Source organism: Anopheles moucheti, unplaced genomic scaffold (genome assembly GCF_943734755.1).
Source record: "Anopheles moucheti unplaced genomic scaffold, idAnoMoucSN_F20_07 scaffold_38_ctg1, whole genome shotgun sequence".
Taxonomy (NCBI): domain Eukaryota; kingdom Metazoa; phylum Arthropoda; class Insecta; order Diptera; family Culicidae; genus Anopheles; species Anopheles moucheti.
The window spans coordinates 77,300-149,388 of record NW_026453613.1 but is presented as its reverse complement, the minus strand read 5'-3'; the positions used below and the strand labels follow the sequence as shown (position 1 = coordinate 149,388).

Here is a 72,089-nt window from a genome sequence, read left to right as displayed (position 1 = left end):
CGAAAAGGACGAATTGCTACAAGCACAGAACTGGCTCTATAGAATGGCTCAAACCGAAGATTTTCCGGACGAATACGCGAAGTTAGAGAAACAACAACCGATCCAAGCCTCCAGCAGCCTTCATCGACTTGCACCATTTCTAGACGAGAATGGAGTTATGAAAGCACGCGGAAGAATTGACGCCCAAAGGTTCACCGATTTGCATGTTGAGCATGTAGTGATACTTCCTTCGCAACATTACCTAACTCAGCTAATTGTTCAACACATTCATCACAGTTTGCTTCATCGAAACCACGAAACAGCAATCAACCAGATACGACTGCAGTACTACATACCGGGCATAAGAAAACTCTACAGAAAGATGCGTGGAAACTGTCAACGGTGCAAAAATGAAGCATGTCAGCCGAATCCACCCATGATGGGCGATTTGCCTGATGCTCGCTTAGCGACCTTTAACCGCCCTTTTTCATACGTAGGTGTAGATTATTTTGGCCCCATGACGGTGTCAGTTGGTCGTCGAAGCGAAAAGAGATGGGGTGTCATCCTAACTTGCCTCACGACGCGCGCCGTACATCTGGAGCTAGTGAATTCGCTAACGACGAGTTCATGTATCATGGCCCTACGGTGTTTCATGGCCAGAGGAGTTCCGCACGAGATACATAGCGACAACGGTACAAACTTTCGTGGAGCTTCTAGAGAACTTATAGAGGCCCTAAATAACGTGGATAACAGTAAACTGGTGGAGGAAATAGTATCCCCCAGAACAGCGTGGAAGTTCATACCTCCTGCATCCCCACATATGGGAGGTGCTTGGGAACGTTTGGTGAGATCGGTGAAGGAGAATCTATCTGGAAAACGTCTGCCAAGGCTTCCTACGGAACAAGTTCTTCGCAACGCGTTGGTTGAGATTGAAAATACTATTAACTCTAGACCATTGACCCATATACCCATAGATGACGAATCTGCAGCAGTGCTGACTCCAAATCATTTCCTGCTTGGATCATCGAACGGACTTAAACCACTGTCTACCCTTGATGACGGAGCTGCAGCACTCAGAAGAGGATGGGAGCTATCACAAACTATGGCAAACATCTTCTGGCGACACTGGATGACAGCTTACCTTCCCACGATTACCCGTAGGACCAAATGGTTTAGCCCTGTCAAACCAATCAACGTGGATGACATCGTCGTGATCGTGGACCCTAACGCCGCGCGCAATTCGTGGCCAAAAGGAAGAGTCATCGCAGTCACCAGATCGAAGGATGGACAAGTCCGCAGAGCAACTGTGCAGACTGCTATGGGAATATACGAGAGGCCAGCGGTTAAGTTGGCAGTATTGGATGTCCGCGTTAGCAAACGTACGCAGCAGGCCAGCTGCTCCGCACTCGGGGGGGAGTGTAATGTGCGCGGCCATCGCTGATGAAAACTGACAGTTGGCGAACTGTCAGTGAGGGGCGAAATGTCGCGACACGACGTTTCGGGAGTAAGATCGAACCAGGATCAGTGGCAAAGGAGTAGCGGAGTAAAGAGGACTGATAAATTTTATCCCTGCGCTTCTCTCAGTGGAATAAAGAAGAAAAGTTAAAACCACAATCCGAGTTTTATTTTGACTTCACCAAGGGCGAGGGACCAAGATTGCAGGCGAAAACTTCCGAATTGCCACAATTGAACTTTAACGGATATTTCGGGTTTGCGATTACAGAATTGTTGCCGTCCATGTTTGGAGTTTTTACGAGACAAGAAGAGTTTTGTAGGATAATATTTTTTTTTGCAGATCGCCTGTGCTTCAATAATTCATTACACATACTGAGCGGAAAATCAAGAAATCCAGGCCTGCTAATTCTGGGCTTTTTAACTTGATTTACCCGTAACCTGGATAGTTGTTTGGATTGGCCCGTATGTAATTTTGTACCGGTCCTGTCGAATTGCGCCGCTACCAAATACACTACCAGGCACACCCGATTAAATGGCACCATATGAAATGTGGCGCCTGTTACTGGAAAGGCATGACTCAAATAAACTGTATGTGAGGAAAAAGTCAGAAAAAAACTTGGGTAATCAGTGGTACATGAATGTGAATGCCTATTAGACTTAAGGCATATACAATCTGTTGCAGTTTTCTAATTGTGAAAGACATCGACTTTCGACGAAATTATGTGCGGTGCCCTCGAGAAGCAGGAATGCATAGTAAGCATCAAGCAGTATAATCTGACGCAAGATTGTTAAGAATTGATGCATATGGGCATCACAGTCTAGGTGGGAGCTGAACGCAAACAGGACGGGCCATATATTTTTACGTACATTTCATTCGTGATAACTGACCCAGGTTCGGGTCTTATCAACTACAATGATCAAATATATAAAACACGACGCTAGATGCCCAGATCATACGAATGGCTATAACAGACTAGGAAACGAACGTAGGCACTAAGGCTCAACGTCTGTTAAAACCTAAAACGACAACAAAAGCGCTATGTGACTTGGAATATGCTTTGCCAAATAGTTTTTTTTATGAACGACAAAGTGGCTCGAGGTGAGAAATTTGAGTTATTAAACTAAATAAAATAAAATTAACAACTTCCACCAATTGGGAAGAAAACCTCTTTTTAAACATCTTTGAGTTTGCGTACAAAACGGAATTCTGTTGCATAGCCCTGTAACCGGGCCGATTAGCTAGTTGTTTTAAAAAATGTAGATTGTGTTAAGATTGTGTGTGTGTGTGTTCGAAGGAAAAACGATATTTGGCGCTCGGTGGTTTTACTGCAACTAACCTTTATTTCCAACACCGCTTCTTATATATACATGAATAATTCATTGCAAATGAACGTTGGAATTCATTTCTCAATACTCCTCCTCAACGTTCATACAAATTCAACATTTTTGCCATGTTGTCATGTTTGACATTTCCTAATGCCTTAGTTAATATGTCTGCTCTCATCATTTCCGTTGGACAATATTTTAGTTCAATGATTTTCTTTTCACAAAGATCCTTGATGAAATGTTCTTTTGTTTCTATATGTTTTGACCGTTTACCAGATCTTCCTGTCTTTGCAAAAGTTAAACATGCTTGGTTGTCTTCGTAAATGGTTGTAGGTTTTGATATGTTTTCCCCTAATTCAAACAATAATTTTCTGAACCATAGCACTTCTTGACATGTTTCGCCCAAAGCAATATACTCTGCTTCCATTGATGAGAGGCTTACTGAAGTCTGTTTATGGCTGGTCCAAGAAACAGCTCCTCCTGCCATAAATATTACGTATCCGGTAGTAGATTTTCTGGTTGTTCTATCTTCAGCCCAATCTGAATCCGTATAGGCTTGTACTTCTTGTAAAGGATTGCCTCCTAATTTTAGTTACCACTTTCTAGTTTTAATTAAGTATCTAACTACTCGTTTAGCTGCTACGTAATCTTTCATTGTCGGATTGCAAAATTTTTGTCCCAAAATAGCCACGCTGGCTGCTATATCTAGTCTGGCACAAAGAGCGATATATATCAAACTTCCTACGACACTTTTGTATTTCGTTATATCCTGTAAAGGTTCACTGATCGTATCGTCCTTTATATATCCAATATCCATCGGGGATAACGCAGGTTTCGCTTGGCTTAGCCCAAGTTTTGAAATGATATCATCAATATGCCTTTTTACGCTGAGGCTATAAACTCCAGAATTATCGTACTGTATTTCAAAACCTAGAAAATATTTCGTATTTCCTAACCACGTTAACGCAAAATGTGTTCGGAGTTTTTCATATACTTCCTTAATTTCGTCTTCATTTTCATGAGCAATGAGTAAATCGTCGACATAAACAATTAAGTACATTATTGTTTTTCTTTTCTTTGCCACGAAAAGTCCTTCATCTGATGAGCTTTTCTTGAACCCTAAATTTTCAAGAACTTTTGTTAATTTAATGTTCCAACATCTTGCCGATTGTTTTAGCCCATAAATGCTTCGTTTTAGTCTGCATACTTTCTCCTCCTGTCCAATTATTTCAAAACCTGGTGGCTGTGACATATAGATTTCTTCTTCGATTTCTCCGTTCAAATAGGCTGTTTTCACATCCAAGTTTCTCAACAATAGTTTGTCTCTTCCTGCTATTGCTAATATGGTCCTGATGGTAGTGTATTTAGTTACAGCATATACTTCGTGAAAATCTATTCCGTGTTTCTGTGAATAACCTTGTGCCACTAATCTAGCTTTGTACCGTATTGTCTTACCTGTTTCGTCTTGTTTCTTCTTGAACACCCATTTGCTTCCAATAGCTGTCTTACCGATCGGCAATTCCGTTAACTCCCAAGTTCTCAAAACTTTGTGTGATTTGTACTCGTCATCCATCGCGTTCTTCCATGCAACGGCATTCGGGGAATCCATGGCTTCTTGTACAGTTGTGGGGTCATTCTCCAATGTACTTACTGCTTCCAGGACAAAGTCAGATAAACGTTCAGGCAGTTTACCTTGAGTGCTGCGCACTGGTCTTTTGTAACTTCTTTCACTTTCTTCGGGAATATTTTGAGAACCAAACGAAGGAAACTTGGACAGCCTTTCTTCATTAGTACAACATTGCTCTTTGTTATGATCTATCTCTTCAGGAACGTTCATTGTATTGTCCAATGCACTATCGTAATCGCTTTCATAATCTTCCTTTTCACTCTTATCACTGCATTGTTCCGATATCGTTTCACTGCACTGTTCGATATTCGAGTGATAGTTCGATATCGCCTTTTCTGGGTTACATTGTTTCATCGAATTTGAACCCATGTTTAATTTATCTTCCAGGAAAATAACGTCACGAGCAACAACTTCTTGCCCCTTTTCAGGATTCCAGATACGATAACCGTTAACTGTGTATCCGATCATAATTCCACGCCACGATTTTTCGTCGAATTTCTTACGAAACTGTTTTGGAATATGAACAAACACGTTGCAGCCAAATATTCTAAGATTCGACACATTTGGTTTCTTTTTGTTCCACATTTCGTAAGGTGTTCTTTTTCCAATAGCAAAAGCAGGGCTGCGATTCGTTAAATATGCTGCCGTTTGTATAGCTGCACCCCATAGTCCTTTGTTTACACCACTGTCTTCAAGCATTGTTCTCGCTTTTTCAGCAAGGGTTCTGTTCATACGTTCGCATGTACCGTTTTGTTCGGGTGAATATGGAACAGTAAATTCCATTTGAATACCCTTTCTTTTGCAATACTCCATAAATTGACGGTTTCTATATTCTCCACCATTGTCACATTTTAATTTGGAAATACCAATACCACATTTTCTTGACACTATTGCTTCATATTCACGAAACTTTTCAAAGACTTCGTTTTTAGTTTTAATTAGAAATACCATTGTAAAACGAGACCAATCGTCTATAAACGTAACAAAAAAACGTTCACCTTTCACTCCTATTTGCTGCATGGGTCCACATACATCCGAGTGTATTATTTCTAGAATTCTACTAGATTGTTCACTTCTTCGTTTTACAAAAGGTTCTCTTGTTTGTTTTCCGATAACACATGCTTCGCAAATTTGTGTATCATTTATATTGTTTTTGGAGTTTAATGTGGGTAAGCCTAATACCAAATTTTCGCTCTCTAGTATTCGCATATTCTTCGAACTTAGGTGTCCAAAACGCCTATGCCATAGTTCCTGTTGTTTTTCTATGCGTCCACTAAAATAAACTTCAGACCTTTTGTGGTAAAATTTCACTTTGTAAAGTTTGCCACATCTTTCACCCTCCGCAATCACATTTTTCCCGCGACGTATGGTCACTGTATCGTTTTTAAAAAACACTTGCATACCAGCTTCCACCATTTTAATTACCGAAAGTAAGTTTACACGCGCGTTTTCTATGAATATAACGTCTCTGATGGTTATTAGAACAGATCCACCAATTTTTGGGTATGAAAATACTTCAATGTCCCCACCATGTGTGGCAGTAATGCTTTCTCCTTCTTTAACCACTGCCGTAACAACTTTCTCTTGGAGCTTTTCTAGCTTTTGAAAAAGAGCTTTATTATTTGTGATGTGTTCCGTGGATCCTGAATCTATATACCATATGGATCCATCATGTTCTTTTGGTAAACGGTTTATCATGAAACACGCTCGTGATACATTCCTTTGCCATCTTTGTGTTTTATTCCTACAGTCGCGTTTGTAGTGTCCAATTTTTCCACAATTGTAGCACTTTCCAGCAAATTTCTTCACTTCTTTACGATTTTGCCCTACAAAAGCAGCCGATGTATCTTGTTCACTTTTCACACCACGTCGTATATTACGCTTTTGATCTTCCGCTAGGAGCCTTTGTTTCACTATCTCCATCGTTAGTTCTGTTTCCGGCATATTTTCCAATGCTGTAACCAATGGATCATAACTGTCGGGAAGACTTAAAAACAACTGAGAAATCACGTCTCCTTCTGAGACTTTTGCACCAGCCGTTTTTAACTTTCTTACCACTTCATCAAAATCGCGCAAATGAGCACTTATTGATGCTCCTTCAGCCATTTGCAGGCTAGCGAGTTGCTTCCGAAAAATAGATCGATTCGTCACCGATTTACATGCGTAAACGTCCGTGAGTCTATTCCACATTTGCTCTGCGCTATGTGCATCTCTCACAATCTCTAGGCATTCGTCAGCCAGAAAATTCACTATTAGGCTTTTTGCCTTTCTATCCGCCTTTACCGGATCTGGCTTATCGGACTTCGCCGATTCTTGCTTGTCCGTTTTCGTCTGTTCTCCAGCCACTACATTCCACACTCCTTCCGCTTCCAGAATCGTCTGGACACGAAAACCCCAATTCTCGAAATTGGTTTCACCGTTAAAAAGCGGTATATTATATTTAATCTTTTCCATTGTGGGACCTGGGCCCATAACCTGTTAAGATTGTGTGTGTGTGTGTTCGAAGAAAAACGATATTTGGCGCTCGGTGGTTTTACTGCAACTAACCTTTATTTCCAACACCGCTTCTTATATATACATGAATAATTCATTGCAAATGAACGTTGGAATTCATTTCTCAATAGATTGAACAATTTGAAATCGATGAGAGAGAAAATAGTACCAGGTGCCTGTAGTGTTCTAGATTAACACGGTGTTTCCGCTTGGTGGTCTAAACACGACTGCCTCTTTATTCGTCTTTCGTCCTCGTTCCCCAGCTTACAAATTCGGGTAACCAAACTGCAGTTCCCAGTTAGCAAATCAAGGTTGCTATACTACATTCACTTTTCCCTTTTATATATTTTCTTTTCCTGTTTAGCGCTATCCTATGCAGAAGACTCATACAAAATCTTTTAAATGTGATGGCTTTTGAACAGTCCTTTTTTTTTTTGAGCAGGCCTAACTGAATGCTGGTGCGATGCCTCAGGTGTGCAATCGGGTCGTCTCTTGCTTGATGTGCCCGCGGATTCTAATCCCTTATTTATTCCCAATGTATCACTTTCTGATACGGAAGATGGAGAACTGTTCCTGTTAACCGGTATTTTTAATAAATGGGAAACATGTCGCCGGTACTTATTTCCTGATTCTTTGCAAGCCACTATTACGTCACCTCCCTTCCTTTTTATAACCTTAAATACTTTGGGCCCAAAATTTGCGGATAACTTGTTTGCTTTAAAAGTTCTCTTTACTAGTACCTCATCGCCTACCATTATAGGGTTCATTTTCGCGTTTCTACGATTGTCGGCATATATCTTTCCTTTGATCTTTGCTTGTCTATCTCGGTCCGCCGTTTCTTCATGTGCTATTATCGGTTGCAAAATAGATGGAAGTTTGTCCCGAATATTATAGCCAAACATCATCTCGGATGGGGTTCTCTTTGTTGTTGAGTGTGGCGATTACCGATACATCAACAAGTAACTGTTTAAATCTTCTACCCAATCCGATTTGGTAGATTGGCTAATAATCAGTCTCTTTAATAATGAACGATTTTGTCTTTCGACTTCGCCATTCTGCTGCGGCCAATAGGGCGTTGTGCTGATCAATGTTATGTTTTTTTATTTATTCAGGGACGGCCTGGCCGTATTGCTATCAATGTTATGTTATTAGTAGCACAAAATTGTCGAAATTCTTCGTTGGAAAACTGCGGACCATTATCTGCCGTGATAGATAATGGCAATCCAAAACGTGCAAAAATGGAAATTAACCGCTTTATAGTTTCACTGGAATCAATAACTTTCATGATATCTACCTCTATATATCGGTTAAAATAGTCAACTACTACAAGCAGCGAGTGACCTGAGGGAAGTGGACCGAGGAAATCAATGGCCACATGCTGCCATGGTCCGGCTGGTAATTCCCTCCGTGTCATAGGTTCGGTGGCTGATGGCACAGCAACCAACAAACATCCCCGGCAGCTTCTAACGTATTGTTCGACTTGCATATCGAGTTTTGGCCACCACACCTTTGCCCTCAATCTTTGTTTCATAATGGTCATGCCGGGGTGACCCTCATGTGCCAGTTGCAAAGTTTGATCCCTTAGGATCTCCGGGATTACAATTTTTGTTCCTCGCAATAGGATCTGCCCTGCAAAACATAGTTCCGTGGCAAAAACTTTAAAAGCAATCGTTTTTTCTGACCATTCGTTTCGATCTATCCCGAGTCGAACTGCCTGAATAATTTCATCAGCTTTTGAAGCTTCCTCAATGTCTGATATTTTTAGAGCTATTGGCAAGGCATTGGAAACTACCCATGCTACATATTGTTCCGTAATTTCATCAAACGTTTTTTCCTTGATGGTGTCTATAATGGCCAATCGAGATAATGGGTCGGCAATATTCGTTTTGCCGGGTCGATAAACTACTTTTGCCTTGTAAGCCTTGGACCTGTCTCATTGATTTGCATTAAAACAGCGCCTAAGCCAATCGGGCTAGCATCTGCCACTAGCTGTATTCGGTCCGAAGCATTAAAATATCCTAAAGTCGTTGGGCTCATCATTACTGTTTTCAATTTTGCAAACGCGTTTTGTTGTGCGGCTTTCCACACAAAACCTTGACTCTGGACTTGTCTTAAAGGGTACGTTAAGGTAGCTAAGTCGGCAATAAATTTTCCTACGTAATTTACCACACCCAAAAAACTCCTTACTTCTTCTTTTGATTTTGGCTCCCGGAAATTTTGAATGGATTCTAGTTTGTCCGCATCTGGTTTGATCCCGTATTTTGATAAGACATGGCCCAAGAATTTCATTTCTGAAACACCGTAAATACATTTTTCCGCATTTAAATTAACGTTCCACTCCTCAAGTCGCTTCAAAACTTTTCCTAACCGTTTTTCGTGTTCTTCTTGATTCGATCCGTATACTATAATATCATCGATAAAGTTTAAACAACCCTCGCAGCCGCTCATTATCTGTTCCATGGTCTTCTGAAACAGCTCCGGTGCACAGTTTATCCCAAACATCAGTCTGGTATAACGGAATAAACCCTTCCGAGTGATGAATGTTGTTATTTCCCTAGACCGTTCTGATATCTTCACCTGGTGAAACGCATGTTTTACGTCGAGACGAGAGAAGACCTCCGCTTTGGCCAGGTGTGGTAGAAAATCTTCAAATGTTGGCAATGGATAATTCTCTCTCTCTATTGCCTCGTTAGCTCGTCGCATGTCGATACAGAGACGAACGTCATCGATGCCCTTCGGGACCACCACTACCGGTGAAATCCACTTGACCGGTCCATTTACAGGCTCAATAACTCCTTGCTCCATCAACTCATCCAACTTCTTATCCACTAGTTTTTCCAGGGCAATTGGTATGCGTTGATAAGGCTGAGCAACGGGTACAGCATCCCGTTTTATCGGAATATCTAACTCCACATTCTTGATCGTGCCTAAAATGGTTTTTCCAGTTCCAATTGCATTTACTGGGATACTAATGTTTAATATACCCATGTGAATAGCAGTGTCGCGTCCTATAAGTACTTTCCCTTTCTCTTTTACCAAATCCGTTGTTGTTGTTGGCAATCCGAAATCCGTTGTTGTACTTGCATTGCCCAGTCTCATTTCAGCGGTAAACACACCAACCACTTCTAGCGGTTGGCCTCCATATGCTTTGAAAGTTAAAGTCGTTTAAAGTCGTCGCTGATTTGTCACCGTAATCTTCTTATTCTCCAAAAGTTCCCAGTAGAGTTGGCTCATTAAATTATACTTCGATCCCGGGTCGATAACTGCGGATACAGGAACGCCGCCAATCTCACAATGCACCTCACCGTTGCTATCTGGAGTCGTCAAGTGAAAAATATATTCGTTATTAGCCTCGACGTGTTGCACCATATCTCGCATATTTTTCATGTTATCCGTTTTGTTAACGTTTTGCTTCTGTCGGCTGAACTTTTGACGTTTGTTTTCCTTTTCTCGTTGTTCTGTTGCTAGGTACGGCATTTGGTCGCGAAATGGTCCCTTCCGCCACACTTGTTGCAAATTTTGCCTTTCGCCGGACACCTATCTTCTTTCGCAAGATGCCCAAAATACCCGCATCGATGGCATTCGAGTTGTTTTGGCTCAATCCATTTGCTCCTCTTGTCAAACTGGGATGAGTCGATTTTATTTATCTCATCCACATGTTGTTTCTTTTCACCGCCGTTAGGAAACGCCTTTTCTTGAAGGGCCACCGCTTCATGTATTTTTGAAATCTTTATTATTTCGTCCAGGTTGACATTCTCCTTTTTAAGCAGCTCGCGGCGCAACGAAACTGAATTACAGTTTCCGATAATTTGATCCTTAATGATTTCGTCCATTTTGTCTCCAAAATCGCAAAGCTCAGCTTGTAGGCGCAATCTCATCGTGAAGGCATCGAAGCTTTCTTCAGCTCCTTGTTTCATTTGTCGCAGCATAAGTCGTTCAAACGTGGAATTTTTCTTCGGTAAGAAAAAATTATTTAGTTTAGCTAGCGCTTCTTCATACGGAGACATATTTGGAGTATAACGCTCGATGTTTGCCAGCGGATCACGCATGTCAGATCCTGGTAATTCAGGCAACGTCTCATAAGTTTGTTGTACACACGGACCCACAAAATGCAACAGCAGATCCTTCTTCCAGTTGTCATCATCAATACGGCATGCTCGAAACATAATTTCCAACGATTTGGTCCATTTCTGCCATTCTAGCCCACTGTTATCTGCTTTTGCGTCATAATTGAAAGGTTGGGGTGTCAGTCCGGGCAATCGAAACATTTCTGAAATGAAGTTAGTTAAAATTATAATCGTTATTTTCCTATCATCGGATTCAAGAACAATATTTGAATTTCTCCATTTTGTGTTTCTTCATCATTTACACTTCCCTACACACTAACACTAGTGTATTAATTTTTTTTTAATTCCGGAACTAGTGCCGGAATTGCTGTCGGAGACTTGTGCCCTTACCGAGAATTTCTTTTCTCTTCTTAGTGACGCTACTTCCCCGTTATACTTCTCACACGATTCTGCATTAAAGCAATCGGCATCACACTCTAACACTATTGTACTCAACGTGTTCATACCGGTCTTACTGTTCGAGGTTTGTTCCCTTTCCGAGAATTTCTTTTTTTCCTCTTTTTTCAGAGCTACACTACTGTTATCCTTTGCACACAGTCTGCATTTAAGCAATAAGTTCTCCCGCCTTTTCGGCACGTCGCTGTATTGAAACACATTTCTTTTGTCTCAAGCTCCTAAGCAACTCACACGTTCACATTCGATAGCACACACGCTTGGTTTCTTCGGGTCATTGTTCCTCGTATTCTTAAACTACTGCGTCAAAGCACAAATGTTAGCGTCGGTACGAAAAGACTGTTCTCCAAATTCCTTTTTTCTGCGTTGAAGCAATCGGCTCAGCATTTAAGCTTATATTGTCATCTGCATTTAAGCAAGCCCATTTCCATTGTTTCTTGTATTCACAGCTTTGACGCTAATACGAATAGTTATGAGTTAGTTAGTTAAAGTTAAAGTATATCTTTATTGTTTATAATTTCTAGATGTGACATCACAATGGTAATTTGGAGTAGTGGGTTCGATTAATAATCTTACCGCAATGATATATGCTTTTCTATAGCGTAACCGGTGTTGAATTTTTGTACTGGTCGTAGGAGATAATGATGTGAGAAAAATTATTTCTAAAAAAAACTCACGTGTGTCAGAAAAAAAAAGATTACTAACTATCTTACATCTAGAGAAACACCTAATCTACCTAAATTAAATTATCTACTAAATTACCTAGATTAACCAGCTAGTTGCTGTACAAATGAATTTGCACTCAATTGGCATTTGTTATAATATTTTCGCGCAATCAGATCGATATAATTTGTTATGAGATGGGAGTTTGTTCTTTTGTGCAGATCAATAGTGCGGTACCACGGTGGAACATTTAAGATGATTTTTAGTAATTTGTTTTGACAAATTTGCAATTTCTTTAAGTTAGTTTTGGCGCAACTCTTCCACACAGGAGCAGCGTATATTAATAAAGGCCTGAAGCAAGCGTTGTAAAGATGCAACTTATTTTGCAGATTCAGTTTTGATTTCCGATTTACTAGAGAGTAAAGACATTTTAAGGTTTTTTCAGTTTTACTTACTGAATTTTCTAAATGTGCTTTAAATGTAATGCGTTGATCCAAGGTAATTCCTAAGTATTTTACATGATTTTTCCATGGAATGTCTGTGTTATTTATTTTTAAACTACTTTGGGAAGTTTTCGTTTACTGGTGTATTTAGTAAAGAAAATAGCTTCTGATTTATTTCCGTTTACTTTCAGTTTCCATTTGTTGCAAAATTTACTATACTTTTTTAACGCGTTATTTACTGATTTTATTATTGCTTTTGGTTGTTTTGATGATGATGTGATGGCAAAGTCGTCAGCGTATAGGTATTGTTTACAATTCTTCATTGGTGGTAGATCTGATATATAAATGTTGAATAGCAGGGGAGATAATATGCTACCTTGTGGTACACCAGCTTTTGGTGAAAATGTTTCAGATTTTGTATTTCCGATATGAACACAGTTTTGTCTGTTTTCGAGAAAGGATTTTATAATTTTCACCAAGTATGAGGGGTAGTTATACGTAATAAGTTTATATATCATACCTTGGTGCCATATGGTATCAAATGTTTTTTCCCATCCAACAGTACAAGGCCGGTTGATTGTCTAATTATTCGGTTATTTAGTATGTTATTTTTCAATCTATGAATTTGATGAGTGGTGGAAAGAGCAGGTTGAAAACCGAATTGGTAGTTTTGAATTACGTTGTTGTTATCCGTAAATAAGCGGAGGCGAGAGGCGATAATTTTTTCAAAAACCTTTCCTTCACAGCTCAACAAGCTTATGGGTCTATAGTTTTCTGGAATCCTCAAATCTTTGCCTGTTTTAGGAATTGCGACTATTTTTGCTTTTTTCCAAGCCTCTGGAAAGTATCCAAGTTTCAAACAGCCATTGAAAATTACATTCAGATAAACAAGAGCTTTGTTTGGCAATCGTTTAAGGGTGTGGTTATTTATTTTATCCCAGCCTATTGCCTTTTTGGATTTCAATTTATGAATAATGCGTTTGATTTCGTTTGGTTTCACAAGAGTCCAATTACTATTTTCCTGTTCTTTATGGGTTTTTAAAAAGGTTCTGTTTGTAGTTGCCACTTTTTGTTCAATTGAACTTTTTGAATTAAAAGTTATCTTGTGTGCATTTTGAAATTGGTCTTTGAGTGCTTCGCACTTTTCTGATTCACCCAAAAGTAATGTATTTTCCCGTTTGAGAGGGGGGATAATCTTTGTACTATTTTTTAAAATTCTAACAAATTTCCAAAGTTTATTTTTATTTTGCTTGTCTTGATTAATATCAATTAAGTTCTTACTCCAGTTCTCATTTCGTAAATCGTTAAGTTTTACTTCGATTAGTCTACTAGTAAAGTAGTACTGGTTTTTAAATGCTAGAGAACATCTGTGTCTTTGCCACTTACGTCGGTACATATTTCGAATTTTTATTAATTTGAATTTGAGAATTAATTTTATCTGCAATATTTTTACTTGAACCAGGCCGGTACGCTGCTGTAATTTTGATTTTGCTACCATCCTTGATATTGACTATGATCTGCACAGCTTCTATAACCTTCAATCTTGATGTTCTCTCAATTTTGTGGGTAATATCCGATCTTACGATTATTGCAACTCCCCCTTTGGGGCAAGAAGTTCTATCAAATCTATGCGTAATATAATTACTAATGCTAAAGTTTATATCCGATTTTAGGAAAGTTTCAGTTACTATCATTATATGTACATTGTTAACGTTGAGAAAGTTGGCTATCACAATTTTTTTATTTAGAACGCTATTAGCGTTCCAGTTTACGATTCTAATAACCTCACTGGATTGGTTCATCGCGCAAAACAAAATTGCATTACTACCTCGAATACAGCGGTAATAACGTCTTGCTTAGATTTGCATTTTTGCAAGCGACTAAATACTTCTCCAATGATAGGAACTATTTCTGTTGGATCGAACATATCTTCGTTGGTATGGTTTTTTTGATTGAAGTTATTTTTGGACCAGCTTGTCGAGTAATTGAAGCCGGTTATTTTTGGTGTCTGAGGAAGTGAAGGGAAGTCGCGACGATCCGGAATAAAACCGGGAGGGATGTTGTTCTTTATAACCTTTTTCGGCTGGGGGCGTTTTGGGCAACCATGAAAGCCTGCCGAGTGGTTACCATCGCAGTTGGCACATTTTAACTTGTGTTCGGGTATTCTACCGTCGCCCGAGGATGGCCCTGTTGTAAGAGGGCATTGGATGGACTGATGATCACCAGCACACTTATTGCATTTTGCTTCATGGTTGCAATTATTACCACCATGACCGTACATCTGGCATCTTTTGCACTGCATGGGGCCAGCTTTTTTTGAGAAATAGCTCCACGATACTACGCAATGGGCTAATCCTCTGATCTGTTTTAGAAACTGCAGGTTGATTGAACCCGCACGGAAGTGTAGCAAATACACAGCATGTTCGTCGTATCTCTTTTGTCTCACGTTGAGTTTTTTAACACTAGTAGGGAATAGATTTTCTGTTTTGAGGATCTCTAACACTTCCTCAGTCGGTAGATCGATTAGTCCATGTAACACGATTTTCGTTGATTTATCTTCATCTAACTGGTATGTGTGGAAGGAAATGTTAGATGTTTTGAGGTGTTTTACCACACTACGGAAGTCTTTCGTATTTGTTAGTTGGACAACTGTACCCGTGTGCGACTGTTTGGTGGTGTAACGCACTACTCCAGCCGCAATAACATTTTTATGAACATGCGACACTGATGAACTTTTTACCACAATAGGTGGGACCTTGTTGGTGTCTGTGGTTACGTTTACACGCTGGTCTTTACCGCTGTTACTTTTTATTTCATCGATATCACTATTACAATCGCTTAAAAGCGAGAAATGGTTTTGCGAAGGATCTGTGCGGTATGCGTCGCTTGCCACTCTAGGTGTGTCCGAAGAGAGGGGCCTAAGCCGTTTGCTCCTGGGTCTTCCCCTTCCCCCCATGGTGAGAAGTGGGGTCAACGCACAATCCTTTATCTTTTTTTCCGATTTTCTGGTGTTTCTCCACGTCGCCAAATGTAGTGTTCTAGATTAACACGGTGTTTCCGCTGGGTGGTCTAAACACGACTGCCTCTTTATTCGGCTTTCGTCCTCGTTCCCCAGCTTAGGCAGCGCGCTGCAAGTTCTCGAACAAGACAAAACAGACCACACGACAAGAACAAACCCGTGTAATCATATGGAGGTGCGCTGTCAACTTCCCATATGAAATTTCCCGAAGTTTGCGTTCGGTTTTTGCTGTACGGACACGAAATTTAGCGCGTTTGCTCTGGTGTTGGTGTCGAATTTACCGTATCGAGCAATACGAATCTGTTTTTTTACTCAATTTTGTCAATGTGTAGTGGCAATTGCAACCGCGATCGGAAAAGATCGAGAGCGAAAGAAGAACACACTCATGCACACAGTCCGTGAGGCCGTCGGTAAATTTTGTGCTCAGCTGTGGTGAAGCAGCTTGCAAGATGGACGCTAGTAAGTCGGCCGTGGAGCAGTGAAATATTAGTGCATCATGTTGCATAAGGTAAGATAAAGTGTAAGATAATGTTTGGCACCTTTTCTAATATCATTTTTTTCTGGTTCTTTGTGTTTCAGACGACGATTCCAGGAGCGACCGACGGCGTCATTGGAAGCGTCATCCGCACAGTCATGTGCACTGCGAGGGAAGGCTGCTTTCGTACAGCCGTAATAGTGAAAATTTTTGTTCGTTCATTTCTTGGTATTGGTTGTTCAAAGTGCAGTGAAAATAGTGTGAAAGTGATGTAACAAATATTTTTATATTAAAAATAAAGTTAAATATTTCGTATTGCAAGTGTTGTGTATCGACTGTGTTTCCTTCGTCGCCGAACAGAACGAAAGAAATGGAAGGGAAAACTAACACTAACACATGGAAAGAAATGTCTCGATACCCGAAGAGGACACGAACGCCGGAGGGACACGAACACGCACACATGTTCAAAACCTTCTCAATAACGACGCCTTTCGCGAAGGTATTGAGAAATTATTCAGAAGGTTTTGTATATGCATGGGTGGGATTTTGCCACGTGGGTTATCCACTGCATAACTTTAGTCACAACCTGGTTTCACTACACCTTAAACGAAGAACGAATTACTGATGAATTTTAACCAATAGACTAAATAATAGACAATAAAACAAACCATCATCAGTTTGGTTAAATGGTAGCTCTGCGGCAGTATGACTTATATCTTCTTTTCTCAGTTCGTCCAGGAGTCGCTTTCGTCGGTACAAAATACCACTTTTTTTAATTATTGCGCGTAGTGTTGTTCAGACATTTCACTTTCATTTTATTTACAAGGTTTGCATCAGGTCACAATTATAACAAAAATTGCACAAACCACAAATAAATCCAAATTAAACATATTGAATAGACAACTCAAATCACTATCAATTAATATGAACCGAAGCATGTGTTGGAATGTCAAATGCGACAATGCGTAACTTGACAAAGCATTTTATGTTGAATATCGAGTTTTCGGCAACTGAACGGAATTTGTAAAAACAGTTAAATAAAACAGTTAAACAGTTAAATATTGAAAGTTTTCCAGTCATTGGAAAAGTTTCTGTTTTTATTCCCATTTATTCTCTGTCGGCATGATATAAATAGCACGATTTCGAAAAAATTTGCTTTTACGACCACAAAGTCGTAGTGTAGTCAGGTTGTCTGGGTAGCTTTTTTCCTTTGACTTTGCTTTACACTCCTAAGGATAAGACCAATCCTTACAAATAGTTTTGGCGGAATCCGTAAGATAAACTATATCCTACGTGAAGTGAAATTGTTGATACTTGCCAGGGCATCCTCATGCTCATCAAATGGCTGGATCGATGAAAAAGGATACTCGGTACCCTTCAGGACAAATGTGATGTAAATGTGTGGTTACCTGGAATTTTCGAAAGGTATTCCTGGAATACCTGGAATTGGATCACTTGAAGAAAAAATGTAAAACAATTACTAAGCTAATAATAAACATCCTTCAATTTCGGAAACCATAGCGCCACTACTGCGATCACTTTTTCTTCCATTTGCGTTCAAAATGTAGATAGAACAATTTGGAATCAATGAGAGAGAAAAAAGTATCAGGTGCCGATTTTCCCAAATGGCTGGTTTGCCATGAGTATACTGAAACCAGTATTGGACAACCAGACCACACTATAGGCCACGGTCAAACTATAAAATCAATCTACTAATCGGATCAAGATAGCTGGCGGGAATAAAATAAAGCAAATTGCTTAGATATTTTACCCAACGCGTTAGTTGCTGTATTGCTGACAGAAAATGGGAAATAACTCACACGTGTATATCATTTCCTGTGCTCGATACTAACACGAGTAAGCATTAGGTAAGTAGCCCTTATTAAGGTAAGGTCTTTGTCGTTGGGACGCTTCTATCCTTCTAACGTTGGGACTTGAAGCAAAAGGGTTTCACCATATCTTAACCTAGCCTGAATCATTCGTTCACCGGGAAGTGGGTAATCGAATTACGATAAATAAATCATTTCCAATGCAAGGTCACATCATGCAGGCTGCATCAAATTCAAACCACTGGTCCATCAATCGATTTAAAATGCTTTAAAAAATAACTCGAGACCCGTTGCAAATACCCATGATCTACATACCACTTCGTTCCGGTCGAAGAAAGTGTCCCAGCTGTTGCAATCCATCTCTAGGCTGCCGGTATTACTCCGTTCATTATTTTCACAATGATACAATTCGGATTGTGCAACGCAAGCCAGCCACTTGAGCGCTTCATGGACGATATATTAGCGGATCCCAATGTTCTGGAGGTGTTTGTTGATGATGTTTGCTTCCTCCACTGAAAAGGAGCATCGAAACACGCTATGATTGTATTCTAACATCTCAAATCGAATGATTTATTACCGGCTGATTGGCATCTCGTCTTCCAGCGTAGGCTAACAGCTGTGAAGCTAACAGTAAACTTGTAGAGAACTAACCCGACCATTAACCGCTAGGGTTCTTCACGCAGGACTTTGCAGTTTAATTTCTTCGCAGATTCAGCAGCATCCCGTCTTCGAGCATAGGCTAATAGTAACTACGAACCTAACAGTAAAATATTTGTCATACCTTGTCGAGAACTTACCATTGAACCCGGTCAACGTCTGCTCACATATTCACTGCACTTTAACTCCTACAAGCATCCACATGAAGATATTCGGCACTTTAGGGGGACAAATCCACATACCGGAAAGAACCGTAACTTATTGAAATTATACTTATTATGAAAGATAGGTACTGCCGGTGAACAGAAGCTGCACCTCTTCCTAATATGTTAGCAGAAACATTGGCTAAGTCATTTTGCGCATGCAGGTTTTCTCCGTTTGGTGTCTCTCGGATGTAACACACATTGCTGCACATTATGCATTACAAAGAAAGAAAATGCATTACATGCGTTAAAACGAGCCGCTTACTTTCATTAAAATGCTTTGCTTACCTTACACCACAAGCCGCGTTAATTGAGCATGCAGTATGAAATAAAAAATTACCTCTCGTAATTTTTGGCACACAAAAATTATTCATAATTAATGCACTCTTGCTTTCAAATTTCCGCTTTAAACCGCCAATATTTATGAAAAACAAAAATGTAAACAAACCATGTTGACATTTAATTTGTCACACCATATGACCAAACCACCAATTGATGTGCTTGAAACGTTTCAGGGTAGCTTCGAACCCTTGGGGGGGGGGAGACTACAAAAATCTATTACCCAAAATTCTTTTACCAAAACTTCTTCAAGACATAATTTATCCCGAAATTTGATTGAAATGGCATATTTGTCGATGGTGCAGTCTTTTGGAAGATATTAATTTTTCGTTGTCGAACTTATATTCGAATGTTTTTCGAAACGTCCGGATCGATGTTTTCAATTTAGGGATGTTTGGCAACGCTTCAACAGCCAATCGTCTGATGCACGAGGATGTATGGATGTGTTACGATTGAAAAATGGAAAATCATTGTGCTGTCAAAATGTCGCAAGTGATGTGAAATTGTGCTAGTTGTTGCGTGGTGTTGTGAGCCGAATCGATGCTTTTATATTGAATCAATCGGTGTTTTATTCGAAAGAATGGCCAGGCCGTACTGTTAAAAGTGCTAAAAAGTTTGATAGTGTACACATTTGCAAGTGTTTTGTGGTGTTACGTGCTCTCATCAATGTGGTGCTACGGCTAATCAATTCGTCATTCGACCGATTTAGCGCAGGGCTGCGATACAAAACCTACCTTTAGCAACGAGTGTTTTCTTTTAACTGCTGGCGTTCGGTGGTAAAAGGAGGTAATTGTTTAATAAGCAATATTTATATGTTATTAAATCATCACTGCCTTAAATCGTCGTCACAATAACGTATGTACCAATTATTCATAGGACATTTTCTGCTTGTATGAAGATCGGCAGATGGCCAAATACGCTATACACAGTGCCAATATTATAGCTGAGGAATTAAACCTAGTGTGGAAATCAAGCGTTAGTAGTTTGGTGTTTGCTTCAAGGATTATATTCTTCTGACTGATAGAGTATAATCCAGACAGAGGTAAGTAGATTGTGTGACCAATTGATTGGCGTGTTTTTTAAGCTTAATGTTAATATCTTTCATTGTAGGGATTGAATAAAATATAGACACGACAAACATTACGTGTTCGCCACACACTATTACGCAGTGAGTACAAACATGGATGTATATCTTTGGCTTTCAAACTATGATGATGACGATAGTCCCTTTTTTTCAACCACGTCGAACCTTTATCAATGTACTCATCGAGTAAACCATCGTAGCTATATTACAGTAACGTTTAACATGCTCAGCACCACATCACCCCAATTTAAGTGATTCCAATAGCACCGCCTAGCCGTATCACACAAAACTGTTAAAAGACTACTCGATTGATCTGTTATAGGATACAGAATGTTTTGGGGCTACAAACAATGTCGGTCCGGAAAATTATTGTTCGAAAGGGGAAAATTTAGTGAAACACAAATATAGAATTATGCATAAATAAAGTAAGCACATGTGTACGCGACAAAGGTTAGGCACAAAGAGAGAGGTTCGCTTCACGTTATGCGTTGACCCCTCAACGCAGCCGTGCTGCCAACCTGTAGTGTTTATTCTATTGAAGTTTATAAAGTCTAGTTGTGTACTAGCGGTGTTGATAATGATGATGATGATGTTACATTATAATTTCTCCACCGGGGGAGAAGACGAACGTCCTCGGTCGTCTCTTATGTGCGTTTTTGTTTTTTTTTCTTCTTTTTTTTTCATATAACGTTACAATATTTAAATCTTAATATTAATCCTATCTATACCCTAAGGCCCTGCTCTGGGGAGTTGTCGTATACGACCAACGACAACGACATGTTTTATGGGTGCTCTAGGAGTTGTCGTATACGACAAACTGTCAAAGCATGAAGGACGTCAAACCTAGCAAAAGAACGTCATTCATACAAACACAACAAAAAGTGCGCGCGTTCGATTCTTCCTACGCGTACAATTTGTGAGTCAATTTGTTTCCATCAAAGTTGTGCAAAAATAATGATGCACCGTCCGGAAAGCGGAGAATTCAGCGTCCTGTTCGAGCACCTGTTGAGGCAGCCGAGAATGTTTCATGGTTATATGAGGATGTCGAAGGAGGATGTTTTATTATATATTATATCCGTTCTAACATTTATAAAACTGTATGTTTCTCAATACCTTATACCATAATAACAGTATTAAAACTCACATATTATTAGCAGTGTTGTATTTATTCCTAACCTTACAATTATAATAACTTATATCGTTATGGTTAAAAAAACGCTGTTTTAGTGCGTTCGATATATGTTCTTTCTATCCAAAAAAGGTTGCAGAATTATGATTATTCAAAACTGTTGATTTTTTGTTGTTGTTGACGATTTAACGGATTTGTTTTGATTTCTCCCCCCCAAAACGCTTGTCAGATGTTTTTGACACACAAGATGCACATATGCTAGCTATGCGAACGACAAGTTTCACGAGGTTTATAGAAAAAACAAAATGATTTGTATGACGACAGATGTTTTACCAAGTTTTACGGGATTTCTCAGAGCACCTCCATAGAACGCCATACGTTTGTATTTGTCGTTGGTCGTATACGACAAATCCCAGAGCAGGCCCTTAGGGATCGATCGAACGGTACGTATTCTTCATCATAAAAAGTAATGTATTCATAATGTATTTAATCGTTTTTTTTTCAGAAATGCAACACATGAATGTTGAAAAGTTGATCAGTTTGGTTCAGAAGCGAAAGAAGTTGTGGTGCCCAACGGATCAGTGCTACAGCAAATCAAATGGTAATTAAATTTCAATGTTTCTTTTTAGGTTTTTTTTTTATTCGAATTGGTTGTTGGGTCGAATATGTCTCTTTCAGCCTGTCCAGTCCCCTTCTCTACTGCCGCCACTTTTTCTACCGGAATTTAGGTCGACGTTTTCAGCCGGGTCGGTTCTGGTGCTGCTAATCTGGTGGTTGTGCTCTTGCTTGTTAGATCCGAAAAAGAGAACCTCTAGGAAAAACATATATCGAACGCACTAAAACAGCGTTTTTTTAACCATAACGATATAAGTTATTATAATTGTAAGGTTAGGAATAAATACAACACTGGTAATAATATGTGAGTTTTAATACTGTTATTATGGTATAAGGTATTGAGAAACATACAGTTTTATAAATGTTAGAAAGGATATAATATATAATAAAACATCCTCCTTCGACATCCTCATATAACCATGAAACATTCTCGGCTGCCTCAACAGGTGCTCGAACAGGACGCTGAATTCTCCGCTTTCCGGACGGTGCATCATTATTTTTGCACAACTTTGATGGAAACAAATTGACTCACAAATTGTACGCGTAGGAAGAATCGAACGCGCGCACTTTTTGTTGTGTTTGTATGAATGACGTTCTTTTGCTAGGTTTGACGTCCTTCATGCTTTGACAGTTTGTCGTATACGACAACTCCTAGAGCACCCATAAAACATGTCGTTGTCGTTGGTCGTATACGACAACTCCCCAGAGCAGGCCCTAACACAGTTAAAAATAACGGTAACGCTGCCCCAGTGAAAATATTCACGGTATCAGTTGAGACGCGAGCGGATTGGTAAAAAACTGTCAACAATAATTAGCCACAGGGTGCGACAGGGAAAGTGTAAACATTCTCCTCGCCTTGATGTACCATCAACACACATACTAATCCCTGTACAAACTGTCAAACAACGCGTTGTGACAAAAATAAACATACGGGTCGCGTAGAAAACATTAGCGTTCGAAAATTACTTTTCCGTTGATAAGTGCTCTAGCTATCTAATTCTCTGGATTCTCGCTTGAGATTGGTAAAGGACATATCTTCGCGATCGGACGTTTCAAGAAACCTTTGGCTGTCCGCAATGTGACTACCCGAACTATCCCGTCCGCACCGGGATGTACTTCTGCGACTCGTGCAAGTGGCCAGCGTGCAGTGGGCAACAGTTCGTCCACCACGATAACCATTCGTCCGGGTTGAATGTTATCTGTATGCCTAGCGATGCATGGGTCCTTCTGCATTTCTTGTAGGTATTCCTTCTGCCAGTGCTTCCAAAACCTCTACACCAGCATTTGTAGTTTAGTTAAGTGTTCATGAGTGTTTATGTGTGCGTGCGTAAGGTCCGGATCAGATATTGCGACCATAGAAGAACCAATCAGAAAATGAGCCGGAGTTAGTGCGGCTAAATCATCTGGATCGTCGGTGAGTGGCAGCAGTGGACGAGAGTTCATGGCTGCCTCTATTTGATGTAAAACTGTGTAGTAGCCTTCGAATGATAGTCGAGTGTTACCCAGGTGTCGAAACAAATGACGTTTAGCAGTTTTCACCGCAGCTTCCCAAAGGCTGCCAAAATGGGGAGCTCTCGGTGGAATCATATGCCAAGTTATGCCTTGTTCCGTGCACGATGCTGCTATGGTACACTGCGCATCCTCATTCGCCAATCTCGCAAAAAGCTCCTGCAACTCGTTCTTAGCGCCTTCAAAGTTCTTCCCATTGCCGTAAACCTTCTTAGGGCAGCCAGAAATCCCTCGGTTGAGAGATCACCCACCAGTTCGAGGTGCACCGCCTTGGTAGCAAAGCACACGAAGACACATAGATATGCTTTCAATGATGCCGCACGGCGATGTGCAGGTTTTAGGCCCAAGGAAAACAGTTCGACCAAGCGCCATACAAAATTTGAGAGTGCTCGCTCTAACAGCTATTCTCCTCTTGCTCGTACTTGCGCATGTTCGAAAATGCACTGCCCCTTTGCCCATTCCGCAGGCCTCTCCACCGCTCTTCTCCTACACATTTTGAGCACGACTGCATTTGGTGTGTATGTATAGGTTGTTGTGGCTGAAAATTATCAGAGAGCTTTCTATGTATGGGAGAGTTTGTTGAGTTTGGCTTCCCCCCTCGTCCCTTCTTCCTCCGTCTCACCACCGCACCGATCAGCTGAGCGTTTGGCGACGCCGAAAGCGCTCGGCGTTCAACCAAATCTGATACGAGATTCGATGTACAATTTATGTATATTTCCACTTTATAATTATTCTGTTTATAACACGATCTTACTATGATGCGCTGAAATGATCAAATGCTAACGATAATACACACGGATATGTACCATAGCTTGTTTTATTTGCCACTTTTTTACTTTGACTGTTATCCGATTTTATCACCGGTAGAGTAAGTTCCACAAGGTGTACGTGGCCGTAGAAGATGATCGGCAAGTTGGCCCTAGCAGAGTTATTGAATTCTAGTGCTGTGTTTGTCGGTTTGAAATACAGTTCCTTAAATCGGAGGCGGTACTTGAATCGGTACAACCGCTGCCGGAAGGACTGGAAGATGTTAATCGATTATCATATAGTCATATCTGGACTCTTACGATAGCTTTTCAAACGACAGCGGCATCGAAGGGGGCACTGACCGGTCTTTTGGCTATATGTCGATTAGCGATGGCATCCGCTACTGGGCGATTCATCAACATGATTTTGCAAGTTGCCCGACCCTGAAAATCCTTGCTGCCAACCAAACATGGGAGGGAAACTACTGCGCTTGACCATGAGCACTACTGGCACAACGGATTGAAAAAGACTTTGTTCAGTTACTTTTCCGTTTCTTTACTGAGCCAGACCACCGAAACAGTGATCCACTAGGACACCGCAGCAATGATACGCCGCGAAGGTGTTCCTGTCGGTAATCGGCTGCACAGCCAGGATCTGGGCACCGTAGCACAAATCCCATGCTGATGGGATAACGCGATGGCAAACTGGACATCATGACAAGGTGAGCAAAGCCCCAGTGCGACCAGGTTTCATCGGGTCTGAGACAGATCGCCCAGTTCAGTGAAGTGTAGAAGGATTCGGAATTAGCCTTCTACAGTTCCTTGTGCCATGGTATTCCTGTCACCAACGCGCACTAAGCAAAGTGGTCACTTGCGGCTGAAATGTTGGACGAATTGGTGAATACGGTTAGCAACGATCACAAGTCGGGTTTCTCTGTAATAGCAACCTGCGTTTACCGCTCAAATATGTATCGAGCATCAGCGTATTCGTACAACTATGTAATATTTGCATGCCAGTAAAAGCACGGATTCACCCATTACTGACCAGAATGTGAGATAAGTAATGATATCAGATTATCGCCCAGATTGTGATATGTTACACAAGATAATCAAGTACAATACATTTGCTTTTTGTTCGTGTAGCCGTATGTGGTCACTTGATTGTATTACAAGACAACAGAACAGCTGATGGTGACATATCCTAATGCTGGTGATGGTGGAGTAGGAGCTGAGAGAGTAGAAGAAATCTTATTAGATTGGTGAACGGGTCAACGGGTGAATAGGTGTTTCGCGTTAGCACGCATCAAATTTCTTGCCTCGTTCGATGCTCGGCTCTCAAAAAAGGGATAAGGATACTCTTCCCTCTAGCAGAAAAAGGGTATTACACAAATGTGTCCGATCATACATCGGCATCACCAGAACTGTTCAGCGGCAACTCGGTCAGCGATATGTCCTGCCCATCCTGACCATAACACGGTTGTCGCTGGACATTGGCTTTTATGATGCGCAAGCCTCCGCTACGATAGAGAGTCCAGGTACTGTGGAGGAGAACCGCAGTTATGTAGTACATTGTGTCCTTAATCGACGCACTTTACTTTGCTTACTTACCGACATGGTTTGATTATGGCTATTTTGTATGCCTAAGCATACACGCCCTCACCACCACGTCACACACACACACGGTACTTTATCACCGACCGGTGTCTCGATCGACGCGCTGCGCGTACAACAAAATTTAGCTGTTTGCACACTTTCCCATCGTGGATCGAACAGCGGACACCGTAAACTCCCTGGTAAGCTAGTATTAAAACTCTCCGGTTCGAAACCGTCGTTCTTCTCTCTACTTTACTTACAGAAAAAGAAAATACACACCCGGCCTTGCGCAGTTTCACATCAGTACCACCCCCCTTGCGAAATACTCAAGCAATCCTATACACTTCGACAGCGACAGAAAATCCAACTAGAAACGGACGAGACGAACACACGCGGCTACACCGCCACAGACAGGACTACAACAGTACACGTACACCCGGGAGAATGAGAATAGGGAAGCGAAGCGAGAGAACGGCGGTCGCCTTTTTACCCACACCAACGCGATCGCGGCCATTATTTTTTTTCGAACTGCGCTTCGGTCGGATTCGACATGCATTTTTCGTCGGTGCATCCAATTTTGGGTCGAACTGTTCTGAGGTTCGACCCAAAGTTCGACCGCGGTTCGGTGGTCGAACTGGGGTCGAACTTTGGGTCGAACTTGGTGCATTTCGTACCCCTGGGAAAGTGTACAATTGCTAACATTCAACACAAAGTGCACAATTTCACGACACGCAGCAATGGTTAGCCCGGGCAAACAATAAACAGCCCAGTCATACAAAGGCGGAGCTTCTTAGTCGCAGTTCTTTTGTTCTCACTAGCTAATTGGCCCGGTTACAGGGCTACGCATCTTAAATTTCTGGTGAAATTAACATCTTTCCCTGATCCTTGACACGGTGTTGTCTTCTTGAAGTTTGTTGTGTCCAAAATGATTCCAATTATTCGATTTTAATCGCATTTTTTCACTTTATACAATCAATTCTATGCACTATTAAGCTTTCAAGCAATGAAAGTACGCAATGAATCCTTTTATGGCCGATATGAAGGTATTATCCTGTATAGATGGATAACTTGCTTCTTATACATATTTCCACATATTTACGGCTAAAAATATGGAAGAAAGAGACAAAAAAATTTGTAAATCACAAAAATTTTCAATTTACGTTTTTTTTGATTGAAATTCTTCGCACTGGACCATCCCTCCAGGATGGTATTTGAAATACCACCATTAAAACTGTCTCTCACTCGCTTTCTTCATTTTTATCATAGTGCGTTGGTTGCAGTGCCATTCTGTTTTACCACGGTTCTGGGACGTCTTTGTTTTCCTGTTAGGGTAATGTAAGTTGATAAATATTCTTTCATTAACTGACCCGATAGAATGAACTTACCCTATAATCCAACATTTAATCCCTGATAACCTCTTGGTACACGACATTCTTCACCGCAACACCGTTTTGATTTTCTCGCTCAGGGTTCACGATGAGCACCTTTACATTTGATCGCGAGGTTACTCGGGACAGTGCTACGTACAGCTGTCCGTGCGCGAACACCTCGTTGGGCAAGTACAGGCCAAGATGGTGCAGGGACTGGCCTTGCGCCTTGTTAATTGTCATCGCAAAACAAACCTGGACTGGAAACTGCTTGCGACGGATTTGAAATGGAAGGCTCGCATCGTTGCTGTCACAGAAGATCCGGGGCAATAGCACGTCGTCTCCTTGATGTTTGCCAGTCAAAATTCGTGCATGTAAGCAGTTCGATTTAAGTGCGATGATTTGCAGGCGCGTCCCATTGCACAGTCCGCGTTCGGTATTTAGATTTCGCAAAAGTAATACCGGTGTATATTGCTTTAGAAGAAGCCGATGAACCGGAATTCCGCTCATGTTGAGCGAGTGGAGGAATTCAGTGGGCAGCTGTAGCGCATCATGCTCTTCTTGGTTAACCAACGTGTCAACTGATAGGTATTCTTTTTCGGAACCAGGAAGTTGTTGAAGAACGGTATTATTAATGGCTGTTACATCCAAGTTTTTCGGTGACAGGATTGCACGATCAGTAAAATATTGCGGTTGGTGATAGTTTTGTCTAATATCCGGGTAAACTCGGCTGATTAACGATCGAACGTCGGCCTCCAGGTTGGTTGTACGGGGCAGTACCATGTCGCGAGGGAGCTTGGCAATTGAAGGATCCGATCCTAGGAACGTTGGATGGCGGCCCTCTCCAATGCGGAGCAAAAAGTCGGCAAACTCCTTTATGTCATTTGCATGTTGCGCATCCGGTGCCGTTTGAACCCGCATATTAGTTTTCAAGCGCAAAACTTGGAACTGTTGCCATAGTTCACTCTTTTTGATACACTGCTGCACCACTTGTGCATGAGTACCTTTCGGGACGATTGGTAAAATCTGGCGAAAGTCACCGCAGAGCAACATCACCTTACCACCAAATGACCGACGTACACCCACGATGTCCTGCAGAGTACGGTCGACGGCTTCGAGGGCGTAGCGACTGCTCATTGAAGCTTCGTCCCAGACGATCAACGACGCCTGCCGCATCAGGTTCGCTAGTGACGACTGGACAGGTATGGTGCATTGCGTGTTCTCATCTAACGTAAGGGGCAGTTTGAAAGTAGAGTACACCGTTTTCCCGCCACTAAGAAGCAATGCGGCGATTCCACTCGATGCTGCAGCGAGAGCTATCTTCGACTGGCGACGCGTGTAAGCCAAAATCTTTTCAAGAAGGAAAGATTTGCCGGTGCCACCAGGTCCGTCCAGAAAGAACAGGATTTGTTCCTCTTGAAGAAGACAATCCGTTCCCACTCCATTACGGTCCACCGCTGTAATCACAATATCATACACCATACGCTGCTCAGTATTGAGCACATGTATCGAAGCAAGTGTTTCATCCAGTTCGCTGATACTGTATGAACGCTCAGCATCGATCAGAAAATTATCACTCGACGTATGGTCAACTCGGAGGAGATCGGCTGGTAAATCGGAAAACTCACCGAGCTGTGGCATGTCCGGAAAACTGGCCAGTGTTTTCATAGGAGTCGTTCCGCGAAGATAATCGTCGATGATACGCAAGCTTCGAAACTGTTCTACCGCACGCAACAACCGATTTTGGTCCGATTCCTCGGAAGTGTATCGATCCCTATGTTGCCAATGAAAATCTTCGCATAGGTGGTTCGCATACACCTCCCAAAGTCGACGTGGATTTTGCGGCATACCTTCTGAAAGGATGAGGGCAAATAGTTGGCGCAGTTGATGGGGCATTCGGAACGAAACGGCTTCCTGGAGCGCTCGTTCCCACTCAAGATCGTCCTGCAGTAGTCCGGTCATGATGGCTGCTTGCTGGTAGGATGCACAAATCGTACCGTCAACTGTCCTCAGATCCTCGAATGATGTAGGACCCTTTCGGTAGCATAACATCAGACGCAAGCAGTAACGTTCCATCTGCGACATGGGACAGTAAACCATACGGCCAACTACAATGTCGGTCTGACGAATGCGCGGGATCCATTGGTTTCCTGTGCCATCGTACCACGGTAATCGCCGCGAGGGTTTAGCGTATCGATAATGGGCCGGGATCTCCTGGTACGTTAGTGAACGGACGCTCGGTTCGTTTGCTGCCAGCTGGAAGAAGCGCGTCAGCATGGTGTGGTGGCCTCGTTGAAGCACGGAATCCATATTATCGTTCGCTCGATATACGACACTTTGCTGATGTTCTAAATGTATTGGCAACTGAACAACAGTTACCGTTTTGGCCTGCATCTCAAAGCCGAAGATGGTCGACATGGCCTGAGACGCAGAAATGTATCGAGCGTCCAAATATTGCTGTATCTCGTCCAAAGACTCAGCAGCAGAAACGGCAACACGATCGTGGCCCTTGTAGACATATTTGTATAAATATTTCACACTGGCCACGCTCGAGCACACTTCAACGTTGATATGGCAGTCGTACTTATTACATAGCCATGGGTTGTACGGCACCACATAACAGTTGTTCAATGGTACACCTTTAACAATGACAGTGCGGCCATCGTTGCGGCGTCGATAAACTGGATAACCGTCCTCTGCCTGGCGTGTTTCGTTGGTGAATTGCTTGGGAAATTTTTTCGAGCACACGCCGTCTTTCATGCAGGGTGCTTGTGGATTCGACCGACCACATGGTCCGTGCATCATGCACTTGCGCACCGTGTCATAAAGCTCCTCGTTTGCCGAGTCAGGAATTTCAGCTGACACCAGTCGGTCGTAGTCGGCTGCCGACCGTGGTTTGTCAGCATCACTCAGAATCACCAGACAGTGGGCATGCGGGAGACCACGTTTTTGATACTCGATCACGTGTATGCGTGCTATCTCAAGCCCAAGCACACCCGCTGAAAGGTCTTTTAGGATGGCTTTAAGTTTTAGACGAAAAACGCGAGCTGTGAGATCCGGTCGATCAGCGGCTTGTTGTTGTGGAAACAACGCTTCGGTTACTTCTGGCCACTTTGGGTTGCAAGTAACTGTAATGAAGAGATCGGGTTTTCCTAACGCACGTACAATGCCCATTGCGTCCTGGTATTGGGCCCGCATGAACCGGTCGCTGCCGGGAAACGTTGGTGCAAGAATAATACGCGACCCAGCGCGATCCAACGTTCGTCCGTGACTGGTAGTTTCATCGAGAGTTTGGTTATCTGCTAAACCTGCGTAGTCCAGAATACCAGAGTAAGCATCGGCTCGTAGCTGCGCCTGGTGTTCCCGTTGATATTTCAGTCGTTGCTCTTCAATTTTACAACATTGATCTACACTATACTGTTGCAGCAGTCGTTCGGCACGGTGTATCAATGACATATCCCCGTCCCGTGTACATAACCGATAGGCGGCATGTTCGCGGGGAGTTATTTGTCGTGATGAGCGTAAACCTTCGTCTTGTACCAAAGCAGCATTACCGTCGGGTTGGTCATCGCCAGTGCGGCCATTTGCTTGAGCATAAACACGACGCAGTTCCTTTGGCATGCCATACGACCAGCCTACTTCAGCGTATGGATGTAGGATCGGATATTGAAACGCATCAAACATCTGGTGAGATTCGTATACCCGGATGAGGCTCCCGGTAGTGCGGTTCTGCAGGACGATATCACGCGGTTGACCATTCTCGGAGCTGAGGAATATACCACCAATTTCTTCAGCGATGGGTCGGTTATAGCGACGCTGATCAAGACCGGGCAATCGCGCATGAATGTGCAACCGTACGTCCTCCAGGCGTGCCATCCGCTCGTACGCGTGACGGAATATAGTGGTCAAAGGATTGCAGATTTCAAACATTCGCTGGAGTTTTGTTACAATTTCGCGATCTAACCTGCTGCTCAGTGCCAAGCGCGTTTCGACCATTTCGTTCCATTGCTCCTCAATGCTAGAGTCGTGATAATATAATTGGGCATACTTTGGAACACGCCCGGGAGTTCGATCTAGTGAACCGATGCGATGGCAGAGCGCTCCCTGTATTCGGTAAGTATATATTCCTCTACCATCAGTTACCGTGTGGTCCTGACGCACACGATCATTCGGTCGGATTGATGCCCCCATCGAAGTAAATGCGAATGCGTTATTGTACGACCGAATATTTGTTAAAAAATGAGTGTGGTGACTACCACAATTAAATTTGCGGAATAAATTCTCTGAATCTGGCCAATCCTTTGGCCTTATGCGATCAAAGATCGTTTTATTCCAGTCCCGTTCTCTCTGGATTCCAAATGAAAAAAGACTTTTCTTTTCTTCCTGCTACTGACAGCTCCTGTTACACGCCACGTGCGCCTCCGCATTTCGTTTAGCGTGTACACTCAAATACTTTGTCCTTGTTTACGCTACCTGATCCACTTCGCTAGCTTTGTTCGCAACACCCCTACCCGTAACCTTGATCACCGCTTCAGTCGATCAAGCGTTACTTCCTATATCTAGAACCGCTAGCTTTGTCGTCGCCCTTTTAAATAATCCACTTTTTGTTCTAACCCAAGCCTGTCTGCATCTTCCATCGTTAGAAATGATTACATCTTCTATAACGCCTCTAACCCACAATTTTCTATGTTTCCCATCTACCACATACACGAGATCACCCACTTTTAGCGGTTTCGATTCTTCGGTCCACTTAGTTCTGCCGTTTAACTTCGCCACGTATTCATTTACCCATCGTTGCCACATCTCCTCTGCCAGTAGCTGAGAGCGTTTGTAGTTATTTCAAAGGGCCTCCGCAGAGTGAGGAATCGGTGGGAGAAGCTGAGGTTCATTTGGGGACACGCCTCTTAAGAAGTGGTTGGGTGTCAACGCATCTGTTATATCCTCAGCGACGTAGGTGAGCGGTCGAGAGTTTACCAGATCTTCTGCTTCTAAAATGGAAGTTAAGAGGACTTCGTCGGTTAGTTTTGCACCACTTACCAGAACCCCTAGGACTTCCTTCACTGTTCTAATCAGCCGCTCCCAAGCGCCACCCATATGAGGAGTTCCAGGTGGTATGAATCGCCAATTTGTGCGAACATTCGTGACTTCTTCCGCGCATTCTTCCTCTATTTCGCGGATCTGCTGCTCGATTTCCTTGCTGGCCGCTTTCAGGTTTGTGCCGTTATCCGAGATAAATTCCCGAGGAGGTCCTCGTCGGCACACGAATCTCCGGATTGCCATCAAGCATGCCGACGCACTTAAATCATGAGCGATTTCCAGGTGGACTGCACGAACCACCAAGCAAGTGAACAAAACAATCCATCTTTTTTGCTTAGTACGCCCTACCACGACTTCCACGGGTCCAAAATAGTCCACGCCTACGCAGCTAAACGGTCGTTGATGATGGCTTAGTCTTTCTACTGGCAATGGTGCCATTCGCGGCACAGTCGGGCGATTTTTGTTCACTTTACACCACGTGCAAACACTGATCACTTTCCTAACTTCAGCGTTCACATGTTCGATGAAGAATCGTTGCCTTAATTCGTTCTTCACTGTTTCACGAAATGCGTGTCCGGTTTTCTCGTGATAATGCTGTATGACTTTTCTTGTTATCACATGCTTTCTGGGCAAGATAATAGGAAACCTTAAATCAAAGGGCAAGGTTTCTGCTAGTTTCGTTCTACCTTCCATTCGCACTATTCCACTTTCGTCTAGTAGTGGTGTCAATCGGTATAATTCACTACTTTTCTCTAACGAATGCCTCTCGTCTGATGGTTGATCCTGATTTTTAATAAGCACTTTTAGTTCATCTGCGTACGCTTCTGCCTGGGCAATTTTGAATAGAAAACATTCCGCCTTTTGATATTCCTCCTGTTTCAACGGAACTCTTACGGATTTCATTTCTTTTTCTATGTCCTTTGATTGGGCCCTTTTTCTTGCACTTTCGCGTATACCGCACAATATTTTTTCCATCGATTTGGTTGGTTTAAAACATTCGATCTCTAAACCTGCTCTTTTTCTTTTCAAATTTGAAATGAATCGAATCACACGTGCCACTACGCGTACCAACACTGACCATTTCGATACTCTTGATATCACCTCGAATGATTCCTGTAGCTGCACGTCATGAAACAAATGAGTTGCGCGTAGCTCCTCTTTAATGTCTATGGCTACGTTCGGTTGTTGGGGCCACTCTGATTCTGGTTGATAAAGAAACCTTGGACCTTTTATCCATTCACTTTCTTTTTCGAAACAACACTCTAAGCTCCTCTTAGTTAGCACGTCTGCGATATTCTCTCGCGTAGGTACCCACCGCCAGTCTGTAATTCTAGATAATTCTAGTATCTCTCCTATACGAAATGCCACAAATGGCTTATATTTGCGCTGGTTTGACCGTATCCACGATAGCACTGTTTGAGAATCACTCCAAAAATATTGCTTTACTATCGAGTACCGGTGATTGTTTTTCACTGTATTTGCTAACCTAGCACCTAGCAAAGCTGCTTGTAATTCCATACGAGGAATCGTTAACTGTTTCAAAGGTGCAACCTTTGTTCGACTCATCACTAACGCGCAACGCACTTCTTCCTCGACTTCGATTCGAAAATACGCGACGCATCCGTATGCGTTTTCACTTGCGTCTGTGAACACGTGCAACTGTATTCCCGTTAAACAATGCAGCTCGGCGCCACCAAAATACGATCGTGGGATTCTCACATCGTCAATGCTCTTCATTTGTTTTTTCCATACTCGCCACCTTTTGTGTTCCTCATCACTAATGTCCTCGTCCCATGCGCATCCCGCTCTCCACAAGTCTTGCACCAACATTTTTCCTAAAACGGTAAGTGGTGATAAAAATCCAGTGGGATCGAATACAGACATAACACAAGCTAATACGATACGTTTCGTGGGGTGTTCGTGTTGGTCCATGATTTGAGGGTACACAAATCGAAAGCAGTCCTTTTGCACTTCCCATACTATGCCTAACACGCGATCAGCTGCGTTTTCTCCGGATTTGTCACTTAGCTGGATCATTGTTTTGCACGCTTCTTCACCCATTTCCTTACCGAATGTTTCCGCGTTGCTCACCCAGTTTCTAATTAGAAATCCTCCTTTAGAGTGAACGTACTTCACTTCCTTAGCTAATTTCACCGCTTCGTCAACAGTATCAGCACTATCGAAGTAATCGTCAACGTAATGACGAAATTGTATAGCCGCACAAGCCTCTGGATATTCTTCGCGATGTTCCTCTGCGTTCAGGTTTTTTATGTACTGCGCACTGCTGGGAGAACACGTCGCTCCGAATGTTGCTACATCCATCACAAAAATATCCGTTTCATCGCGGTTAGTTGGGAACAAGAACCGTTGAGCCTGCTTGTCCTTCTCATTTATCCTTATTTGGTGATACATCTCTTTAATGTCACCTCCGAATCCAACACGTCGTTCACGAAACGGGAATATCACGGATGGTAATGAGCACAGCATGTCAGGTCCTTTCAATAGCTCTGAGTTTAAACTTACACCTCCAACTGTCGCCGCTGCATCCCACACAAGTCTTATTTTTCCTGGCTTACGAGGATTCTGAACTATATTCAGTGGGAGATACCACACGCTGCATGCTGGAGTTTCTTCTAGTTCCTTTTTAGTAATCTTATGTGCATACCCCTTCAATACGTACTCTTGTACTAGCTTATGCACCGCTTCTTGCAATTCGGGATTTTTCTTTAACTTCCGCTCTAGTCCAGCCAGCCGCCGTTTCGCCATCGTGAGACTTTCAGGAAAACTTCGTTTATCTCTTTTCCATAGAAGACCTGTTGTAAATCTTTCTCCGACTCGGTTTGTTGTAGATTTCAATATATTACGCGCCCTTATGTCGTCGTCTGACTCTGCGATAAACGTCGATGAAATTCCAGCTTCTTCGATACTGTAACAATCTCGTATAGCATCGTGCAACTTTTCATTCGAGATCTGGTCGGTCGTATGGAAATGTATGTGTTCGACTCGAGACTGCGTTTCTGGTTTTGGTCCGTAGATAGTCCAGCCTAGTTTCGTCTTAACTCCTATAGGTTCGTTGGGTTGGCCTATACGGGATTCTATTGGGGCAAACAAATGTAAAGGATCTAAGCCGATTAGCATTCTTGGTACCTTTGAGCATCTGTCTTTTATAGGTATATCTCTGAGATGTTCATATTGCATTTTGATCTTGGTAAAGGATACTTCCTGCTTCGGTATAACAAGCTTTGACACTGTTCGTATGCCTTGTAGTTCAAACTGCTCTGACGATCCCGTAGCCGATAACAGAATATTCACTCTCCTCGAATTCTCTTCGCGACGCGTCATTTCAGCAGTCCATGAAATAGTAAACGGTTCACGATCTCCTTTTACCTGCAGCTTATCGGCGATACTGTCTTCTAGCATTGTAACAGATGAACCTTCATCTAGGAACGCCGTTGTATCATAGAACAAATCGCCTGAACGCAATGTCACAGCTACCACTCTGAAAATCGTCTCCTTCTTATCGTCGCTATGAGCATTACAACCTTCGTTAACTGCCTTTGATGTTTGTTTATGCAGTAAAGGATGATGTTGTTCGGTACAATTATCGATGATGCATTTTTTGCTGTAACGGCATGTTCCTCCGTGGCTATTTAGGCATGATTTACATAAGTTCAGCTTCGTTACAAATTCCAAACGGTTCGATGTTGTATCTTCTTTGAATTGCTCACAATCACGTATTCTGTGCTGCTCACTCTTACACCTCCAGCACACTTTCACTTTCGGCGAACTTCCTGCAACTTCCGAGTGTACGAATACATTTGCCGGAGTTTGTCGCTTATACGATCTATACTTTTCGGGATTGCTTACTTCAACAGTGGCCACTTCAGACGCATCCGTCATAATTTCATCTATGAAATCGGCAAACACACACAACGCCTTTCCACAATTGTAACGCTTGAACTGTACCCACTGCATCTTATAGCTTGCTGGGAGTTTTTCCACCAGTTCTTCCACTAAGAGTGGATTACTTAAATGCTCTTCTAACTCAGCTCCCTTTAAATGGTCGCACAGTTGTTTCACTACGATACCGAATGAAATGAACGTCGCTAGTCTGTCGGCATTGGGAGCTGGCGTGTTGCGCACTTTATAAAGCAACATTTTTAACAGCCTTTCTGGCCTACCGAACAAACGACGCAAGTCTTCGATCACCCCGGGTATTGATTCGGGTTCAAGCAGACGGCTTCTCACTGCTTCTAATGCGTCTCCTTTCAAACACTCTCTTAGCCGTTGCAAATTTTCTAGGTGTGTGTAACCACATGCTTCCGTCGTATCTTTGTAGCTGTTGTAGAACAGAGGCCACGTTTCTATCTTGCCGTCAAAACTAGGCAGATTTTTGGGCATGAACTTTCTAGCCCGCTCTTGACTACGCGTTAACGACGTTAATCTGCTACGAATACGCGCATTCACTTCTTCTTCTTCTTCGGATGAATCGCTATTCTCGCTTGTCACACACCTTTTCGTTTTGCTTCTCTCTTTCAAGCGCTCGTATTTAAGCCGCATCTCGGCCATCTCTCTTTCGTGCGCTAGTTCTATCTGACGCATCTGTTGCTCATGCTGCAACTTAAGCGCGTGCAGATTTTTATCATGATGTCGTGTTGGCTTATCCTCTGCTGTGGATTCGTTCGTTTTACGAGCGGTTGCGCTTTTCTTTGGCCCTGACGCTTGCGCAACCTGAGGTTTTGTCTCCGGCGCTCGGGATGTCCCCGCCCGTTCCTCTGCTCGCTCAATCATAGATGACACGCTGCTCTTTGTATCATGCGGCGTCTCGCTCTCTCGAACCACGTTCTTATCGCTTTCCATGATAAGCTACACTATTACTAGTTGCTTTCTCCGTAATTCAAAGTCCTGTACGCTGGATCGTTGCTCGCTCGGTGAATATTACAATCGATGAACACTGCAATCCTACGCTGCGTTTCTCGATCGTAGTCCTTATCCCTTTCACTCTGCGTATTTGGTAGCCTCGTTCTCAGCGTATGATGAATTGCGGTTTTGGAGAGAAAGAAAAAAGATCTTTGATTTAAACTGTGGTGACTACCACAATTAAATTTGCGGAATAAATTCTCTGAATCTGGCCAATCCTTTGGCCTTATGCGATCAAAGATCGTTTTATTCCAGTCCCGTTCTCTCTGGATTCCAAATGAAAAAAGACTTTTCTTTTCTTCCTGCTACTGACAGCTCCTGTTACACGCCACGTGCGCCTCCGCATTTCGTTTAGCGTGTACACTCAAATACTTTGTCCTTGTTTACGCTACCTGATCCACTTCGCTAGCTTTGTTCGCAACAATGAGGATTGGCGAATAGTTCGATCAGTTCGCGTGGCGGTTCGGCGAATGATGGCAACACAACTTGGCCGCTGTTGCAACATAAAGTGCCCGTTTCTCCTGGCCATTTATGTGCTGCACAATATTGGCATGGTTCGCGAATGCTCAGCCGATGCCGAGTAGGGCGATTGTAAACATCGTGGTAGCCAAGTCCAGCTTTTAACAACCTTGTCCCATATCGACGACGGAGCTGTTGGCGACGTATTGCTTCCCACCGTTGACGTAATGGGAGTTGGGCAAAATCGATACTGGTGTAGATGGGCATTGACGCAGCATTGGTATCAGATGTAGTAGTTGTTGGTTGAGGTACAGATGATAACAAAGAAAGTTCCATTGTATTAGAAGTACGGCGACGTTGTCTATATTCGGCTTGTCGCTTTCGTTTCTGACGGCGATTTCGCTCAATAGGCGTTTCATTGGGCGGGGTTGCATATCGTGCCATCCAGTTTGAGGTGGATGGTATTTCTATCGATGCCTCAGAAACAGGAACTTGACCGATGGCACCCGTTGATGATTGCGTAGTTGAGGGTAAAGGCATCGTTGTATTATTTATCTCAATAGCTGTTGAGGATTCTTCCGGTACGAAGACGACGTTCGAACGCTTCGCTTCGAAGACGTTGGCGGTATTCCGCTTGTCGTTTGCGTTTTAACCGAGCAATTCGCGCAATAGGTGTTTCTTCTGGTGGAGTTGCATAAGGCGCCAACCTTGATGGTCTGGATAACTCTCGCCAGATTCCAGACCCAATACTCTCTTCTTGGGTTATTAACAGTTGTTTATTACTGTTAGATACTTCTTTAAATCATTGTGAAGCTTACCCGCTCGCCAGTAGTATCGTTTAATTTTTCACAAATAAAAAAATCACCGTTATAATAGAGCACAAATATTGAAAAAGCTGCGAAACTCAACTTGATTGGTTGCTTCTGGTGTAGTTTTTAATGCGTTCTGCGCCATGTAAAAATCGCATTTATTACCGTGGGCCGCAGTCGAAGCATACTTGAATTTTTGTATAGCGATATCACTCATTTTTGAATGGTTACCGTCGGGGACCATCCACATTTAGGTGATGTGTCGTTAAAAGTGTTAGTGACTTCATTTATTTTTTTTTTTCATCATCAATATCATCAATAAAAGCAAATTAGGATGCGTAGCAATTTGTTGTAACACATAACTTTTTTATTACATTTTCTAGATTCTGGCTAAACTGGCTGGTTTGTTCTGCAAAGATTTATTTTGTTTTAGTTCTGCACTAAACCAAGCATTAAAATAATTTATTTTTTGGTTTAATCAAAGCTAACGATCAAAGCAACAATGTGCAAAGATAAATGCTTCACACCAAAAAAATGATCCAAGGATGTGGGAAATGGTAACATGGCAACGTTATGCGTCGCCACCAACTAAAATTTGTATAGCGATAGTCGTATATAGGTCTATGCGACGTCGAATTGACAACCGACTGGAAGACTTTAAGGACCTTCACGCACACACTCTCACCGCGATGGTATATAAAGCGGCGCGTAACCACGCCCGCTTCAGTCGCCCGGCGGCTTTTGCAGCGTGTGGACCTACGCCGGATCGTAGCAAAAATATGATTCTATGCAAAAAAAGGGGGGTGGGGGAACTAGCACCACTGAGAGCCGTTATCAGAGAATGATACTCTTTTTCCCCATATATTTGCGTGGCGATAGTGCTGTAATGAAAGAGAATATTATTATTATTATTATTATTTATTCTTAAATTGTCTGCCTCTGAGGTTGCACAATGTATTCTTAAAACTAGGGAAGGGGGAAACAGGAAAAGGGACGAAATACCAGGGGAGGGGGTAGGTTAGGATAATTAGGAGAATTGGTCATTGGTATCTCGTAACCGAGTGCGGAAAAGGGAAATGGGAAGGTTGAAATCGAACAGTTGGTGCACGAAATTGAATTTGGAGCATGCTCTAAGCCAGGGATCGTTCTGACCGAAAACCGAATGGCGGGAAGGGATAAAGATAGGAGGTCTGTCACGGAGTCGACGAGAAGGAACATAAAGAGGTAGTGAAGAAAGAAGAAAGGGGACATCGAATTCCGAGGAAAGTAAACAGGCGATGAAGTAGGACTGCGCATGCGAATGGCGGGATTCAATATCAGTTAAACCCAACATTCGGCAGCGGAGAGAATAAGAGGGCATAGGGACGGAATATCCCCGAAGAAATCTACGGACCGCGAGTCGCGTAAACTTCCGCTGTACCCTCTCTAATCTCTGCATACCGGTCACTCCGGCTGGTGTCCAAATTACACTAGCATAGTCCAAAGTGGAACGAACCCAACAACAGTACAGTGCCTTTAAACATAAAGGATCTCGTATTTCCGAGGCCAGACGAGTGATGAGGCCTAACGCACGGTTCGCTTTATTGACAACATGGTCAATATGAGCGTTGAACGAAAGACAATCATCGAGCCAAACCCCAAGATCTTTCACGGTAGATTCTCTGCTTATCTGGGTACCACATAAGGAGTAATCCCATGTCAGCCGACCCACAGAGGACCTACCGAACGACACTACACAACATTTCGGGGGACAGAGTACCAACCCATTTTTTAGACACCAAACAGAAAAATCATCCAGAGAACGTTGGAGAGATTGACAGTCAGCGGACGAGGAAACAGGAACAAATATTTTTATGTCGTCAGCGAAAAGAAGGTGTCCATCAGTCGGTAAAACATTGATGCAGTCATTAATAAAAAGAACAAAAAGGATGGGACTAAGAGCACTTCCCTGCGGAACACCAGACAAGCCCACAAATGAAGAGGAAAGGCAGTTCTCTAATCTGACTGAATATGACCGATTCGAGAGAAAAGACCAAATCCAGGACAGAAAAGGACTACCGAACCCGAGTTTCTCTAATTTTAACAAAAATAAAACATGAGGCAAGCTATCGAAAGCAGCTTTAAAATCAGTATAAATCGTATCCACTTGACGTTTACCAACGATTTTGGACATGACAAAAGACACAAAACACATGAGATTTGTCGAAGTGGAACGTTTGGGCATAAAACCATGCTGATTCGGGGAAATGTACTTGGATACTACAGGAAGGACAAAGGATTGAACAACGGATTCACACACTTTTGACATAGAACAAAGTATGGCGACACCACGAAAGTTGGATGCTACTGAACGATCTCCCTTTTTAAATATAGGGCAGATCCAGGAAGTTTTCCAGAGAGTTGGAAAACTGCCCTCTTTGAAAGATCGTGAGAAAAGACGAAACAAGATTGGGACAAAAATATCACTACACTGCTTTAAGACACAAGATGGTATGCCATCAGGTCCAGGTGAGAAAGATAGTTTTAATTTTTTTAGAGCTATGGCAACATCATTTTCGCTAAAATATATTGTATTACAATTAAACACGTTGCTTGGTGTGTAGTCCAAACCTTCAGAGAGAGACACTGTACTGCAGCATGGATCAACGAACACACTCGAAAAATGCTTCGCAAACAATTCACAACAACCGGATGGCGTATCAGCCACATCATCGCCAAGGGAAATTGAGGAAGGAATGCTATTGGATTTACGTCGGGCATTTGCAAAACGCCAGAACGATCGAGGTTCAGTTGTAAGCCTGGATTGAAGGCGCAAAAGGTATGACCTATAGCATGCCCTGTTATAGATACGGTATGCAGTGGAGGCGTACCTGTATACTCGAACTGCATGCGAGGAACGGACCCGTCTTAAGGTACGGAGTGCACGCTTCTTATCAGCTTTTAGAGCTTTAAGAGTTCTGTTGGACCAAACCGGATTGCGAGGGGGAGGTAGGAGAGGACAGCACGAGGAAAAGGATGAAAGGATTACATTGTTCAGTTGAGATACAGCGATGTCAATTGAAGAAGCAGCTTCGATGAAGTTAAGGTCCGAGTTCTCTAGAATTTGTTGTAGTCCAATGTAGTCAAGTCTTCGAAAATTGTAACGTCTGCCTTCATTTCTAATCGGAGTCCGATGACTGCGGCCGTTTGAAGTCGGTTTGTTAGCTGGGACGTGCAGTGTCGCGTCGATTGCCGGGTGAAAATTGTCCAAATTGAGCAACGGAGTCGAGGATTCAGTAACAGAGCATAATGTTTTCGCCATAGGATTGGCAAAAACTAAGTCGAGTTGTCGGTTCATAAAATTTTTCACACCCGAAATCTGCGACAATCCGTTAAGAGTCATGCCGTCAGTAAGCATCCCATCGTTAACGGATGTTATGCTGGGAGTAAAGCAGTTTGCATCTGTTAGGGACGCGACCCAGGAGAGAGAAGGAGTGTTGAAATCGCCAAACAGCAACAGCAAATCAGAAGGTTTCATCCTATCCAGGATCACGCTTACGCTCTCGTGCAAGGCATGCAGGATAGACTCACGGTTACTTCGATAAGGCGGCACATATATGACACCGATGAACATCGATACTTGGTTGACCTTCAAGCGTACCCAACTCAGTTCAAGAGATGGGAAGGTGTGTGTAACATTTGAAGTGTTAAGCTTAGCGGAGCAAGCGATCAGTACTCCACCACCACGAGAACAATTACTATTATCAATATTTCGATCGCAGCGGTAGATAATATACGAGTTGTCTGTGAAGAACGAGGATGGAATAGAGTCATCAAGCCAGGTTTCCGTTAGTACGATCACATCATAGTCGGACTCGACAATAGCCATACGGAGATCGACGAGTTTAGTGCGCAATCCTCTTACGTTTTGGTATAACACGTGTAAAGGAGTGGATACAGGTGCTTGGCTTAATGTGGGTGTGTTGATGATGACGTCTGTGGTTCGGTGTGTGATGTGGGATCGGTGTGTACTTTCACATGTGCTTTGGTGAGTGCTGGATTGTCGGCATGAGGTTGTGTTGAGTGCTGTGGGTTCACCAGTCTGGTGTCTGGACCGGTCTGGAGCAGTGGACCCAAATCCACGGGTGTATCGCAAGGATGAGTATTAGTTGCAGGATACCAAAAATTTGGCACATTTGTGCGTCGATCGGTGAATTCACGGTATACTAAACCGGAAGGCCAGGTTGAAGGATCCAATGCCTTGCTTTTGAGCGTAGACGACAAACCCACCTTGAAGGAGATAAAGGTGAGAGTGCTTATATCGCGATCCTTAGGCAGCACCTTTAATACTATGACGTCATCGGTGTCCAATTGGTGAGTGACCAGCGTTTTTATATCAACGTCAGAGACCGTTTTTTCGATGCGGGTCAAAAACAACCAAAATTTCGGTTCGCGTGGGAGAACCATGCGAACTGCACGAGACGGTGTTGAGATTGGTGCTGTGCCTATAAGCAATGGTGCGGCATTGTCGGGAAGAACTATTTTTGGTGGAGACATTTCGACAAGCCTGCGTTTGGGCGCATTGCGCTTCGGAGCATTCGTCGATGAGCGGATGGATTCACTGCTGCGCGTGCTTAGAGGTGTGTTAGTGTTACTAACTGATGGTTGTATATTCAGCAGGTGAGCATTTCTCGGCACAGAGAGCTTGGTAGTGTGCGTAACAACATCCCTGTTGACCGATGTCAACATATCAGTTTTTATGGCGGCAAGTGCATCATTCAATCGACGATCAAATTCGTTTAATAACACCGTTTTAAAGTTGGTCAAGATAGTAGCAAACTCTTCGAGCAACGTGACTTTGCAGCAACGGAGACTGGAACAACTTGCACAGGACCACGATGACTGTGAACCAGGTTTAACAATCTCGGACAGGACCTCGACCGAGACGCCTAGGCAAGCTTGATGGTAGGTGTTATTACACAGTCCAGCACACTTATACACATTATCGTCATTTACAGATTCCAGGCACGACGGACAAGAAGCGGCCATAGCGGCAAACGACAGTATCGCAACGCACAAACAGGAACGAAAAAACAAGCACGAACAGCGAATAAAGTCTCACAGCAGTTCACTTGGGGATAATCCGGAAATGATCACAAAGGCTCAATTCAAATAATGTGCGTGAGCAGAATATGATCAACAGCAAAATTACACACAAAAAGCCGTAAAAAAACAGAGCGTGATGTAAACACAGCCGATTAGCCAACGATCGATGATGATATTGGATTAAGTTGGTCGAGCAGCAGCAATAGGTACATCCTTCAGGGTCGCGCGAGTAGCTTGGCTCACGTGCGTTGCTAACGGTTTATAAACAAAGCCTAACGGGAAGGATTTTTGTCATTGAAAATTTTGAAAAACATAAAATTAAACATAAACATAAAATTTAAGGCATTTTGAAATAATTTTTGCATTGAAAAATAATGACAAAAAAATTTTGGTATAAGTTTTAGAACTTTTCAAACACCATAAAAAGATGTATTATTTTATTCTTTACATTTTTGTAGAACATCATTCTTATCTATCTCTGCTACTTTTCTATTTATTCTTAAAAATATGTAAAAATTGTGGAAAAATCACCACTGATATGTATAGAAAAACTACATTTCTTATTCTTAACCACTTTGTAGAACAATGTATGTATCTAACACTTAAACTTTACCTGCTATTGTTAAATACTCCCGTGTGTTACCGATCGCCACAAAGCAATGTCTTCGAATGTATCAAATTATACCTAGTTTTGATCATTGAATTTGTGCGCTTGTCCTTCAAATATCCTAGAAAAAGTGTTCCAATTGTTTAGTTAAAGTGTTGCCAATACTTTACAACCGATGGTTTATAAATAAATAATAATTTAAGTACGATTAAATGCAGAAATCCACACACGCCAGTCAGTTCGACGCTTTAAATGAGAGGTTGAATATGTGGGCTTCGAGCCGAATATGCTGAGCTGCAAGGCGCGTAAGCTGCAAGGACAAAATTTGCCTCTAGGTCGGCAGACTCGAGCACAGCACACAGGTACCTGTCGACACACGCGTTATCGGTCGGTCGCTTTGAATGTGTTCGCCTATGCGTACATAGGCGCGTAAGCTGCAAGGACAAACCGCGACTCTAAATCGGCAGACGCGAGCACAGTACGCAGGTACCTGTCGACACACGCGTTGTCGGTCGGTCGCTTTGAATGTGTTCGCCTATGCGTACATAGGCGCGTAAGCTGCAAGGACAAACCGCGACTCTAATTCGGCAGACGCGAGCACAGTACACAGGTACCTGTCGACACACGCGTTGTCGGTCTGTCGCTTTGAATGTGTCGCTGACGGGAAATATGTCCTTTCCATAACCCGCTGTTCACTGTGTCCTTAGGAAAGAGCGTAGCTTATCTCTCGGTAATAAGAGAGTGCGTAGCGGAGCTATAAGCCTACGCGAGAGGGTTAAAGGATTAATAGGTAAAACAGGAGATCAGGATTATCGCTCTCTCGCGCCGCTTCTTAATGAAGCGGCAAGCGAGAGGATGCAAATCTGCGTAATTAGAGAAAGGAAGAATGGATAAATGCGTGGCGCCAACTTCCTCGTAAAATGCTTAACGCTCTCGCTAGCTTCCTAATGGGAAGCGAGAGGGACGGAAGTTAAGCGTCACTCCTTATCTCGCTTGCTGCGCAGGCTAAGATTAAGGAGGAAGGAATTAGCGAGGAATTGGCGCAATAAAATGGAAACAAATGTAACGAAAATAAATGTTCTCGAAAATCTTAGAAAGGCGATGAGATAAATTAAAATTAAATTAAATAAATTATAAGATGATTGATAGGCTAGGATTGAAATTAAATATTAAAGGCAGGGTGGTTAGGAGTAGGGTGTTAGGCGAAGAGGCCAAAATATGTACTACGAGTCGCTAGCATATGTATCGCTAGCAGAACACAACAACAAAAGACGGCTACGGGGAGGTAGACCGGAAATAAACAAGCTTCTCACAACCGGAAACGAAAAGCCTTTTTATTTCGGTTGGCTGCGGCGTGGCTAGCATAGTTACTACCTACTCTCACCCTCGGTCGGAGTTTGATACTCCAGTCCGAGAGCTCGACACGGGTTTATCGCCCTGCTGTGCTGGGAACATTGGTGGCTCCAGAGAGGAAGGTAGTGCTATCTAGTTAACCAAAGCAAGAGAAGCTTCGAGAGGATACCGGAAGACCCCATTCCCGGTGGAAGGAAGACCCCAGCGCTGAGGAAAACCGGAGGACCCCATTCCCGGTTGAAGGAAGGAGGACGGCCACCCGCTTCGAGCCGACCGGAGGACCCCATTCCCGGTCGAAGGAAAGAAGGCCCAACGCTGAGGAGAACCGGAGGAACCCATTCCCGGTTGAAGGAAGGAAGGCCCAGCGCTGAGGAGAACCGGAGGACCCCATTCCGGTTGAAGGAAGGAGGACGGCCACCCGCTTCGAGCCGACCGGAGGACCCCATTCCCGGTCGAAGGAAGGAAGGCCCAACGCTGAGGAGAACCGGAGGAACCCATTCCCGGTTGAAGGAAGGAAGGCCCAGCGCCGAGGAGAACCGGAGGACCCCATTCCCGGTTGAAGGAAGGAGGACGGCCACCCGCTTCGAGCCGACCGGAGGACCCCATTCCCGGTCGAAGGAAGGAAGGCCCAACGCTGAGGAGAACTGGAGGAACCCATTCCCGGTTGAAGGAAGGAAGGCCCAGCGCTGAGGAGAACCGGAGGACCCCATTCCCGGTCGAAGGAAGGAAGAAGGGCACCCGCCCCAAGGGCGTACATCTGACGGAGACGTGAGAGGCCAGGCGGCCTGAGAAGAGCTATACCAGCAGAACACGAGAGAGCAGCAGAGTGAGTAAAAAAAAAAAAAAAAATTATATAAAAAAAATATTAATATTAAAAAAAAATGAAGTAAAGTGGTCCCGAAAGGACAGATAGTAATCTTAAAAAAAAAAAATGCAATCAGTTAAGTGGTCCAAAGTGGACAAAGTAAAATGAACGCGGTACGCAGAACGAAGATCGCAGTAAAGTGAAGTGAGTCCAGCACCAGCAGCAGTATTTGAACGAGTATTTGAAAAGTGCAGTGAAATAAGAGCAATAGTTCCGGCAGCAGCGGCAGAAGCAGAAACAGTGTTTGCCGACAAAGTTCCAAGTGCAGTGAAGTAAAGTGCAACAGTTCCGGCGGCGACAGCAACAACAGTGTTTGCCGAAGACGGCCTAAAGTACAATAAAGAAAGTAAAGTGCAATAGTTCGACAGTAGCAGCAGCAGCAACAGTGTTCGCCGAAAACGGCATAAAGTGCAATAGTCCGGCAGTAGTAGCAGCAGCAACAGTGTTCGCCGAAAACGGCCTAAAAGTACAATAATTTCGAAAGTAAAGTGCAATAGTTCCGGCAGTAGCAGCAGCAGCAGCAACAGTGTTCGCCGAAAACGGCCTAAAAGTGCAATAGTTCCAACAGTAGCAGCAGCAGCAACAGTGTTCGACGAAAACGGCATAAAGTGCAATAGTCCGGCAGTAGCAGCAGCAGCAACAGTGTTCGCCGAAAAACGGCCTAAAAGTACAATAATTTCGAAAGTAAAGTGCAATAATTCCAACAGTAGCAGCAGCAGCAACAGTGTTCGCCGAAAACGGCCTAAAAGTATGTAGGGAACTGCTCGAAAGCATAAACTATGTAACTGCTCGACGCAGCATGCAATCACCCGACGTATGGGTGTAAACCTATGGCGCGTAAGGGAAATGTCCGTACGCGCCAAGAAGCAGCAAGGATTAAAAAAGCTCTCTTACCATCAGAACGCCGAACGAGTAAGTTGACTCCCACGACCATCCGAAACGCCGAACGACTGTAACAAGTGCTAACCTCCAAACTGGTGACCCCGACGTTTTTAAAAAATACATTTCGCGAGTGAACTTACGCTACCGTGACAACGACAACGATGAGTACAGACGAAACTTCCTCCGCGGGACCGAATACGATCGTCAAGAAGGAGACCGAGGAGCGGCACGTCATCTCGAAAATCAGTTTTCCCGATTTCGACGTAAATGATGTGGACACTTGGTTCCTTTGCCTGGAAGCGGCATTTTACGTAAACGACGTAAAATCGGATAAGCAAAAATTTAACACCGTCATCGTGGCCCTCGGCAACCGAGCCAAATATATGCACACCGCCATCGCTAAGTGCAATCGAAGCGAAACCACCGATCGTTACCAAACGATGAAGACCGCCGTGTTGGAGTATTTTCAACCTTCGGAAAATCAGCGGCTTACCAACCTTCTATCTGGCGTGTCATTAGGCGACCAGAAGCCCAGCATGCTACTCTCCGAGATGCGAAGGTTAGGCGGCGTGGGATGTTCCGACAGTGTCCTTTTGAACATTTGGCTTCGCGCGCTACCAAACACTGTGCGTGCAATCATCGCGGCCATGCCCACAGCCACTTTAGATGACCAGGCGAGTGTGGCCGATAAAATCATGGAAGCACCACGCACCGAAATTGCAGCAGTGCAACAAGACAGCTCTCGCGCGCAAAACACCACACGTGAATCATCGGGATACATTTCATCGCTCGAGGATCGTATCGAGAAACTCTCTCGCCGATTAGATGAAGTTCTCTCCGTGGATCGACGCTCAGCGCAGTATACGCCACGTTCCCGCTACGCATCAAGGTCGAAGGACAGGCGAAGTCAACGACCTCACAGCAGGACGCGCGATCATCCGAAGCCGTTATCATCACGACGATGGATATGCTGGTACCACTACCGACATGGAGCGAAAGCAGAGAAATGCGAGAAGGAGAAGGAAGACGACAACACCCCGTGCATTTTTTTCGAGGAAGGCATCCCGGTACACTCACGGAACAAACCGTAAGTAGTTCGAACCAAAAACGCGTATCATTTTCCTTGCAAATAGATGATAGAGACACAAAAAAACCGCTACGAACTAACAACACGTTTATTAAAAAGAAACAAGAAAGCACTAACACTACGAACCAAACCCCCGGTAACACTCCGATCAATACTTCCGTAAACAGTACGAACTACACTACACCGCCCGCGCATATTCGTAGAGTACACTTAATAGATAACAACTCGTGTAATCGCTACCTGATCGATTCCGGTGCAGAAATATCTGTAATTCCTCCTAACGCGCGTGAACGAACATACACATGTAAACGAACACTTTTCGCTGCGAACAACACTAGTATTGCCACTTATGGTACCAAGCGTCTTACAGTGGACCTTGGATTAGCGAGAAAATTCACGTGGGATTTTATAATCGCTGACGTAGATAGTCCGATTATCGGTGCAGATTTCCTAGGCCATTACGATTTGCTCGTCGACGTGAAAAGAAAAAGATTAGTGGACAACAAGACAAACAGTGCAATATGCAAACTAAGTGCAGCGGATAGACTTACCATTAGAGCTTTCTGGCCCGAAAATTCTTTCGCAGAAATAGTAACTGAATTCAACGATATTACGAAGCTCAATCCAGTGAAAAAGCCCCGCCACAAGGTTGAACATCAAATATTAACAACAGGCGCACCTGTGTTTAGCCGTCCACGCAGGTTGCCTTTAGACAAAATGAAGGAAGCAAAAGCGGAATTTCTTTTCCTTGTAAACCAAGGCATTTGCCGACCGTCGAAGAGCAACTGGGCAAGCCCATTGCACATGGTAAAAAAACCTAATGGCTCTTGGAGACCTTGTGGAGATTACCGAAACCTTAACGCCGTTACAATTCCCGATCGTTATCCTGTGCCGAACATACAGGACGTGAGTAACATTCTCAGTGGTGCCTGCATTTTTACATGCATAGATCTCCAGAGAGCGTATCACCAGATACCAGTGGCGACAGAAGATATACCGAAAACGGCCATAACAACGCCGTTCGGCCTTTACGAATTCATGTTCATGACGTTTGGCTTAAGAAATGCAGGGCAAACACTGCAACGGCATTTACACGCAATTTTTGGAGACCTAGATTTTGTGTTCCCATACATAGACGATATATGTATTGCTTCCATTAACCCTGAACAACACAAGGAACATCTCAGGACCGTATTTCAGCGTTTACGCGACAATGGCTTAGCGATAAATGTTGAAAAATGCCAAATAGGTCAACAATCCGTCAATTTTCTAGGACACACCATAACCGCAGAAGGTATAAGTCCTAAAAAAGAGAAAGTCCTAGCAATACTAGAGTTTCCAAAGCCAACGATGGCTAAACAGCTGAAAAGGTTTCTAGGCGCGATTAATTTTTACCGCCGATTTATACCACATGCCGCTCATAAACAAAGTATACTACAAAAAATGATAATAGGAAACAAACGAAACGACAGTACACAACTGGTTTGGAACGAAGAGACGAACACCGCGTTCGCTGAGTGTAAAGAAGATTTGGCAAATGTGGCAATCCTTGCGCATCCTGCACCAAACGCCAAGCTGGCATTAAATGTTGATGCATCAAACCATGCAATAGGTGGCGTTTTACAACAAATCGGAACGAATGGTCCGGAGCCCTTAGCATTCTTTTCTAAAAGTTTAACTCCCTGTTTACAAAAAGCGAGTACTTACGATAGAGAATTATACGCCATATATGAATCAGTACGATATTTCAAAGACCTTCTAGAGGCACGCGAATTTTGCGTATACACTGATCACAAACCACTGATCACCGCTTTTCAACAACGCCCAGAAAGAGCCAATCCTACGCAACAGCGCCGACTCTGTTTCATCAGCGAATTCACGACAGACATTCGTCACGTTCCTGGCGAACAGAATAAAATCGCTGATATGTTAAGCAGGGTTGATGCGTTTAACACTGATGCGATAGATTATGAACACATGGCGAAGCTGCAACGCACCGACACTGAAACACAACATTACCTAAAAAATACACCGGCTAATTCATCCTTAACAATAAGAGAACTAAATATACCCGGAACGAAAACAACACTGTTTTGCGACACATCTACACGAAATATTAGGCCATTTGTTCCCTTGCCGCTAAGGAAGCGTATAATAGAAAAATTGCACAACACATCACATCCGGGAGTACGAGCAACCACACACTTGGTTTGCGAAAGATTCGTTTGGCCTTCTATACGAAAAGACTGCAAACACTTCGCCAAACACTGTCTAGTATGCCAAAAAACAAAAATCACACGACACAACCATTCTCCGATACAACACATCACTGTACCAGACCATAGGTTTTACCACGTGCACATGGACTTAATAGGCCCACTTCCACCATCCGAAGGAAATCACTATTGTCTAACAATGATAGACAAATTCACTCGTTGGCCAGAGGCAATCCCTTTACCAAATATGACCGCAGAAACCGTTACAAGAGCTTTCGTTACACACTGGGTATCGAGATTCGGCGTGCCCTCAAAAGTAACAACAGATCAGGGCAGACAGTTCGAATCGGAACTATTTAAACGCATGTTCGAATTATTAGGGATAGACCATTTACGAACAACACCATACCATCCGCAAGCTAACGGGCAAATAGAAAGAGTGCACCGGCAATTAAAATCCGCAATAATGTGCCACAACCGCGCGAAATGGACAGAGGCACTACCAATCGTATTGTTAGGATTAAGATCAACCGTTAAAAAAGATATCGGTTCAACTGTAGCTGAGTTGACATATGGCACAACGCTGCGTTTACCAGGCGAATTTTTTGATGTTAGTAAACAACAACCAGACGCGACACCAGAATACGTCATTAATGTAAAACAAATGATGAGCAAGATAAGGGCAACACAAACTCAGCATCATAACAAAAACAAATCGTACGTACAAGCAGAATTAGGATCATGCACGCATGTTTGGCTGCGTATCGATGCCGTTCGTCCCACACTAACAGCGCCGTACGACGGCCCGTTCTCGATAGTAGCAAAAAAAGCGAAAACATTCATCATTAGTGTTAGAGGTCGAAACGTAGAGGTATCTATCGACCGTTTAAAAGCAGCACACATAGACGCAGCGGATCAACCTATTGCACAAGAAGATCCTCTCCCGATAAGCACTACGACAGTGCCTGACGAAAAAAAGTACACCACACGATATGGTCGCGTGACCACAATACCGGAACGATATTGTTACTAAAGGGGGGAGTGATGTAGGGAACTGCTCGAAAGCATAAACTATGTAACTGCTCGACGCAGCATGCAATCACCCGACGTATGGGTGTAAACCTATGGCGCGTAAGGGAAATGTCCGTACGCGCCAAGAAGCAGCAAGGATTAAAAAAGCTCTCTTACCATCAGAACGCCGAACGAGTAAGTTGACTCCCACGACCATCCGAAACGCCGAACGACTGTAACAAGTGCTAACCTCCAAAAGTACAATAATTCCGGAAGTAAAGTGCAATAGTTCCGGTAGTAGCAGCAGCAGCAACAGTGTTCGCCGAAAGCGGCCTAAAGTGCAACAATTCCGGCGGCGGCAGCAACAGCAGCAGCAGAAACAGTGTTTGCCAATAACGGCCTAAAATTGCAGTGAAGTGAAGTGCAATAGTTCCGGCAGCAGAAGTAGCAGAAACAGTGTTTGCCAATAACGGCCTAAAAGTGCAACAGTTCCGGCGGCGGCAGCAACAGCAGCGGTAGCAGCAACAGCATCAGCGGCGGCAGAAGCGGCAGCAGCAGCGGCGGTAGCGGCAACAGCAACAGTAGCAGCGTCGGCTGTGACAACGACGCAAACGAGAAGCAACCTCCCGAGAAATAAACCGTGAGTAAAATGGCAACTTCAAAGGATAAAATCACCAAAGTCGAACAGGAAGTAGGGAATGAGTTATCCGATTTGAGAGGAGAAATTGAGCGTTTAAAAAACGATTACAAAGATTTAATGGAAAGGCACGAGGAATCGAAAAGGGAAGCGCAGGAGAAACAAACTAAGCTGACTGCGCAGCTAACGGAACGAGAGGCAGAAACTAAAAAGCTTAGAAAAGAAAGATCATCGAAGCGTGATATGCAGGACGGAAATGCTGTAGTTCCAACCGCATCGACAAGCAACTCTGGCTCGGCTTCCGAAATGCTCGTGAAGGGGATGGTAGACGCTTTGAATGAGCGCTCTAAGAGGGACTCCTTAATGGAGCTTCCTGAATTTAATGGGGATTTTAAGAAATGGAATCATTTCAAATCCGTTTTTAGCAAAACGAGTGAAGAAGCAAATTTTTCGGATTTAGAAAATCTAAATCGTCTAAATAAGGCTCTAAAGGTAGAAGCTATGCAATGCGTAAGTGGATTAATGCTCGACGCGCATAATGTAGATCTTATTCTACAGCGACTGGAACAAGAATTTGGCTCGCCAGATTTAATTTATAACGCTCTGTTACATGAGTTACTGGCGGTGGAAAACCCGTCCATGCAGAAACCTAAATCGTTTATCACATTCATGCACGCACTAAACAACATCATAATCAACATGAATGCTATCGGTCAACCCGAATACTTGAACGACCAACGTCTCCTAAAGGACTTGGCCAATAAGATACCAGCAAATTTGAAAGAGAAATGGTATAAACACATCCTTGCTCAGAAACATAAGGAGGGCAGGACCAAGTTAAGAACAGTGGAAGATTTTGCCAATTGGCTGAAGCCGGAAGAAGAGTTAGCTATCATGTTGGCTGCCGATGATGCGAATAATGTGATAAGTTCACAAACGCGTCAACAAAATCAGCAACTGGCTAACCGTAATCTTAGACCTCAACCACGCCCACAATTTAATTCGAATCCATATTCGCAACCTAGAAGTGGTGCAATTTGTCTACTTTGTGGTCAAAACCACAGAACGCCAGAAAGCTATCAATTTAAAAGCATGCCGATTGAAGGAAGGTGGGAAACAGTTAGGCGTATGGGTAAATGCACTAACTGTTGCAACCAAACTAATCACGTTGCACAAAACTGCCTCCTGCCTCCTCAGTGTCGGCAATACGGATGCAGAGGAAGGCATCATAACTTATTACATAGAGCAAATCCTACCGGGCTAAGACAGGTTGAGAACGTCAACACGCATCATGGTTCCGATCTACCTGATTTGTTTTTTCAAATATTACCAGTAACGCTTCGGCATAACGAGCAGGAAGGTTCATACGTTCGCCTTCATGGATACTGGATCATCCGTGAGCCTGATACATCGGGATCTGAAGGAGGAGTTACAAGTGAAAGGATCCCCCCGACCATTTTCTCTAGCGTGGACTAACGGCTCAATTCAGGATGAGCCTGATAGTCAAACCGTTTCCATTTCGATAAAAAATCAGGCTGGCAAATTTATAAACCTTGATGGTCTTAGAACCGTTGAGTCCATGGTATTGCCAAAACAAACAGTCAACGCGATTGAAATGAAAAGAAGGTACCAATATTTGAGAGGCATTGACTTGCCGAATTATCGTGATGGTACTCCGAAGATAATAATCGGATTACCGCATGCGCACCTAATGTGTGCATTAAGAACAAGGGCTGGCCGCTCAGGCGGACCTATAGCTATTCAAACCCACTTGGGATGGGTGTTATTAGGGGCAAGGATGAAGAAAGAGCGCTGCAGATCATGAAGGAAACCTTTAGAAAAAGGGAAAAGGGTTACGAGATAGGGCTACTGCGGAAGACGGAAGATATAAATTTGCCCGAAAGCTATGGCCAAGCTTTGAGACGATTACAAAGTTTGGAAAGAAAGCTGGCACAAGATGATATATTTAAAAAAATGGTATCACGAGGACGATGAGCCTGTTACACCCAATCATTTCCTAATTGGATGTTCAGGAGAAGCGGAACCAACCCAGAATGAGGTATCGGAAGCCGAAGCATTAAAAACACATTGGAAGAAAGCCCAATGGGTTGCACAAAAATACTGGTCTAGTGAAAGGATCCCCCCGACCATTTTCTCTAGCGTGGACTAACGGCTCAATTCAGGATGAGCCTGATAGTCAAACCGTTTCCATTTCGATAAAAAATCAGGCTGGCAAATTTATAAACCTTGATGGTCTTAGAACCGTTGAGTCCATGGTATTGCCAAAACAAACAGTCAACGCGATTGAAATGAAAAGAAGGTACCAATATTTGAGAGGCATTGACTTGCCGAATTATCGTGATGGTACTCCGAAGATAATAATCGGATTACCGCATGCGCACCTAATGTGTGCATTAAGAACAAGGGCTGGCCGCTCAGGCGGACCTATAGCTATTCAAACCCACTTGGGATGGGTGTTATTAGGGGCAAAAGGTTCGCATACTAAGCGAGCTAAATTATTTTCTATAATAGAATCGAAGAAGAAGCAGGCAGAGGTAGAGGCTAAGCAAAAGAAGACAGATGAAGAGATAAAAGGGAAACAGGAAGAGGAGAAAGTAGCTGAAGAAAATGAAGAAGAAGAAGGTAAGAAAGTAGCTGGAGAGAAAGAAGAAGTTAAGAGAAATCAAGAAGAAGAAGAAGAAAAAGAAATTAAGAAAGGACGAGAAGAAGAAGAAGTTAATATAAAGCAAGAAGAAGAAAAGGAAGAGATAAAAGGGAAACAAGAGGAGGAGAAAGTAGCTGAAGAAAATGAAGAAGAAGAAGGTGAGAAAGTAGCTGGAGAAAAGGAAGAAGTTAAGAGAAATCAAGAAGAAGAAGAAGTTAAGAAAGGACGAGAAGAAGAAGAAGTTAATAAAAAGCAAGAAGAAGAAAGGGAAAAGAGAAAGGGGAAACAGAAAGAGGAGAAAGTAGCTGAAGAAAATGAAGAAGAAGAAGAAGGTAAGAAAGTAGCTGGAGAAAAAGAAGAAGTTAAGAGAAATCAAGAAGAAGAAGAAGAAGAAGAAGAAGAAGTTAAGAAAGGACGAGAAGAAGAAGAAGTTAAGAAAGGACGAGAAGAAGAAGAAGTTAAGAAAGGACGAGAAGAAGAAGAAGTTAATATAAAGCAAGAAGAAGAAAAGGAAGAGAGAAATGGGAAACAGAAAGATGAGAAAGTAGCTGGAGAAAGGGAAGAAGTTAACAGAAACCAAGAAGAAGAAGAAGAAGAAGTTAATAAAAAACAAGAAGGAGAAAAGGAAGAAGTTAAGAGAAATCAAGAAGAAGAAGAAGAAGTTGATAAAAAGCAAAAGGAAGAGGAAGAAGGAGTTAATAAAAAGCAAGGCGAAGAAGAAGTTAATAAAAGGCAAGAAGAAGAAGAAAAAGGAGAAACTAAAGAAGGTAAGAAAAGGCAAAAGGAAGAAGAAGCTAAGAAAATGCAAGAAGAGGAAGAAGCTGGAGAAAAGATAAGGGCTGAAGCAAAGGTCAAGAAGAAAAGGGCAGAAGAGGAAGCTAATAAGAAGCAGAGAGAAGAAAAAACCATGGCAAAAAATATGAAAGATTACTTATCAACGGAAGAATTTGGTGTCAAATTAGACTGCGCCTTAACAAAGTCCAAGGATGAAGAAAGAGCGCTGCAGATCATGAAGGAAACCTTTAGAAAAAGGGAAAAGGGTTACGAGATAGGGCTACTGCGGAAGACGGAAGATATAAATTTGCCCGAAAGCTATGGCCAAGCTTTGAGACGATTACAAAGTTTGGAAAGAAAGCTGGCACAAGATGATATATTTAAAAAAATGGTATCACGAGGACGATGAGCCTGTTACACCCAATCATTTCCTAATTGGATGTTCAGGAGAAGCGGAACCAACCCAGAATGAGGTATCGGAAGCCGAAGCATTAAAAACACATTGGAAGAAAGCCCAATGGGTTGCACAAAAATACTGGTCTAGGTGGATAAAGAATATCTGCCTCGATTAGTAAAACGCGAAAAATGGTTACAACCAGTTAAAAAACTACGAGTTGGTGATATTGTAGCATTCCCGGACGAGCAGACACGCGAAAGGTGGTTAAAGTGAGTAATTACGCAGGCGCAAGAAGGCAAGGACGATCAGGTGCGTTCCGTAACGATAAGAGTAGGAAGATTGTTTATTAAAAGACCTGCGGAAAAGGTCGCACAGCTGGAAGTTCGCGCACCAGGAAAGGAAGAGTAGGACATAATTCCGTCAGCTATTTTTTTTGTAACACCTCTACGAGGAATTACGGGAGAGAGGATGTCGCTGACGGGAAATATGTCCTTTCCATAACCCGCTGTTCACTGTGTCCTTAGGAAAGAGCGTAGCTTATCTCTCGGTAATAAGAGAGTGCGTAGCGGAGCTATAAGCCTACGCGAGAGGGTTAAAGGATTAATAGGTAAAACAGGAGATCAGGATTATCGCTCTCTCGCGCCGCTTCTTAATGAAGCGGCAAGCGAGAGGATGCAAATCTGCGTAATTAGAGAAAGGAAGAATGGATAAATGCGTGGCGCCAACTTCCTCGTAAAATGCTTAACGCTCTCGCTAGCTTCCTAATGGGAAGCGAGAGGGACGGAAGTTAAGCGTCACTCCTTATCTCGCTTGCTGCGCAGGCTAAGATTAAGGAGGAAGGAATTAGCGAGGAATTGGCGCAATAAAATGGAAACAAATGTAACGAAAATAAATGTTCTCGAAAATCTTAGAAAGGCGATGAGATAAATTAAAATTAAATTAAATAAATTATAAGATGATTGATAGGCTAGGATTGAAATTAAATATTAAAGGCAGGGTGGTTAGGAGTAGGGTGTTAGGCGAAGAGGCCAAAATATGTACTACGAGTCGCTAGCATATGTATCGCTAGCAGAACACAACAACAAAAGACGGCTACGGGGAGGTAGACCGGAAATAAACAAGCTTCTCACAACCGGAAACGAAAAGCCTTTTTATTTCGGTTGGCTGCGGCGTGGCTAGCATAGTTACTACCTACTCTCACCCTCGGTCGGAGTTTGATACTCCAGTCCGAGAGCTCGACACGGGTTTATCGCCCTGCTGTGCTGGGAACAAATGTGTTGGTGCGTTGCGATATCCGTATACGCGCGATGGAGGGCGTGGATCGCGTACCGTGATTTTGCGTGTGTATCACGTGTGTGTTCGATTTTTTATCTCGCGTCGCATGTAGGCCAGAACGAGAGATCCGAATAAAAAATGGGTAGGCGGAGTCCATTTGCTGGTTGGGAGTGTCACTCCGAAAGAAACAAATCCTGGTCACGGCACCAAATGTTCGCGATCGATCCCTACGTTGTGTTTTAACAAGTTTCTTTCGACTAGTGCAGTGAGTTTAAGCGAGTTTTCCGGGTAACCGTTCGGCGTACGTGTCGTGTTATTCGCGGTTTAATGTACAATGATGGAGAAATTACAACTCAGGAACGGCCCTAGCACTAACACAGTTACAAATAACGGTAACGCTGCCCCAGTGAAAATATTCACGGTATCAGTTGAGACGCGAGCGGATTGGTAAAAAACTGTCAACAATAATTAGCCACAGGGTGCGACAAGGAAAGTGTAAACACACCTAGCGCAAATAGATATTTCATTACATTCATAGACGATTACACTAGAATGGCATTCGTTTTCCTAATCCAAAACAAATCAGAAGCTGCGTTGAAAATACGAGAATTTATTGCGTTTTGTGAAACACAATTTGGTAAGAAACCGCAGATTATTCGTTCCAATGGAGGTGGCGAATATACAGGGCATGAGATACAAAAGTTCCTCAGCCAAAAAGGGATTATAAGCCAATTTACAGCACCTTATTCGCCGCAGCAAAATGGGGTCGCTGAAAGAAAAAATAGAACCTTAAAAGAAATGGCAATGTGCATGTTGGAGGATGCTCAGTTAGAAAAGCGTTTTTGGGGAGAAGCTGTACGAACGGCAGCATACATTCAAAACCGCATTCCAACTCGTGGGACAAATATATCTCCCTACGAAAAATGGTTCGGGAGAAAGCCTTCTTATGATCACTTTAGAATTTTTGGTTCTGAAGCATATGTCCACATACCAGAGGAAAAACGAAGAAAAATGGAATCAAAAGCAGTAAAACTAATTTTTATTGGGTATTCCCCCGAACATAAAGCATATCGTTTCGTAGACAGGGTAACAAATAGAATACCCAGTTAGCCAAAACCCGATATCCGACCCTTCTAAGACCGATATAGGACGGTCGTATAGCGGTCTTAAAGCATTACTTACAGCAGCAATTATAAGACTCCGTGAAATATATAAAACGGGCCATAATTATAGCATATGAACCATAAAATTGAAATATTTCATTTCTGTCGTGAAATTTTCAACGCAGTTTAATTTCTTGCTAAAGTTCAAATGAAACAATTCATCCGTTAAAATTTTTCGTTGAAATATATTCGTTCTTTATTATTTCTTCGTCGAGTTTGTGATGACAATTCACAAACTTAACGAAATTCGTGTTCTCTCTTTGGAGCATCACAGAGAAACGAATCAGGCGCTTAAATTAAAACAAACGAAAAATCAATTCGGCTTAAAAAAAGTTGTCAACCAAAGTTTATTGATTGGTTAAAGTCTGTAAAGTTAATCATAAGGAAGTGAAAGTGTGAGTATTAAATTTGCAATGCACAACTGTAAGTTGCTCTATTGCAAAGCTGCATTTCAATAAATCAACCGAAACGCATTACCATGTTTTTGTTTATTTACAGCATAACTACGATGCCATTCTCAATAGTTCAAAAACGTGGGCCAAAAGGATACAGTGAATTGTGCATCGTTCCTGATTCTTGGGTCCAAGGAACAAGCACTAATAAAGTGTATCTATTTTGGCCAAACGTAAAAGGAAACATAAATCACCTAGTGATGAATGACAAGAGTGTTCCGGCAGAGGGATGGACGAAACAACAGTGCTGGATCAAAAGACAAAGATTATCGTACGAGGATGCTGATTCAACAATAACGATTATGTCCGGCGAATCGTCTACAGATTCTGGAATAGCACCGATATTATCGAACATGAAAAAACCAGTATTATATGCTGATATGTTTTCGGAAAGAGTTGTAGAAAACTCTTTGAAACCAATTTACAGTGAGAATGAGGTAAATGACATATTATCTCAAACATCACCTATTCGAAGCCCGTTTAGCGATGAAAATGCGGTACGAAATATGGGGACGAACGAAGGATGTACTGATTGTGCAACAATGAAAACATTGTTGGAAGGACAAACCAGATTATTTATGGATATTCGAGCTGAGCAAAAGCGTGATCATGAACAGCTGTTAAAGGAGCTGAAGAAAATAACGAATCGGGTAGGGATTATTGAAGTGCAACTAAACACTCTACTTAACCATACTGAAGTAGGGTTTAATGATCAAACACGCTTCGATCGACAATTCGATTTGTCGATTTGTTGTGTTTTTGATTTGATTTGTGTTTGTGATTTGACATTCGATTTGTTACAAGCGTAAAAGAGCTAGAACAATTAGAAAAAGATATAGAAGAAGAAGATTATTTCATCCAAATATCTGGCTTATTAAAACAAGAACTTACAGATAAAGATGTTAATAATAGAATGTTAGCAGCTCTGGATGCACTTTTTGAAAGGATTTTTTTAACACAATGCACATGGACAGGAATTTCAAAAACTGGCAATAAAATTGCTATGCATACTTTTAGAAACGTGATCAAACTATTTCAGTGTATAGGAAGTACCAAGCTAGTAAAGGTAACAGACGAAATGGTAAAGCTGTTTTTTATGAAAAGACTGAAACATGCAATTGAGCGATCTATGGCAAAAGGATTTCGTAGATCAACATGCCGCAAAAGAAAGCTAATATAGGATATTTTTCCTATTCCTATTCTGAATATTTTTTTTTTCAATTTTCTTGTTAAATAACATTTTCAAATTTTTGATAACATTTATGATTTTGTCAATATTACTACCTGTTAAAAGACACGGCGGAATAGAACGATAACTTCGAATTGTGAAACACAGTGGAGGCGAACGATTACTTCGATATTCGATCTTCTTTATTTCCGAAGCGCAACTGATAAAATTCACATGAGTTCCGTTTATATATGTACAAATTGTAGAACACCAGCCACCGGTGTCAAACTTCAGAAGTGTCAAACCTCTAAACGTTCTAAACGTTGCTTATTCTTAACACTACCTTTGTTATATTATTATTATTATTTATTACCATTTGAAATAGGCATATTTTCGTTTATTGGATACAAAACAGGTGGTGAAAGAATTAATAAAAAATTACGTTATTGTATGTATCAAAGGTATGAATAAATAATCAGATTTTTCGTCTAACTCATATGCAACTAATTTACATTTAATATTTTCAGAGTGACAAATAGCTTCATGAGACAATAAATTAGACAGATTACCAATATATATATGAATAGTATGCGAAGGAAATGGAGATACAAAAAAATCAGTAGTGTTAGTAACTTCTTGTCCGTAAATACAAATCTTTTTTTGATGTTCCAAAGACTTAGTATATCTGTAAATTTGATTGTCTCTTGTCAAAAACCATTCATTTCCCGTATCTTTGCTAAGAATATAGTTAGCCATCTGTACTATGGTATCTCCATTTGGTTTGGTTTTAGTAACTATTGAAAATTCTTTTTGCTTGATAGTGGTGTTGGTGTTGTGCCTGAACGCTTCTATCTCCGATAGCCGATTCACTATTTATTGGATATGCTTATCTCCTTTGCGGAGCTGTTTCTTTAATTGTCCCAAAGCATTTTCGAACGGATATGTTGAAATGGATGGTAAAGGTCCAAATTTTTTAACTTCTGATGCCACATGAATCAAATGAACCTTTAACATGTCTCCAGCAATTTCCCAATTATTACAGTACTCTTTAGAAGACAGCAAAACTATGGCACAATATAAAAGTTTGAAATGCTCGTAGTGTTCATGAGGCAAATATTTTTGTAAAATGTAAATGGTTAAGTAATTAAAAAAGCTATGATATTGTGTGCTTTTCCAATATTTAAGTTCTTCTAAAGGACGAAGTTTTCTAGGTATCTCCTTTGGAAGTTTAATTTTTAAAATTTTAGTGGATATTTCTTTAATTTGGTTCGTTGACCATTTAGTTTGTAGTCCCAATGTTCCATCCATCCAACCAAAAAGTGATCTACGTGTTAATCCAAGATCTAATATATGAAGAATATCTCCAACTAAGACATCTTCAACAATATTAAAATTTTTTAAAGGTAAAAGAGGTGATACTTCCCTGTGATGTTTCCCATATGCGTTGCGACGAAATTCCTGGTCTGTTCTCAATGGCGCATTTGTATCCCTGAAAATAACGCATTTACCGTCGTAATCGTATTCCCCCTCACAGGTACATTTAGAACATCCTTCTTTAGAGTTGTAATAGGCCACACCTGGAATGAAAAGTATAGAATATTTTAAAATTTTAACTAGCTGCATTTATATCATGTGTATCAATTAAAGAAGTCTGGTTTGGATTACGACGTTTACTCATTACTCCAAATAGGATGAAAAGGTCAGGGACGTTGCTCGAAAGACATTTGCATTTTTTCAATGATACAGCAAAAAATGTACATCATAATTGTTAAAATCTAAAAATGCACATTCCTTTCGATTTTTTATAGAAAGAAATATGTTAATTAAGTCAAAATCAGCTAATAAGTATTACAAAACATTCACTAGTTGCACATACATCAAGGATAAAGGATAAAGGAACAAATCATTGGTTTTCCTTTTGGTTGAGAAAAGGTAAGGTATTGCCTACACTCGATGATTGTAAATTGCAAACGTTGTTGAGTTAATGCAAATGTTGAAATGAATGAAAAGTAATCAGTTGTAGCTAATTGTGTGATGTACAATTAATCAAGAAAGTTATTAATATGAAACCCTAAACATTGAAACCACATATGAATATTAACATCAAACTTTAAGGAATTACCTTTCAAAAATGCTCTTGCCGGAGAATCTGCTATTATTGCGCGTATTATTACTTGCACTCGGCGACTATTTAACTCAAGCCCTTCGTCCATTAATTTGTTCAGCTCTTTTACCAATAAGTCCATAAATTGTTGAGCATTAGTTGGTTTTGTGCGCCCATAATATAACGCTGTTGTAATAGGTGCGATCAGAGGCATTTCGTGAATATTTATCATGATGGGCCAAAATTGCATGTTGCTACTTTTGTGCAACGGAAGTCCATCAATACAAATATTCAGAGATATTGTTTCTGTCACAATAGAAAACCTAAAAATACGAAAACCAATAAATAGCTAAAAGAATGTAAAAAAACAAAACAAACAAATGAAATAAAAGATTATGTCATACTTCTTACCATAAATTGTCCATGAGGCTCTTCTTAATACCACGGGTCCAGAACGTACCGTTTCCGAGAGCACTTAGTTCCGGTCTCCGGTTCCGGCTATTGGTGCTTAAAAGCGTTCTAGCATCCTTTGGAAGCACAAAATTTGTTTTCATATTTAAAATCGAGAGCAACATGTTCATCGCCGAGTGCTTTTGATTGGTTGATAAAGCAAAATACTTCAAGCAATTTGTAATATCCATTGATTTAAAATCAATGACTCCTTCATCACTCTCACATTCATCATTGCTAGAACTATCGGAGACACTAGGAACAGCGTTATCTTCCTCCTCATCGATGAAGGATGCATCGCCAGCTAGCTTTTCTGCTGTGTCACAAGCTGGTTTCACTACACCTTAAACGAAGAACGAATTACTGTTGAATTTTACCCAAAAGTCTAAATAATAGACAATAAAACAAACCATCATCAGTTTGGTCAAATGGTAGCTCTGCGGCAGTATGACTTATATCTTTATTTCTGATTCCGTCCAGGAGTCGCTTTCGTCGGTACAAAACACCACTTATTTTTAGGTACTGCGCGTAGTTTTTTTTGTGTTTAAAAGTCACTTTCGTTTTACTTTTAAATAAAAACTGACACGGTCGAATTCTAAAACACTTAATACAACACACTTTATTTTAAGACTTAACACAAATATAACAATAAGGCGGGACGCTAAAGACGCTTGCGTTGGAAGAGAACAAGACGATGGCCGCGCGCACAGCCGACGATAGCCGAACAACGTACGTCGATCGCTGTCGCACGACGACAGGATCGAGCAAAGCCGTAACGCTTCACGACCGAGGTGTATACACAACACCTCCCCCTTTTAAGTCAGCCTGTACGGGCTGAACCTACGTGGCAATCTTCTAATCCTAGAAGAACATCGTGGTAGCCGCGTCTGCTGTGTGTTGCTCCTGCTATTAGCCGGGGGTCCTTGCTGCTCTTCCATATGTGCCGGTGCTGTTGGCGAAGATGCTAATGCTCGCTGCGCCTCTACCTGCGCAGGCGGTGCTGATGATGATGTGGCATGCGATGCGGGCGACGGCACGGGTAACGCTGGCTGATGAGATGAAGGATGCGGCAAATCCCATTCATCCAACAGGATAAATAGGGGTAGTTGATGCTCCGTTCGCTCGTTCCGTTCAGCCGGGCCAGCAACACGACGTCGGAGCTGATTCACGTGACGCCGATGCTTTTGCTGGTCCTGGGTAACCTCCTCGTAAATGACATTACCCACTCTGCGAACTATCCTTCCAGATGCCCAGCTCCAAGAGTTCGCCTTGTATACTTTAGCATACACCAAATCACCCGGCTGCCATTCTCGAATATCGCTCCTAGTGATGGTTTTTGATGACGCTGGCGGCCGCAACACATGATGAACTGTTCTGGTTGCTCTTCCGATCATCACCTCGGCTGGGGTGCGTTGCGTCAAAACATGATTTGGTGTGGAGCGATAGGTTTGAAGAAACAGATCCAATGCTTCTTCCAGCGACGTACTTCCCACCTGTATTTTCCTCAACGCCCGCTTGAACGTGTCCACGAACCGCTCGGCTTGGCCGTTCGATTGTGGATGAAAAGGCGGAGTTCGAATATGCTCGATGCCGTTCCGCTCGCAGAACTCGCTGAAGACTTCGCTGGTGAATTGGGGGCCATTGTCGCTGACCAATGTTATCGGTGGTCCAAACCTAGCAAATATGCCTCGCAAGATGGTAATTGTAGCGGATGAGGTAATACTCGCCGTTTTCACGATCTCAGGCCACTTAGAGAAGGCATCTACGACGACCAGGAAATACACTCCATCCACTGGACCGGCGTAGTCGATGTGAACACGATGCCAAGGACCGGATGGTTTTGGCCATAATGATGGGGCCACTGCTTGAGGGGATTTGGCTGCGGCCTGGCACGGCCCACAGGTAGCGACGCAATCGATGATGTCGTTGTCCAGTGATGGCCAGTAAACGAAACTGCGCGCAATCGCCTTCATCCGCTGGATGCCTGGGTGTCCACGATGTAGCTGGTTTAGGCACCTTTTTTGTAGAGCAGCGGGTACCACTACCCTCTCCCCGAAAAGAATGCAGCCATCCACGGTTGTCAGCGCATCTTTTCGGTGATGAAAGCGGACTAAATCCTCTGCGTAAGCCACGCCCCGAGGCCAACCCTCTTTGACGTACCGGTACACTTGTCGTAGTAGTGCATCGTTTCTCGTAGCTGTAGCAACTTCTCTAAAATGAATCGGAAATTATTTTAGTGATTCAATGGCCACACAACTTACGACTTCCTCCAGCTCGATGCCAGCGATGATGTATTCAGGCTCCGGCTTCTCGCATCTGCTAATAAGCCGAGATAGCAGATCCGCATTCCCAAATTTATCCGTCGGTATGTACTCCATCTCGAAATCGTACAGCTGCAGCGTTAGCGCAAACCGTTGCAGCCGATTTGCGGTATATACGGGAATGCCTTTTTTCGAGCCAAAAATCTGGAGCAATGGCCTGTGGTCGGTTTGGAGTCGAAAATGCCTGCCATACAGCATTTTGTGGAAACGCGTTACCGCAAATATGATCGCCAATCCTTCGCGGTCTATCTGGCTGTACCCTGCCTCTGCTTTTGTTAAAGCCCGCGACGCGTGTTGCACCACTTTTACTGATCCGTCTGCAAACTTGTGACTGATGGTTGCTCCGAGTCCTACGGAAGACGCGTCCGCCGCTACAATGATGTCGGCTCTAGGGTCATAGTGAGTTAAAATCAGATCCGATTTCAACACTTCCTTAAACCTGCTGAATGCTCTCTCCCACTGTTTGGTCCAAACAAACTGGCTTTCATTTTTCAACAGATCGTCCAGGGGGTACCTCAAATCCCGCATCCTGGGAATAAACTTGCCATAATAATTGATTGCGCCCAAAAATGAACGAACCTCATTAACATTTGTTGGCGCTGGCAGTTTTATGATTGCCTCGATTTTCTTTGGGTTCGGCCTTAAACCTGTTCGGTCAATGATGTGCCCGAGGTATTCTATTTGGTGCATATTGAAAGCGCATTTTTCGGCCTTGATCGTGAACCCAAAGTCTTGCACACGCTGGAGCACCTTTCTGACGTTCTCATCGTGCTCTCTTTCCGTCCTACCCCCGACAACAACATCGTCCATATAACCAGATGTGTCATGCAATCCGGCAAGCATCGCATCTATAATCTGCTGAAATGCGGCTGGTGCTATCTTTAATCCTGGAGGTAGACGGTTATAGAGGTATAGACCCCGATGCGTGTTTATCGCGAGAAGAGTCCTGCAGCTCTCCTCGATCTCGACTTGCAAAAATGCGTCCGACAAATCTATTTTGCTGAAGATCTTACAGTGAGCAAGCTTCGCAAAAATGTCATCCGGCAACGGCAAAGGATACTCGTGCGGCTGCAGCGCAGCATTCAGCCCAGTGGAATAATCGCCGCAAATTCGAATACTGCCGTTGCTCTTATGTACGACCACGATTGGAGCTGCCCATTCGGAGTAATCAATGGGAGTGATCACGTTCATTTCTACCAATCGGTCAAGCTCTTTTTCAACAGTGGCTTGCATGGCATAAGCCACGGGCCGCTTTGGACGGAAAACTGGACTGCAATTTTCCCTTAGCTGCAGCTTGATCTGCGCCTTTGTACAAAGCTCTGTACCTCGAAACACTTCGGGAAAGCTTGCATGCAACACTTTTGGAACGTGCGTATCCATTGTAATGTTCGCACAAAACATGTCCATTGGGACGGAGCCAAGGGCAAAAGAATCCACCAAATCTGCTCCCAGCAAGCGCAGATCGACCTGAGCCACACGGATGATCGCCGGTTTGGTGGCGTTGCATATTGTCACCCTTGCTTCAAACTCGCCTAGCAGCTTTAATTTTTCATTAGAGGCAGTTTTTGCACAAACGGTAAGCTTTACTAATGATGGCTTCCCTAGTTTTTCCCATGCGGTCTGACCTATGACCGATATGTCCGAGCCCGTATCCAACTGCAATCGGATACTCGTTCCATTGATGGAAACCTGCACAAATTTACGGCTGGCTCGTACACTACACACCCTAACCGTTCTAACAGACCGTGGTCGTCGGTGGCTTCTGCGACCGGTGTGATGCTTCCGCTTGCGACTACGCTCCTCCCGATGACCTGATTCACCGCACTCTTTGTTGTGATTTGTACATTGTTTAAACCAACTCGAAAGACAACTAGCAGACAACTAACTCGTTTATTCGATGCAACCAAATATATACAAAATTTGCTTATACCTAAACTCGCGTTTACACGTTGGAACTGATTGCAGTATATCGCACCAGGATCGGATACTTGAATTGATCCTTTGACACCCTCGCACAATTCATGTATACTACCTAAACATTTTTAATTTCTTTCTGCAATCCTAACTTTTCACAAAATTCTTTGAATGTTTTTAATGGTAGACCCTTTGTCATAATGTCGGCTTGTTGCATTGATGACGGCATAAACTGAACATCGATCCGTTTTTGTTGAATTTGCTCTCTTATGAAATGATATTTCGTGTCTACATGCTTCATTCTTTTAATATCTCTTGAATCCTCTACAGTCTTTATTGTAGATTGGTTATCTTCATACAGAGTGTTGCGGAGGTTTTTCGATAACCGTCACTTTTTATTTGGCCCGTTTCTACTCTCAGAAGCTTGTAGACGGACGGATTTGCGGACGGTTCTGAAACTACATTACCAATTAACCATTTGTTCTAATCCTAGAACCGTCCACTTACTTTCGTCTCCTTTCTGTGTTTCCCTGTTCACTGGTCACTTTCTACGTTGAATATTCTTCACTGCTACTTTTGTACTGACCCTACACGCTTCCTAGCTGCCTACTCGCGTGCCAATTGCGCGCCGTTCATCGTCGGGTCCTGCCGAAGCGCGCCGTTACTTTACCGACAGGGGTGTCGAACGCTTTCGTCGCAACATACTCCCTCCCGTGAACTCACCCCATCTATTTATGAAACTTTCGGCGGGTTGAGTTCACTGTCCTCCAAGACGTCCAAAACAGCGAGCCTGGTCGCTGATCGTCGTTGCAATCCGTTCGACGTGCGTATCAGCGCTTCTCTGACGCGCCCGTCTTTCCCTGGCAGGACTTTCTCCACTCTTCCTCTAGTCCACTGATCTCTCGTCGTGTTTCCCACTACCAAGACGAGATCTCCTATCTTCAAGTCTCTAACCTCTTCAAACCATTTACTTCGTTTGGTTATGACCGGTATGTACTCTTTCAACCATCTTTGCCAAAACTGATCTGTCACGTATTGTGCTAGCTTCCAACTATTCCTTAGGGTTGCTCCTTTTTCTACCTGTCGCGTTAAGCTTTGCTTTGCGCCGCTTGAGTTACCTAGTAGGAAGTGGTTGGGTGTTAGGGATTCCTGATCTGGTGATTCTAATGGGATATATGTTAGTGGTCTAGAGTTTATCATCGCTTCTGCCTGTAACAATATCGTCTCTAATGTCTCATCGTCCGGTTTGCGAGGCGTATCTATAAGGGTACCGATCGCGGTTTTTACCGATCTCACTAGTCTCTCCCATGCTCCTCCCATGTGTGGCGTCGCTGGTGGTATGAAATTCCAACTCGTAGATGAACTTGTGAAGGTGACTGTCAAAACAGAAGTGACAACTAAAAATCTGTGAGCTCCGCGTTGCGCGTAAAAAAGAATAGTCAAAGCGTTGAAATCCGACTGGGGTTGTGTCTAATTGATAGATTGTTGCCAGGTTCGGGTAAATTCAGTGTAGTTCAGTGAGATTTGCAAAAGTTTCTAGCTGAAAATAGTGCGCGAAAATAGCGTGCGTTGTTGTGTTGAGTACTTTTATTGACAGTCAGTGCGGTTGTGTGCGTGTGCATTCTATTTTCGAAATTGTTTCGAAAATCTGTCGAAGCACGTTTTCAAATTGAGCGTTACTGCTTGCTAGTAGTGGGAAAAGGAAGAAAGTGGATTATACCTCATCAATGGCCAACCAATTGCGACCATGCCGTTGAATTCCTGTACGAGAACCACGCGGAGTGGAGTCGCTGATTCGAAGCCAGCTTTGAAGCCGTTGGCGACGAATTGCACCCCAGAGAAGATGCAGCTGCAGTCCTTAGTGGAGGAAAAACTGCGACTGCAGGAATTGGTTGAAGGAGTGAATCGCCAATTGGTGGCGCTTCAAGAGCAGTTGAAGCAAGCCGACAAGGAGCGGTTGTTGGAGCGCGAGGAAGTCCGTCGCGACAAAGAGGAAGCAAGACGAGATCGGGATGAACTACGCGCCCAGTTGGCAGCGGCGCGTGCTGATAACACCCGTTTGACTGCTTTGCTCGAAAAAGCGTTGGCCAGCCATGTGGGCCAGGAAAGTGCGGCACATAAGGCACTCTCAGTAAGCGGTGGAAGTTGTTCCACCCAGCGACCAGCGGAATCTCAGGTGCTTCCGTCAGCATCATTGGCAACTGTTACGGAAACCTTGGACGAGGGCTCATGGACGAAGGTGGAACGTCGGAAGCCCAAGCGTCAATCGCAGGCAGCAGCCGCTTCAAATCAGAAGCAACAACAACAGAGCCAGAACAGGCTGCAGTCACAGCAGCAGCCACCTAAGACAGGTTCAACAAAAAGCGGACCTACTAAGAAGTCTACCATCGGTCATAACAAGCGCAAAAAGCCAGACGCACTTCTTTTGACCAGTGTTGGGGAACATACCTATGCTGAAATTCTCACTGGTATGAAATCAGACGAGTCTCTGCATGATATTGGTGAGCAAGTCACAAAAATTCGCAGAGCGCAGGATGGAAAGTTGCTCATTCTGCTGAAAAAGGGAAATGCGGCTTCTGCTGTTGCTTCAACCCTTGCAAAGGCTCTGGAAGGGAGAGCGTCGGTTCGTTGCCTAGCAGCAACAACACTAGTAGAAGTCCGCAACCTAGATGAGGTTTCAAAACCGGACGACGTGGCGGAAGCCCTCCAGGAACAATTAGGGTTGGTCCTGCAAACAAGCGAGATCCGCGTTAAACCTGGAAAGGAGAAGGGCACCCAGAAGGCCATTCTCAAGGTGACGCGAACAGATGCTCAGCGGTTGGTGAACCATGAGAAGCTTCGAGTAGGCTGGAGCATTTGTCATCTCCGTGAAGTAAAGGAGATCCAAAAGTGCTTCAAATGTTGGAAAGTGGGGCATATAAGCTACGCCTGTAAGGGAGATGACCGCAGTAAGCTGTGTTTGAACTGCGGCCAAGAAGGCCACCAACGGAAGGAGTGCCATAATCCAATGGCTTGCTTGGATTGTGAGGGGAACGCGGCGACAGGACATGCCACAGGTAGCTACCTGTGTCCGAAACGCCACGTTATTTTAAGATCTTAACATGGTTAAGTTCCTACAACACAACCAAAACCATTGTGTCGCATCACAACAGTTGATGTGGCAAGCTGTTAAGGAGAGAGATATCGATGTGGTTCTTTTGGCAGATCCTGCCAGCAATGCCGAACATAACCGCAACTTTTTGTACAGCAATGATCGGTTGGCGGCCATCGTAACATCAGGCGATTTACCAATGCAGAACATTATATCCACATCAATGCCAGGATTGGTGGCAGTGGTGATCAACGACATTACCATCTGCAGTGTATATGCTCCTCCAAGTTGGTCCGTTAGCCAGTTCGGTCAACTTTTGGATAATATTGTTTTGACTGTCTCAGGAGCTTCCAAAGTAATTGTCGCAGGTGATTTTAATGCTTGGTCTACAAGCTGGGCGAATAGAGTCGGCAACCGCGGTGAAGCACAGAAGAGGCGGGGTATAGAAATACTCACTGCCTTTGCATGTCTCGACTTGGTTATTCTGAATGACCGGACATCACCAACATTCGTAAGGCCAGACCGGTCATCAACAATAGACCTGACATTTGTGAGCCGAACCATAGCTCTAAACAATGGTTGGTGTGTGTTGTCCGATTTCATGTTCTCGGACCATCGGGCTATAGAGTTCAGCATAGATACATCTGCATTCGGGCATTCATCTAGACAACTACAGTTTAACAACAGACAGGGGTGGAAAACTGGCAGTTTCGATCGAGATTTGTTCTCCGTGGCGTTGGAACAACAATTAGAACGGACGAATGTGAACGACGCAGAAAGTCTGGTGCAAGTATTGTCATCGGCTTGCGATACTACCATGCCAAGGTACAGCTCGACATCCGCGAAACGTAGGCAGACTTTCTGGTGGACACCAGAAATAGCCAGTAGGCGAGCTTCCTGTAAAAGTGCATATCGCAGAGCACATCGTTCTTTTGGCACCAGTCTGTACATTCAACGACTGAGTGAGTTTAAACTGGCAAGAAGTGCACTTAAGAGGGAGATCAAGCGAACAAAGAAAAGGCTTTGGGCCGAACTGATAGAGATGGCAGATCGTTCACCTTTTGGGGCCGTATATCAAATCCTAAAGCGGATGATAGCGGGAAACAGAACACCTAGAGAAAGCGACCCTACTAGGTTGCGTGCGATTGTAGACGAACTCTTTCCACTACACCCCGCCACAGTTTGGCCCAATTATCAACAAGGGATAAACGCTACAGCCACTACTACAACGGTCGAAGTAGAGGAAATCCGGAATATAGGTGGTCGACTTCAGGCTAGGAAGGCCCCTGGCCCAGACTGCATCCCAAATATAGCTCTGTCATTGGCTATGCAGTTAAAGCCCGAGATTTTCCAGAAGGTGTACCAGAGATGTTTTGATGAGGGATGTTTCCCAAAGGCTTGGAAAAGGCAGCGTCTGGTACTGATTCCAAAGCCCGGAAAACCACCTGGGGATCCCGGCTCTAGTCGGCCCATTTGCCTAATTGATGGTCCTAGTAAGGGGCTCGAAATGCTTACTCTAAGTCGACTCAACAGGCACATTGAGGACACGAATGCGCTGTCAAACAACCAGTTTGGCTTTCGTAAAGGCTTCTCCACCATGGATGCAATTGAGAAGGTGCTTGAATTGGCTGCGCCAGCTAGAGCAAGACATTGTGGGTGTAATCGGTATTGTGCCATAGTAACATTGGATGTACGAAACGCATTTAACAATGCAAGCTGGCCAGCAATAGCAAACGCTCTTCAAAAGATAAATGTGCCCGAGTACCTCTACAATATTATTGGGGATTACTTCCGCGACCGAGTATTGATATATGATACGACTGAGGGCAGTGTGGAGCGCGCCATAACCGCAGGAGTACCACAGGGCTCGGTCCTTGGACCGACCTTGTGGAATTTAATGTACAACAGCGTCCTCTCTTTGCCTTTACCTGGTAGCGCCAATATAATCGGGTACGCTGATGACATTGTCGTAGTGGTTGTGGGGAGTAAAATCCCAGAGCTCGAACGCATCATCGAGCAAAGCATTAGAGTGATAGAGGATTGGATGCAGAGCGTAAGGCTACAACTTGCTCATCATAAAACGGAGTACATGCTAATAAGCTCACATCGCAGTGCTCAGCTGTCTAGCATAAGAGTTGGTGGAACTATCATCCAGTCAACGCGCAGTGTGAAGTACTTAGGCCTAATCTTAGATGACCGACTGGAATACACACCGCACATTAAACATGTGATCGAGAGGGCAACGCGGGTGGCTACACGCCTCTCGGGCATGATGC

The 72,089-nt window shown here is 43.1% G+C and overlaps 2 protein-coding genes and 1 long non-coding RNA gene across 4 annotated transcripts; 2 read left to right on the top strand and 1 right to left on the bottom strand.

Moving 5' to 3' along the window:
* Window positions 1–27,104: 27,104 nt before the first annotated feature.
* Window positions 27,105–34,874, bottom strand: LOC128309150 (uncharacterized). Its single transcript, XM_053045556.1, has 2 exons — window positions 34,240–34,874; window positions 27,105–31,089 (listed from the first exon to the last, which is right to left on the bottom strand). Exons 1-2 carry the CDS (start codon window positions 34,872–34,874, stop codon window positions 27,105–27,107), a joined length of 4,620 nt encoding a protein of 1,539 aa, XP_052901516.1.
* Window positions 34,875–42,444: 7,570 nt separating this feature from the next.
* LOC128309166 (uncharacterized) lies at window positions 42,445–43,537 on the top strand. 2 transcript variants are annotated; one of them, XR_008288835.1, is made up of 3 exons: window positions 42,445–42,581; window positions 42,953–43,240; window positions 43,294–43,537. It is a non-coding gene; the product is annotated as an uncharacterized LOC128309166 (long non-coding RNA). The 2 variants fall into 2 exon arrangements; XR_008288834.1 differs by having other exon boundaries at window positions 42,484–42,649.
* A 15,284-nt stretch (window positions 43,538–58,821) lies between these two features.
* LOC128309149 (uncharacterized) lies at window positions 58,822–59,945 on the top strand. The gene is made up of 2 exons (XM_053045555.1): window positions 58,822–59,507; window positions 59,570–59,945. Exons 1-2 carry the CDS (start codon window positions 58,822–58,824, stop codon window positions 59,943–59,945), a joined length of 1,062 nt encoding a protein of 353 aa, XP_052901515.1.
* Window positions 59,946–72,089: the final 12,144 nt, after the last annotated feature.

What these genes read in the sequence shown, in the direction of transcription:
- LOC128309150 (XM_053045556.1), bottom strand. Translation starts at nt 34,874, where the DNA reads ATGGCGAAACGGCGGCTGGCTGGACTAGAGCGGAAGTTAAAGAAAAAT. An exon ending in AAATTAGCTAAGGAAGTGAA is followed by an intron (nt 31,090 to 34,239) that starts GTACGTTCACTC and finishes TCACGACTCTAG; the next exon opens with CATTGAGGAGCAATGGAACG.
- LOC128309149 (XM_053045555.1), top strand. Translation starts at nt 58,822, where the DNA reads ATGCCATTCTCAATAGTTCAAAAACGTGGGCCAAAAGGATACAGTGAA. An exon ending in TTCGATCGACAATTCGATTT is followed by an intron (nt 59,508 to 59,569) that starts GTCGATTTGTTG and finishes ATTTGTTACAAG; the next exon opens with CGTAAAAGAGCTAGAACAAT.